Below are 72,089 nucleotides of genomic sequence, written 5' to 3'. Positions count from 1 at the left end.
GAGGTATGTTCCTTCTATGCCTGCTTTCTGGAAGGTTTTTATCATAAATGGATGTTGAATTTTGTCAAAGTCTTTCTCTGCATCTATTGAGATAATCATATGGTTTTTATCTTTCAATTTGTTAATGCGGTGTATCACATTGGTTGATTTGTGGATATTAAAGAATCCTTGCAGCCCTGGAATAAAGCCCACTTGGTCATGATGTAGGATCTTTTTAATATGTTGTTGGATTCCGTTTGCTAGAATTTTGTTAAGGATTTTTGCATCTATGTTCTTCAGTGATACTGATCTGCAGTTTTCTTTTTTTTGTGTGGCCTCTTTGTCTTGTTTTGGTATTAGGGTGATGGTGGCCTCATAGAATGACTTTGGGAGATTACCTTCCTCTGCAATTTTCTGGAAGAGTTTGAGTAGGATAGGTGTTAGCTCTTCTCTAAATTTTTGGTAGAATTCAGCTGTGAAGCCCTCTGGTCCTGGGCTTTTGTTTTCTGATTACAGTTTTGCTTTTCGTGCCTGTGATGGATTTTCTATTTCTTCCTGGTTCAGTTTTGGAAAGTTATACTTTTCTAAGAATTTGTCCATTTCTTCCAAGTTGTTCATTTTATTGGCATATAGTTGCTGATAGTAGTCTTTTATGATCCTTTGTATTTCTGTGTTGTCTGTTGTGATTTCTCCATTTTCACTTCTAATTTTGTTGATTTAATTATTCTCCCTTTTTTCCTTGATGACTCTGGCTAACGGTTTGACTACTTTATGTATCTTCTCAAAGAACCAGCTTTTAGCTTTATTGATTTTTGCTATGGTCTTTGTTTCTTTTTCATTTATTTCTGCTCTAATTTTTATGATTTCTTTCCTTCTACTAACCCTGGGGTTCTTCATTTCTTCTTTTTCTAGTTGCTTTAGGTGTAGAGTTAGGTTATTTATTTGATTTTTCTCTTGTTTCTTGAGGTAAGCTTGTATTGCTATGAACCTTCCCCTTAGCACTGCTTTTACTGAATCCCATAGGTTTTTGGGTTGTTGTGTTTTCATTTTCATTCATTTCTATGCATATTTTGATTTCTTTTTTTATTTCTTCTGTGATTTGTTGGTTATTCAGAAGCGTGTTGTTTAGCCTCCATATGTTTGTATTTTTAATAGTTTTTTTTTTTTTCCCCTGTAGTTGACATCTAATCTTACTGCATTGTGATCAGAAAAGATGCTTGAAATGATTTCAATTTTTTTGAATTTACCAAGGCTAGATTTGTGGACCAGGATGTGCTCTATCCTGGAGAAGGTTCCGTGTACACTTGAGAAAAAGGTGAAATTCATTATTTGGGAGTGAAATGTCCTATAGATATCAGTTATGTCTAAATGGTCAATTGTATCATTTAGAGTTTGTGTTTCCTTGCTAATTTTCTGTTTAGTTGATCTATCCATAGGAGTGAGTGGGATATTAAAGTCTCCCACTATTATTGTGCTACTGTTAATTTCCCCTTTCATTCTTGTTAGCATTTGCCTTACATATTGCAGTGCTCCTATGTTAAGTGCATATATATTTATAATTTTTATATCTTCTTCTTGGATTGATCCTTTGATCATTATGTAGTGTCCTTCTTTGTCTCTTTTCACAGCCTTTATTTCAAAGTCTATTTTATCTGATATGAGTATTGCTACTCCTGCTTTCTTTTGGTCTCCATTTGCATGAAATATCTTTTTCCAGCCCTTCACTTTCAGTTTGTATGTGTCCCTTGTTTTGAGGTGGGTCTCTTGTAGACAGCATATATAGGGGTCTTGTTTTTGTATCCATTCATCCAGTCTTTGTCTTTTGGTTGGGGGCATTCAACCCATTCACATTTAACATAATTATTGATAAGTATGATCCCATTGCCATTTACTTTGTTGTTTTGGGTTCGAGTTTATACACCTTTTCTGTGTTTCCTGTCTAGAGAAGATCCTTTAGCATTTGTTGAAGAGCTGATTTGGTGGTGCTGAATTCTCTCAGCTTTTGCTTGCCTGTAAAGCTTTTGATTTCTCCTTCATATTTGAATGAGATCTTTGCTGGCTACAGTAATCTGGGTTATAGTTGTTTCTCTTTCATCACTTTAAGTATGTCCTGCCATTCCCTTCTGGCCTGAAGAGTTTCTATTGAAAGATCAGCTGTTATCCTTATGGGGATCCCCTTGTGTGTTATTTGTTGCTTTTCCCTTGCTGCTTTTAATATTTGCTCTTTGTGTTTGATCTTTGTTAATTTGATTAATATGTGTCTTGGGGTGTTTTGCCTTGGGTTTATCCTGTTTGGGACTCTGGGTTTCTTGGACTTGGGTGACTATTTCCTTCCCCATTTTAGGGAAGTTTTCAACTATTATCTCCTCAAGTATTTTCTCATGGCCTTTCTTTTTGTCTTCTTCTTCTGGGACTCCTATGATTCGAATGTTGGGGCATTTGATATTGTCCCAGAGGTCTCTGAGGTTGTCCTCATTTCTTTTAATTCTTTTTTTTTCTTTTTTCCTCTCTGCTTCATTTATTTCCACCATTCTCTCTTCCACCTCACTTATTCTATCTTCTGCCTCAGTTCCCTCCAGAGTTCCCTTGGTTTCAACCAGAGTGTTTTTGATCTCAGTTATTGCATTATTCATTATTGATTGAATCTTTTTTATTTTTTCTAGGTCTTTAACATTTCTTACATCTTCTCAATCCTTGTCTCTAGACTATTTATCTGTAACTCCATTTATTTTTTTCAAGGTTTTGGATCATTTTTACTATCATTATTCTGAATTCTTTTTCAGATAGAATCCCTATCTCCTCTCTTTTGTTTGGTTTGGTGGACATTTATCACGTTCCTTTACTGCTGAATATTTCTCTGCCTTTTGATCTTGTTTAGATTGCTGTGTTTGGGGTGGCCTTTCTATATGCTGGAAGTTTGTGGTTCCTCTTTATTGTGGAGGTTCCTCCCTGTGGGTGGGGTTGGACGAGTGGCTTGTCAAGGTTTCCTGGTTAGGGAAGCTTGCATCAGTGTTCTGGTGGGTGGAGCTGGATCTCTTCTCTCTGGAGTGCAATGAAGTGTCCAGTAGTGAGTTTTGAGGTGTCTATGGGTTTGGTGTGACTTTGGGCAGTCTGTACATTAGTGCTTATGACTATGTTCCTGTGTTTCTGGAGAATTAGCATGGTGTGTCTTGCTCTGGAACTTGTTGGCTCTTGGGTGGAGCTTGGTTTCAGTGTAGGTATGGAGACTTTTGGATGAGCTCTTGTCAATTAATGTTCCCTGGAGTCAGGAGTTTTCTGGTGTTCTCAAGTTTTGGATTTAAGTCTCCTGCCTCTGGTTTTCAGTCTTATTCTTACAGTAGCCTCAAGACTTCTCCATCCATACATCACCAATGATAAAGCATCTAGGTTAATGGAGAAAAGATTCTCCACAGTGAGCAACACCTGGAGAGGTACACAGAGTTACATGGAGAAAAGAAGAGGGAGGAAGGAGATAGAGGTGACCAGGAGGAGAGGAAGGGGATTAAAAGAGAGAGAGACAGATTTAGCCAGTAATCAGTTCCCCAAGTGTTCTCCACAGCCCAGAATATCCAATTCACAGCATTGGGTAGAGAAGAGAAGGGCAAAGGAGGAGATAGAGGTGACCTGGGGGAGAAAAAGGAGAGTCAAAAGGGGGAGAGGGCAATCAAGCCAGTAATCACACTCCTAAGTAAAAATGGGTACTGAAGATTGGATTCTTAAAGGTACAAAATTGATAACAAATACCAAAAAGCAAAGATTAAAAATCTAGAGTAGAGGTTAGACTCTCAAAAATACAATATTAAAAAAAAAAAAACAAAATCACAAAAATTATAAAAAATATATATGAAATTTGCTTTAAAAATAGGGTCTTTTTTTTTGGCAAGGTAATAGTAGGTTATAAAAATGAAAATTAAAGGAGTAATAAAGGACTTAAAAAATTTTTTTTAATTAAAAAAATGATAATAGTAAAATATATCTAGGAATTTCTCTGGAGCTGTTGTGGGCAGTGTGGGGTCAGTTCAGTTTCAGATAGTTCCTTGATCTGGCTTATACTTTTCCAGATCTATAGACCCCTTCCAATGCAGTCAGTGGTAAGTATACGGATTTTAATGTTGCACCTGTCACTTCCCATGTGGTTCCCTCTGTTTATTTGGCTTCTTCTGTTTGCAAGTCTCTTCAGTGTCTAATTTCCGCCCTGACACAAGGGGTGAAGGTGGTCATTTATTTAGGCTCACTTGTTCAGTCCTGCTGTGGGGAGGGAGGAACACTGCAAACAAATATCACTGGCGTGTGTGGGGAGTGCTTGCAGTGTCTGGGCCACACTGGGTTTGCCCCGCTCACGGAGTGGTGTGCCTTCCCATCTACACTGCTCAGGCTCCAGGTTGCTCTGCAGGGGAACTGTCTAAAGTGGGCCCTGGGTTGTGTGCACTTCCCAGGTCTAAGCTGCTCAGGTTCAGGTTCTCAGGTACTCCACAAAGGCACAGACTCAGTTGGGCCTGCGTTTTGTGCCCTTCCCAGGTCTGAGCAGCTCAGGCGACCAGGTGCTTCGCAAGTGCACACTCCCCAGCTGGGCGTTGCATCTTATCACCTCCCCCGTCCCAGCCGCTGGTTTCCTGGGTGCGCAGTGGGAGCACCGTCTCAGGTGTGCTGTGTGTCTCCTCTGGGGAGCTGATCTCTGGCTGCGACCCTCCTGGTGGATGTCAACTGTCCAGGATCCCAGGAAGACTTGGTTAGCAACTGGGAGCCTGCTCACAGTTTGGTAGAGGATGCCATCTCTGGGGCCGAGATTGCCCCTTTCCTGCTCTGGCTGTTGCCTGCCTGCCTCTGGCAGGGGATAGGCCTGTCTGCAGTCGGCTAGCTCTCCTCTGGTATTCGCTCAGTCCTTTGTTCTGTGAGTGGGTTATGTGAGAGTTTTCATGGGAAAGTTCTCTCTCTCTTTTTTCTCTCTTTCTGTCTATCCCACAATTTGGGTTGCTATCCACATTAGCTCCCTCAGATTGCCCTCAGGACATTCAGGTTCGGTCCTTACCCGAAGCAATGCATCCCGCACCTCCCTGTTCAGCCCCTGCCTGCTGGTGGCCGATGTGAGCACTGGACTACTTCTCTGCTGGGAGTTGCCATTAGGCATGTAATCTGTGGGTTTTATTGATTTATTTTTTCCTACCAGTTATGCAGCTTTCCAAGTACCTAAGAATTATCTTTGGTTCTAAGGAAAGAACCAAAAATAATATTTTTAATAAATCTCAGCTATATCATTTTTCAGTTCAGTTCAGTCACTCAGTCATGTCCAACTCTTTGCGACCCCATGAATCACAGCATGCCAGGCCTCCCTGTCCATCACAAACTCCCGGAGTTTACTCAAACTCATGCCCATCGAGTTGGTGATGCCATCCAGCCATCTCATCCTCTGTCGTCCCCTTCTCCTCCTGCCCTCAATCCCTCCCAGCATCAGGGCCTTTTTCAATGAGTCAGCTCTTCTCATGAGGTGGCCAAAGTATTGGAGTTTCAGCTTCAGCATCAGTCCTTCCAATGAACCACCCAGGACTGATCTCCTTTAGGATGGACTGGTTGAATCTCCTTGCAGTCCAAGGGACTCTCAAGAGTCTTCTTCAACACCACAGTTCAAAAGCATCAATTTTTCGGCACTCAACTTTCTTCACAGTCCAACTCTCACATCCATACATGACCACTGGAAAAACCATAGCCTTGACCAGACGGACCTTTGTTGGCAAAGTAATGTCTCTGCTTTTTAATATGCTATCTAGGTTGGTCATAACTTTCCTTCCAAGGAGTAAGCGTCTTTTAATTTCATGGCTGCAGTCACCATCTGCAGTGATTTTGGAGCCCCAAAAAATGAAGTCTGACACTGTTTCCACTGTCTCCCCATCTATTTCCCATGAGGTGATGGGACCAGATGCCATGATCTTAGTTTTCTGAATGTTGAGCTTTAAGCCAACTTTTTCACTCTCCTCTTCACTTTCATCAAGAGGCTTTTTAGTTCCTCTTCACTCTCTGCCATAAAGGTGGTGTCATCTGTATAACTGAGGTTATTGATATTTCTCCCGGCAATTTTGATTCCAGCTTGTGGTTATTAGCTGCCATCAAATTTAGTTAACTAGCCCAGACTCTTCATGCAAGTAGCTGTACTCATATGTAAAGCAATTTCCCTATAAAGAAGTCACTAGTTACTCTTCCAAATAGCTGTTTAGCAGTCGCTCACTTTTTATTGTATACTGTGCTAAGAGCTGAAGACACAAACAAATCAAAATTAAAATGACATTGTTATCACAGAACTTGCCATCTATTAGGTTAAAATGTACTTTTAAAAATACACATAAATGAGTTAATCATTGTAAAATTTTGTTATGTAAATAAATCAAGAAGGACCCAATAAAGTCTGAGAGACAAAAGAAAACTCCCAGAAAAGAGACATTAAAATTACATAAAAAGAACAAGTCATTAACTGGGTAGAGAGAGAAGGAAAACTCCAGGTTAAGGAAACAACAGGTATGAAGAATTTATGGGTCAATAAGTGTGGCTTGAAGAAAGATAAAGAGGGAGGCAGTTCTGGGTGAAATGAGAGATCAGACTTTGGGGCCATATTAAGGATTTTGGCTTTTATCTGATGGGAATAAGGCTTACTAAAGGGTTTTTACAGGCAACACCATGTCTGTAATTTCACTTTGCAAAAATCATTCTGACAAAACATCCACTCATTACTTACATTATTTTGTTTTCTTTTCTGAAAACAAATTATTAGAAACATTTAGAAGAAGCTAAGGCTTTGAGACCTCAGTTGGGAGGCTACAGTAGTCCAAGTGGGACATAGAGGTAGCCTGGCTAGGGCCTATGGCACTAGAGATGGGATTAATAGGATGGTTTAAATAAATACGTAGAACATAAAGTTGGAGGAAATTACTGATTTATTGGATACTGGGAAGTGAAAGAGAGAGAAAAGACAGGAATAACTCTGAGGATTTTACCTTGAGCTTCTAGTAGATGATGGTGTCCTGTATTGATAGTAGAAACAATGAAGATTAAATATATTGAGTAGTTGTGAGTGGGGACAACAAATCAAGATTTATATGTGTTTCTTGGAGATGGTCATGTGAAATTCAATGTAGCTTAATGTCTTGTCTAAGCCAAAGATGCAGATATAAGAATCATTGATGTTTAGATAACTAAAGCCATGGAAAGGGGTGAGATATAAATCTCTGTACAGCATTTTTTAAGAGAGTGGAGAAAAGCATGAATTCTGGCATCAGATTGACTAGTGCTGACAGATATGAATCTTCATCTAACATTTGTCAGCTGAATTAGCTTGAGTAAGATTATTAACCTGTATTTAGTACTCTCATTTTTTAAAGGGAATAATGATAGTGGACAGCTTATGGAGATATTAAGAGTATGCCATTAGTTAAAATATACTAAGAACATAGGATAGCATCTGGCAGAAAGGGACATGCTCAGTATATGTCAGATTACTGTCATCATCATCATTATCATCATTTCCTAAAAGTACACTGAATAAAAAGAGGTTCAGGACAGTTATGAGAAGTCTCAACATTTGACAATCAGGAGGGAAAAATGAATATTTGAAGAGAAATCAGAGAGACCTGAAAAACTGTACACCAGATTCAATAGTATGAAAGATTTTCTACCTTAAGATCACCTAAACAAAATGGTGAGAGTAAAACTCTAGTGGTTTTGTTTTGGAGAGTATACAAAACTCTTTCAAGTAGTTTCCTGTGAAAGGCAGGTAGTTGAAATGAAAGTGGGATAGGCAGCAAGTTTAAATACAGATAGAAGTATTCTTATAATAACAGAGAGACTGAAGCTAGGCAAAGTGAAAGGAGGTCATGGAAGAGCGATTAATAGTCAAAATCTCTGGAATAGAAAAATGAAACTGTTCTCAGCTACCAATAGGGCAACTGGGGAGCAATTATAGATTTATCTGGAAAGAAATACAGCTCCCTCCTTGTAATAGAAAAAATAAATGAAAGAAGAAGTTAATATTTAGGATCATTTGTAAATCTAGTTGTTAAAAACGAGGCAAATTCTCTTTAATCATTGTTTTGCTCTCACTAAAAATAGTAGTCAAAGATGAGTCAGATGTTTATAGTTTAAAAGTATTAGGGAAATTTTGTTATGACAAATACAAAAAGATTGAACTGAGAATCAGATACAGGTATTTAGTTGATTATAAAGCAATTAATAAGTAAAATTCTGAAATTAATGACTGAATTTTTGGTACCATCAGTGTGTCCTAATATATAAGAATCTCCAGTTTTGCTTAGCTATTTGGGTGAATACATGTATAAGATGGTCATTTTCATCCACAGTTACAATTTTTAATGTGCTAAATACAGAGGACTTAGAAAAACAGGTTTAGGTAATTATTCATGGAATCTTATTTTTATTAGAAAAGAAGTGATTATTACCAAGAAGATTCTGCTGAATATGGAGAAATAAGAAGGGTATTCTGGCATTTTCCATGGGCCCTAAAAATGAAGATGACAGATTTAATAAGTGAATGATCTGGAAGCAGTGTGTGTTGCATTGACAGTGGGATTTCAAGGCTAACATTCAGAAAGTACTAATAGATTTGAGTGATGTAAAGGTACTGGGTATGGTCCTGGGACCAGAGCCCCATCCATTCAGCCTGCATGGAGTTCAGCTCTTGATCAACCACTTGTGTTTTTGTGCAGTTCACACAGTGTACAGCCTGCTTCCTGGGTATGGTTAGTAAAGGTCAGGTGGAAAGATTTTTATAGTTGAGAAAAAACCTGAGGAACCTGTGTGAGGAACTGGCCAACTATGGATTTTATAGTTTAGAATGATGGCAGGATTTAAAATAAAAGGAAGATTTTAATGTGCTGACCAAAGCATTATGAGGAAAGATGAGTGAATAGATGCTCATCTGTAATGCAGAGCCAAAGTGGATGTGAACAGTTTCCTCAGATAATATGACACTTGGTTTTTCTGAGACAAATGCCAGCCTATCCTTCCTACTCAGAGGTAGATAGACTCTTATTTGATTTTTTTTTTTTTACTGAACATTTGCATAAGACTATATCTTACAAATTGTTCTAATCTCTTTAGAAATATTAACATATTTAATCTCATAACAATTTTATGAGAACCACTCTCATGCTTGAAACCACATTCCTTTGAATGAGCCTTGAACCCACAATACCTGATTTAGGAGGGAACTTGAACCCACTATCCTTTAATTAAGGCTGCTCATCTGGTCTCAGGACTTACTGAAGCTCAGGTTCTTTGTTTCAATGCAGAAAGAATTTAGCATGAGGCAAAGAGATAGGTAAAGAGTAAGTTTATTAGCACAGGACACTTGTGAGAGACACAAGTGGGTAGGCAAGGGGAAACAGCTTTGATAACACCGAGGGCTGTATTTTTATAATCAAAGGAAAAATGGGAAGGGGGAAAGACCACTTTCCTCCTCGTTTTTGAGCAGATGTCAAGGCTTACATCATTAGTTGCTCCTTTAGCCCTCTGTGGTCTAAGCAGGACTACCGTGGCACTATTTAAATCATATTATATTAGCAGAAGGGTGGTGATATATACATATAATAATTTATCTCAGGTTTCAATATAATGTCCCATTTTCCTATTTTTTTTTCCCCCTTTCATCTGTAATCCTGTTTTTGGCAATGGACAGGAAGGCAATTTTTTCAGGGTCTATTATCTTATGGACTTACCAAGGTTGAATGCAGGCCTTGAATCCATTTTTCTGTGATAATAGTTTAAGTATGTCTGTTTAGTTTCAAAATGTTTTGATTGTTGCTTAGTTGTCAGAGGTTCTGGTTGGTGTCTAGTTTATGGTGATTTCTTGAAGTTCCTATCTATCTTTCCCTAGTAGGATCTCTAGCTGTGTAACTATTAGGTTGGTACAATTGTAATTGCTTTCGGACCTTGCATTTTAAATCATTATAACTAGGCTCAAACACATCTTTATTAATCAAAATAGGAACCATTACAATCAACACATTTTTGCCAATGAGAAATAAGTTTGCTTATTCCTGTAGCATAAAAATCTGTGCTTCAGGATTTGACAAACTCTTGGAAAGCATTTTCTGCCTCGTTTTCCAGGTGGCATTGATGGTAAAGTACCCACCTGCCAATGCAGGAGACATAAGAGACACGGGTTCTATCCCTGAGTTGGGACGATCCCCTGGAGGAGGGCATGGAAACCCACTCCAGTATTCTTTCTTGGGAAATCCCACAGACAGAGGAGCCTGGCGGACTACAGTCCATAGGGTCACAAAGAGTCAGACATGACTGAGCGACTAAGCACACACACACACTGGTTGTGGAAGCATTTTCCCTGCAAAAAGTTGTCGAGATGCTTGAAGAAGTGGTAGTCAGTTGGTGAGAGGTCAGGTGAATATGGCAGATGAGGCAAAACTTCATTAGCCCAATTTGTTCAACTTTTGAAGCATTGGTTGTGCTAGGCACGTGAGGTCAGGTGTTGTCGTGTAGGAGAATTGGGCCCTTTTTGTTGACCAATGCAGGCTGCAGGCACGGCAGTTTTCAGTGCATCTCATAGATTTGCTGAGCATACTTCTCAGATACAATGGTTTCTCTGGGATTTAGAAAGCTATAGTGGATCAGATCGGCAGCAGACCATCAAACAGCCACCATGACCTTTTTTGGTGCAAGTTTGGCTTTGGGAAGTGCTTTGGCATTTCTTCTCAGTTGAACCACTGAATTGGTCTTCTCCAGTTGTTATAAAAAATCTACATTTTGTCACAAGTCACAATCTGAGAAATGATTTGTTGTTGTTGCATACAATAAGAGAAAATGACACTGCAAATGATAATTTTTTTTGATTTACAGTCAGCTGATGAGGCACTCACTTATCAAGTTTTTTCACCTTTCCAATTTACTTCAAATGCCAAATAACCATAGAATGGTCGACACTGAGTTTTTTGGCAAGTTCTCTTACAGTTGTACTAGGGTCAGCTTTGATGATGCTCTTAATTGGTCATTGTCAACTTTCAACGGCCAGCCACTGTGTGCCTCATCTTCAAGGCTACAGTCTCCTTTGTAAAGCTTCTTGAACCACTACTGTACTGTACATTCATTAGCAGTTCCTGGGCCAAATGTGTTTTTGATGTTGCGATCTGTCTCTGATGCTTAATGATCCATTTTAACTCTAATAAGAAAACCTCTCATGTTTGCTTTTTGTCTAACATAATTTCTAGTCTGAATAAATATCGAATAAGCAGCAATAACTAATTAGCAAGAAAAAAAAACACAAAGCAAGAAATGCACATTAAAATAATGTAGAAAATGACCACATTTACTTAAGAATGTATTCCTGTATCAAATGGCTAATTTCAACAATGCAAAATCCATGATTACTTTTGCACCAACCTAGTATCTTTTTCTATTTCTATCATAATCACTCAAAAGATAAAGATATGTAAACTGAGAAAGTTAGATACGTTGTCTAAAGTGATATTGCCAGTTAATAGCATAGCTGAGATTCAATCCACTTGGTGAGAGGGAGAGAGAGAGTTAGACAGAGAGAGAAGCCACTTCTTAATTAAATCAAGGATTGTGAAGAGTAAAGAATTCAGTGGTATTTATGGCTAGTATAAATAAATACTGAGTGGTTAGAAAGATGGTAAAGAGACGAAGATTATGGGAGGAAAATAAGAAGTGGAAGGTTGACTTTTGAAAAGTAATTTGATACTGGAGTAAGAGCAAAAAGGAGGAAATGAGGAAATGTCATTGAGAAAAATGAAAGGTAACACACTCTAAATTGCCTTGGGACAATTCTTTACTAAAAGTGACTGTTAAAACTGACAGGCTTGTGCCATGATATGAAACAAAGTTTGGAGTTGTGTTTGGTTGGAGCTTCTCCCTTCATGCCCAAATATGCAAATGATTCCTATTCTCAGACAAAAGTTGTGGCCTTGTGGTCCAGCACAGAAACAGGAGCAGTTAGTTGGAATTAATCACGCTGTTGATCATCCTCCCAGCAAAGGAAAGGGCACTTCCCCATGGCCCTGTTCACCACCCTCCTCTGCGATGTGTCTCTGCTAGTGTTTACATTACATTCCACAATATGTGAGCGATAAATTTCCATTATCTTCATCACACTAAAAATGATTAAGCTACATTGCTTTCTGTTTCTCAAGTTTCTGTCTGTTTGGGTGACAAGACTGCCAGGCAGTTGTTGAATAAAGTTTTTAAGAACCTTAATAAGAGCTAAGCCTCAGACCACCATGGTGACTAATCAAATACAAGAGATTAGTGGCACCACTGCAGAGACACTGTGCCAGGCTAATATTTAGTGATAATTTTAATTTTTTAAGGAGGAGGATTCAGACTTCCCACTGCTAATCTCACATCCATATTAAAAAAAAATAAAGCAATGAAAATCACTGGGGAAAAAAGAATCTCCAAGATAGAATACAGTTATAGAAGAGCTAAAGAAGATTTAGACGTCACAGAATAAAGGACCATGCGAGTCATCTGATCAGAGAAGTCCAGGGCAGCCATAGGACATCTGCTTTTTTCACAGCCACAGCAGACCTCCAAGACAAACCCTAGTATTCTTCCTGCTGATCACAATTCTGACCCTAAAAAGCTAAAAACAGAGCTCCAGATAGTGCCAGAAAATTAACGTGTGGAACTGGTGTACACTAATTTACACTCCTCCATGAGATATTATTTCTTCATCTATGATAAAAGGAAACCAAGAAAAGGAAAAGATGCTAAGTGACCAGTGAGTCCAAGTGAGTGAGGGACAAAGTCAGACTCAACCTCAGACTCACCTCCTGGACCATCTTGTTCTCTGCAGACCATGTCCATTTCAACCATACAATAGTTGACTTATCTCTTGATGAGGGAAATACAGAAATTTCCCTAATCAAAGGAACAAATGAAGTCTTCCTGCAGTCTGAGCCCCCATGCTCCTGTTCATTGAACGACAGACCCATCTCAGGAATGTCAAGCCAATACACTGCTTCATTTGTATGACAGGTGAAATGTAAGTCTCAGAAGCATAAGTCCAATACTCTCTTCTGAAATTCTATGAACATTAACTAAAAGTGGTGGTCGTTTTGATTTGGGTAGAGCATTTTTTTTTTTTAAATCAGCTTTACTGAAGTATAGCTGGTAAAATTATATTGCACTTAAGTGTATGACATGATGATTTGATATGTGTATACACTGTGAAGGATCCCACTGATCCTTCATTGTTTTCACTGCTTATCAATTTTTACTCTAATTGATAATACTGTATTATATAATTGAAATTTTCTAATAGTATAACATAAATATCTTCACTGGCAAAGAAAGACTAAAAAGACAAGAGCAATATTTTGAACTTCGTGGACTAGGACTTACTAAACACATCATTCTGGAGACGTTTTAATATGTCTTTTGTTACTCAAACATTATTGACCAGAGTATTTCAATATCCACTTACATATTGATGGCTATAAGCATTGGTTTCTGCAAAAATCTGCTGGTTAATAATGTAACAGTTAGTTGAAAGCGTGGTCTTTATGAGGGCAGAAAATGCTTATTTTCTGGTGGGAAAAGAGAAGTAAACTGGAAATTTAAAATACGGCATGTTGGCATTTTGTGCCACTGCTTTGCCTGCCCAGGTCCTACCTTTCAGCTATTCCTGGGAATAGATGTAATGGTGCCAAATAGCTCTTGGGACTGAGGAGTTTGCAACTGAAGTGACATTCATTTTCTTTCAGAAGAGTGTGATATTGGATTGTGAAAATTACAATGATTTGGCATTCGTTTCATTCTAGAACAGTGTGTGTCTTAACCCACAGCTTTCCTCCTTCTTGAGTGCCTTATAGACAGTGTTATTTTTTTCCCCTTCTCATTATCACCTGAACTGTGCTTAAAATGGACCCTAGGAACAGGACTGTTTTTGCCAACTCTCTACTTTCTAGCATCTAATTTGTTCCAGGTAATGCAAATATTCCCTTGCAGGTTAGGAATAACCTAGAGGCAATAAGGTATTCAAACCCTGTAACTGTATCTCCTCAGATTTTCTTCTAAGTTAACTTTCATTTATTTCTGCTTTCTTTTCCCTATTTTGTTATGTGCATTATGCTTGCAAGATGTCTCAAATCCTTAGGGAATTTCAGAGTGAGGGGGATAAGTGCTGTCATCTTCCCAAAAGATTCTCATCACCCTTAGGCTATCTTTGATTCATGGCTATTTAAAAATAACTGCAGTTCCTATTAATTCTTAATTGGCAGGTAGGAAAAGATTTTTTGTTTTTTGATTAGCTATTTGCTTTGATGGGACTTCCCAGGTGGCTCAATGGGTAAAGAATCTGCCTGAAATGCAAGAGACACAGGAGACATGGGTTTGATTCCTGGGTGGGGAAGATCCCCTGGAGGAGGGCAGGGCAATACACTCCAGTATTCTTGCCTGAGAATATCTTAGACAGAGGAGCTTGGCAGGCTATAGTCCATAAGACACAAAGAGTTGGACACGACTAAAGCAATTGAGCATCCACACATATATTTTGCTAAGTTTTGAAATTTAAAAATATTTTTGTGTATGACAAAGAGCTTAATAAATTGGACAATACTGAAGACCAGTGAAATTTAAGCTTAAATATAGAGGGTAAAAGTTGTTGATCAGTGTAATCTAATGGTCTACCCTCTCTCTGTGAAGAGCTCATATCTCTAATACGTTCTCACTCTCAAGTGCTAGCAATCTCTATGATCTTTCCTCTCAGTGTACAAGCAAGGACTTTTAATTTTGTCCCTAGAGTTTGGAATAAAAGGAAATGGTAATAGAATGCCATAGAGCAAGTTTTTTTAATGCTTTCCACTGAAATTCCCTTCCCCTTCTCTAATTGTGAAGAAAATTACTCTTGGCTTAAGTTTCAATTTTCCTTCAAAATTCCACTTTCCTACCACCAAATTCAATTTGTTCAACAAATTAATTTTTTTTGGTCCTAATTCACCAACGCTTTTCATAGGGTTATATGGCCATTTCTGAAGAAGGCAATGGCAACCCACTCCAGTACTCTTGCCTGGAAAAATCCCATGGATGGAGGAGCCTGTAGGCTGCAGTCAATGGGGTCACTAAGAGTGGAGAATGAATGAGTCATTTCGCTTTCACTTTTCACTTTCATGCATTGGAGAAGGGCATGGAAACCCACTCCAGTATTCTTGCCTGGAGAATCCCAGGGACAGAGGAGCCTGGTGGGCTGCCGTCTATGGGGTCGCACAGAGTTGGACACGACTGAAGCGACGCAGCAGCAGCAGCAGCAGTCCCAGGCCATTCCATCCTGTGCGAAGTGCTATCAGCTTACAGATATACCATCCACTGAACCACATAATGGATCTCTGAGTCCAGTGTAGGGAAAACTAACAGGTTAACTGTAGAAAATAGAGTATTCAAATCAGAATTTTTCATCATGGCCAGAAACTGTAAGTAGTATCAAAAATCATAATTGCTGACTCTAGGGGGGAGGAGCCAAGATGGCGGAGGAATAGGACGGGGAGACCACTTTCTCTCCTACAAATTCATCGAAAGAACATTTGAACGCTGAGCAAATTTCACAAAACAACTTCTGATCGCTAGCAGAGGACATCAGGCGCCCAGAAAAGCAGCCCATTGTCTTCGAAGGGAGGTAGGACAAAATATAAAAGATAAAAAGGGAGTCAAAAGAGCTACTGACGGAGACCCGTCCCGGGAAGGGAGTCTTAATAGAGGAAGTTTCCAATCACCAGGAAACCCTCGCACTGGCGGGACTGGGGGAAGTTTTCGGCAATCTAACTGGGAGGAAAAATTAAACAAGGCCCACAGATTACGTGCCTAAAAGCAACTCCCAGCAGAAAAGTACCCCAGACACCCGTACCTGCCAGCAACAAGCGGGGCGGAACGGAGAGGAGCGGGCGGCATTGCTTAGGGTGAGGTCCGGCCCGAAGACCCTGAGAGCAATCGGAGGGAGCTTTTTTAAACTGTGGGATAGCAAGGGACAAAATTAACCGGCCCGAACACACTGCCGGCCTTTCGCAAAACAAACGGACTGAGAAACTCCAGAGAAGAGCCGGCCCATCCCCGCTGGAGGTAGGAGGCAGAGGGGAGGGGAAAAGGGCAAACTCAGCCCCTGAGAAGCCACCCCCTCCCACACTGCAAACAGGCCCCCGGTTCCTATCTAAAGACTTCCTGAGACCCGACTGGCGGCGCGCGCTGGGGCCGCGGAGGGAAAAGGCGTGCTGCACCCGGGGAGAGTGCGCCCAAGCCTCTGGCTGCCTGGGCCGCTCGACGCGGAGGGAAAAGGCGCGCCGCACCCGGGAGAGTGCGCCCAAGCCCCTGGCTGCCTGAGCCGCTCAGGCCGGGGAAGGCACAAAACGCAGGTGCAACCGAATCTGCGCTTTTGTGGAGTACCCGAAAACTGGAACCGCACTCAATGCAGGGCCCGCTCCATATAGAGCAGCCGGGAGCCTGAGCAGTGTAGACGGGGAAAGCACTGACACCCGTGAGCGGGGCAAACCCAGTGTGGCCGGAACACGGGTGAGTGCTATCCACACAGAGCGGTATCTGTCTGCAGCGCCCCGCCCTCCCCGTAGCAGGACTGAACTGAACTAGCGAACCTAAATAAGAGATCACCTCCGCCCGCCTGTGTCAGGGCGGAAATTAGACACCGAAGAGACGGCAAACAGAAGCCAAATAAACAAAGGGAACCGCTTCAGAAAGGACCAGTGCAACAGATTAAAATCCCTGAAGGTAACACCAACTACACCGGAAGGGGCCTATAGATATCGAGAAGTGTAAGCTGGAAAGAGGAGCTATCTGAAATTGAACTGAACCTACACTGACTGCAACAGCTCCAGAGAAATTCCTAGATATATATGTATATTTTTTGTTAAATTTAAAAAAAAAAATTTTTTTTTAAATTTTTTTCTCTTTTATTTTCTTTTAAAATTCCCTACTACTCCCCCATTACTCCTCAACTTTCATTTTCATATATTTTTATGATTTTTTTTAATTAGGGAAAAAATTTTTTTTTTTTCTTTCTTTTTTTTTCTTTTTCTTGTTTTTCTCTCCTATTTCCTTTTAAAGTCCTCTAATACTCCTCTATTATTCCTTAATTTTCATTTTCATTTCACTATAACCTTGCAAAAAAAAAAAGAGAGAGAAGCCCTATTTTTAAACTGAACTTCATATATATTTCTAAATTTTGTGTTTTTGTTTTTAAATATTGTATTTCAAAGAGTCTAACCTCTATGCTAGATTTTTAATCTTTGTTTTTCAGTATGTGATATAAATTTTGGACATTTAAGAATCCAATATTCAGTTCCCATTTCTATTCAGGAGTGTGTTGATTACTCTCTCCCACTTTTGACTCTCTGTTTTCTACCTCAGAACACCTCTATTTCCTCCTTTCCCCTTCTCTTCCCAATCCAATTCTGTGAATCTTTGTGGGTGTCTGGGCTATGGAGAACACTTTGGGAACAGATAACTGTGTAGATCTGTCTCTCTCCTCTTGAGTCCCCTTTTTCTCTTCCTGCTCACATCTATCTCCTTCCTCCCTCTCCTATTCTTCATGTAACTCTGTGAACCTCTCTGGTTGTCTCTCACGGTGGAGAATCTTTTCACCATTAACCTAGAAGTTTTATTATCAGTGCTGTATAGTTGGAGAAGTCTTGAGACTATTGGAAGAATAAAACTGAAATCCAGAGGCAGAAGACTTAAGCCCAAAACCTGAGAAAACCAGAAAACTCCTGACTACACGGAACATTAAGGAATAAGAGACCATCCAAAAGCCTCCATACCTACACCAAAACCAACCACCACCCAAGAGCCAATAAGCTCCAGTACAAGACATACCACGCAAATTCTTTAGCAATGCAGGAACATAGACCTGAGTGTCAACATACAGGCTGTCCAAAGTCACACCTAAGACATAGACCCATCGCAAAACTCATTACTGGACACTCCATTGCACTCCAGAGAGAAGAAATCCAATTCCATGCACCAGAACGCTGACACAAGCTTCCCTAACCAGGAAACCTTGACAATTGTCCAACCCCACCCACTGGGTGAAACCTCCACAATAAAAAGGAACCACAGACCACCAGAATACAGAAAGCCCACTCCAGACACAGCAATCTAAACAAGATGAAAAGGCAGAGAAATACCCAACAGGTAAAGGAACATGAAAAAGCCCACCAAGTCAAACAAATGAGGAGGAGATAGGGAATCTACCTGAAAAAGAATTTAGAATAATGATAATAAAAATGATCCAAAATCTTGAAAACAAAATGGAGTTACAAATAAATAGCCTGGAGACAAAGATTGAGAAGATGCAAGAAATGTTTAACAAGGACCTAGAAGAAATAAAAAAGAGTCAATTAAAAATGAATAATGCAATAAATGAGATCAAAAACACTCTGGAGGGAACCATGAGTAGAATAACAGAGACAGAAGATAGGATAAGTGAGGTAGAAGATAAAATGGTGGAAATGAAGCAGAGAGGAAAAAAGAAAAAGGAATCAAAAGAAATGAGGACAACCTCAGGGACCTCTGGGACAATGTGAAACGCCCCAACATTCGAATCATAGGAGTCCCAGAAGAAGAAGACAAAAAGAAAGGCCGTGAGAAGTTACTCGAGATAATAGCTGAAAACTTCCCTAAAATGGGGAAGGAAATAGCCACCCAAGTCCAAGAAACCCAGAGAGTCCCAAACAGGATAAACCCAAGGCAAAACACCCCAAGACACATATTAATCAAATTGACAAAGATCAAACACAAAGAACAAATATTAAAAGCAGCAGGGGAGAAACAACAAATAACACACAAAGGGATTCCCATAAGGATAACAGCTGATCTATCAATAGAAACCCTTCAGGCCAGAAGGGAATGGCAGGACATACTTAAAGTAATGAAAGAGAATAACCTACAACCTAGATTACTCTACCCAGCAAGGATCTCATTCAGATATGAAGGAGAACTCAAAAGCTTTACAGACAAGCAAAAGCTGAGCGAATTCAGCACCACCAAACTAGCTCTTCAACAAATACTGAAGGATCTTCTCTAGACAGGAAACACAGAAAGGTGGTATAAACGTGAACCCCAAACAACAAAATACATGGCAATGGGACCATACCTATCAATAATTACCTTAAATGTAAATGGGTTGAATTCCCCCACCAAAAGACAAAGGCTGGCTGAATGGATACAAAAGCAAGACACCTACATATGCTGTCTACAAGAGACCCACCTCAAAACAAGGGACACATACAGACTAAAAGTGAAGGGCTGGAAAAAAATATTCCATGCAAATGGAGACCAAAAGAAAGCAGGAGTCACAATACTCATATCAGATAAAATAGACTTTCAAATAAAGGCTGTGAAAAGAAACAAAGATGGACACTACATAATGATCAAAGGATCAATCCAAGAAGAAGATATAACAATTATAAATATATACGCACCCAACATAGGAGCACCGCAATATGTAAGGCAAATGCTAACGAGTATGAAAGAGGAAATTAATAGTAACACAATAATAGTGGGAGACTTTAATACCCCACTCACAACTATGGATAGATCAACTAAACAGAAAATTAACAAGGAAACACAAACTTTAAAGGACACAATGGACCAGCTAGACCTAATTGACATCTATAGGACGTTTCACCCCAAAACAATCAACTTCACCTTTTTCTCAAGTGCACATGGAAGCTTCTCCAGAATAGATCACATCCTGGGCCATAAATCTAGTCTTGGTAAATTCAAAAAAATTGAAATCATTCCAGTCATCTTTTCTGACCACAGTGCAGTAAGATTAGATCTCAATTACAGGAAAAAAAATTGTTAAAAATTCAAACATATGGAGGCTAAACAACATGCTTCTGAATAACCAACAAATCATAGAAGAAATCAAAAAAGAAATCAAAATATGCATAGAGATGAATGAAAATGAAAACACAACAACCCAAAACCTATGGGACACTGTAAAAGCAGTGCTAAGGGGAAGATTCATAGCATTACAGGCTTACCTCAAGAAACAAGAAAAAAGTCAAATAAATCACCCAACTCTACACCTAAAGCAACTATAGAAGGAAGAAATGAAGAACCCCAGGGTTAGTAGAAGGAAAGAAATCTTAAAAATTAGGGCAGAAATAAATGCAAAAGAAACTGAAGAGACCATAGCAAAAATCAACAAAGCTAAAAGCTGATTTTTTGAAAAAATAAACAAAATTGACAAACCATTAGCAAAACTCATTAAGAAACAAAGGGAGAAGAACCAAATTAACAAAATTAGAAATGAAAATGGAGAGATCACAACAGACAACACTGAAATACAAAGGATCATAAGAGACTACTACCAGCAGCTCTATGCCAAAAAAATGGACAACTTGGAAGAAATGGACAAGTTCTTAGAGAAGTATAACTTTCCAAAACTGAACCAGGAAGAAATAGATGATCTTAACAAACCCATCACAAGCAAGGAAATCGAAACTGTAATCAGAAATCTTCTAGCAAACAAAAGCCCAGGACCAGATGGCTTCACAGCTGAATTCTACCAAAAATTTAGAGAAGAGCTAACACCTATCTTACTCAATCTATTCCAGAAAATTGCAGAAGAAGGTAAACTTCCAAACTCATTCTATGAGGCCACCATCACCCTAATTCCAAAACCGGACAAAGATGCCACAAAAAAAGAAAACTACAGGCCAATATCACTAATGAACATAGATGCAAAAATCCTTAACAAAATTCTAGCAAACGGAATCCAACAACATATTAAAAAAATCATACACCATGACCAAGTGGGCTTTATCCCAGGAATGCAAGGATTCTTTAATATCTGCAAATCAATCAATGTAATACACCACATTAACAAATTGAAAGATAAAAACCATATGATTATCTCAATAGATGCAGAAAAAGCCTTTGACAAAATTCAACATCCATTTATGATAAAAACTCTCCAGAAAGCAGGAATAGAAGGAACATACCTCAACATAATAAAAGCTATATATGACAAACCCACAGCAAGCATCACCCTCGATGGTGAAAAATTGAAAGCATTTCCCCTGAAATCAGGAACAAGACAAGGGTGCCCATTCTCACCACTACTATTCAACATAGTTTTGGGAGTTTTGGCTGCAGCAATCAGAGCAGAAAAAGAAATAAAAGGAATCCAGATAGGAAAAGAAGAAGTGAAACTCTCGCTGTTTGCATGACATGATCCTCTACATACAAAACCCTAAAGACTCTACCAGAAAATTACTGGAGCTAATCAATGAATATAGTAAAGTTGCAGGATATAAAATTAACACACAGAAATCTCTTGCATTCCTATACACTAACAATGAGAAAACAGAAAGAGAAATTAAGGAAACAATACCATTCACCATTGCAACAAAAAGAATAAAATACTTAGGAGTGTATCTACCTAAAGAAACAAAAGACCTATACATAGAAAACTATAAAACACTGATGAAAGAAATCAAAGAGGACACAAACAGATGGAGAAATATACCGTGTTCATGGATTTGAAGAATCAATATTGTCAAAATGGCTATACTACCCAAAGCAATCTGTAGATTCAATGCAATCCCTATCAAACTACCAACGGTATTTTTCACAGAACTAGAACAAATAATTTCACAATTTGTATGGAAATACAAAAAACCTCAAATAGCCAAAGTAATCTTGAGAAAGAAGAATGGAACTGGAGGAATCAACCTGCCTGACTTCAGACTATACTACAAAGCCACAGTCATCAAGACAGTATGGTACTGGCACAAAGACAGAAATATAGATCAATGGAACAGAATAGAAAGCCCAGAGATAAATCCACGAACCTATGGTCACCTTATCTTCGACAAAGGAGGCAAGGATATACAATGGAAAAAAGACAACCTCTTTAACAAGTGGTGCTGGCAAAACTGGTCAAGCACCTGTAAAAGAATGAAACTAGAACACTTTCTAACACCATACACAAAAATAAACTCAAAATGGATTAAAGATCTAAATGTAAGAGCAGAAACTATCAAACTCCTAGAGGAGAACATAGGCAAAACACTCTCCGACATAAATCACAGCAGGATCCTCTATAACTCACATCCCAGAATTTTAGAAAAAAAAGCAAAAATAAACAAATGGGACCTAATGAAACTTAAAAGCTTTTGCACAACAAAGGAAACTATAAGCAAGGTGAAAAGACAGCCCTCAGATTGGGAGAAAATAATAGCAAATGAAGCAACAGACAAAAGATTAATCTCAAAAATATACAAGCAACTCCTCTAGCTCAACTCCAGAAAAATAAATGACCCAATCAAAAAATGGGCCAAAGAACTAAACAGACATTTCTCCAAGGAAGGCATACAGATGGCAAAAAAAAACACATGAAAAGATGCTCAACATCACTCATTATCAGAGAAATGCAAATCAAAACCACAATGAGGTACCATTACACACCAGTCAGGATGGCTGCTATCCGAAAGTCTACAAGCAATAAATGCTGGAGAGGCTGTGGAGAAAAGGGAACCCTCTTACACTGTTGGTGGGAATGCAAACTAGTACAGCCACTATGGAAAACAGTGTGGAGATTTCTTAAAAAGCTGGAAATAGAACTGCCATATGACCCAGCAATCCCACTTCTGGGCATACACACTGAGGAAACCAGATCTGAAAGAGACACGTGCACCCCAATGTTCATCACAGCACTGTTTATAATAGCCAGGACATGGAAGCAACCCAGATGCCCATCAGCAGATGAATGGATGAGGAAGCTGTGGTACATATACACCATGGAATATTACTCAGCCATTAAAAAGAATTCATTTGAATCAGTTCTAATGAGATGGATGAAACTGGAGCTCATTATACAGAGTGAAGTAAGCCAGAAAGATAAAGACCATTACAGTATACTAACGTATATATATGGAATTTAGAAAGATGGTAACAATAACTCTATATGCAAAACAGAAAAAGAGACTCAGATGTATAGCACAGACTTGTGGACTCTGTGGAAGAAGGCTAGGGTGGGATGTTTCAAGAGAACAGCATCAAAACATGTATATTATCTAGGGTGAAACAGATCACCTGCCCAGGTTGGATGCATGAGACAAGTGCTCGGGCATGGTGCACTGAGAAGACCCAGAGGGATCGGGTGGAGAGGGAGGTGGGAGGGGGTCCGGGATGGGGAATACATGTAAATCCATGGCTAATTCATTTCAATGTATGACAAAAACCACTGCAATGTTTTAAAGTAATTAGCCTCCAACTAATAAAAATAAATGGAAAAAAAATCATAATTGCAAAAAAGAATAAATACATGTTCTTTGCTCTTATACATGAATGTGGTATGTTCACATACCAGAAAACCACGAAGCAATGGAAATGAAGAAACTGCAGCTACATTCAGCAACAGGGACTAATCTTAGAAACAATGTTAAATGAAAAAAGCTATAAGAAAAAATTCATACTGTGTAATTCCCCTTTATGTGTATTTCAACAATTGGCAGAAAGTGAAAGTGTTAGTCGCTCAGTTGTTTTTGACTCTTTGGACCCCATGGACTGTAGCCCACCAGGCTCCTCAGTCCACGGGATTCTCCAGGCAAGAATATTGGAGTGGGTTTCCATGCCCTCCTCCAAGGGATCTTCCCCACCCAGGGATTGAAACTGGGTCTCCTGCATTGCAGGCAGACACTTTACCATCTTAGCCAACTGGGAAGCCCCATAGTGTTAAAAGGACAAAGAAAAGTAAAGAAACTATGAACAATAAATGTTATGCTAGTGGTAACTTTTGAGGAAAAAGGAGACAATACAACTTTAACAATTATAAAGAAAGACATAGCATCTTTGCTCAGGTGTCCAGATGTTTGTTCTATACTAGTTTATGAAATTGTACATATTGTTTTATTTTAGATGTGTATTATTTTATAAAAATAAAAATGTTTTTATAATAAACAAGTGTAACATATCCTGAAAATGAATATGTGTTTCTTTATTACATGTTTTTCAAAATAGAGTCTACGTCCTGTGACAGTGGAAACTATTCTTCAGCTCTGGATACTCAATGCCTAGCACTTAGCGTGCTTTACACATTTCTGTTGAATAAATGAACATTTATTGAGTATTGGAAGGTAATAGAAATTGTATATACTTCAAGAATATTTAGTATACATTTTTAATTATTGATAAAAGTTATGGAGGCTTAAAAATATTAAATATCAGGACTTCCTGGTGTGCCAGTGATTGAGACTTCACCTCCCAATGCAGAGAACACAGGTTCAATCCCTGGTTGTGGAACTAAGACGCCACATGCCATGAGGCAGCTAAGCCTGTGCCCTCTGGAGCCTGCATGCAACAAGTAAAGAAAGAGGTCCTCATGCCACAGTGAAAAGATCTTGCATGCCACAATGAAGAAGCCCTGTGCTGCAGTTAAGACCCAATACAGTCAAATAAATAAATATTTAAAATATATAAAAATATTTTATTACATCATATCTTATATATAAATACATATAATATTATGTAGTATGGATTCCCAGGTAACTCAAACAGTAAAGAATTGCCTGCAATGCAGAAGACATGAGTTCAATCCCTAGGTCAGGAAGATCCCCTGGAGAAGGGCATGGCAACCACTCCAGTATTCTTGCCTGGAGAATCCCATGGACAGAGGAGCCTGGCAGGTCTACCATCCATGGGGTCACGAAGAGTCAGACACAACTGAGAGACTAACACTTTCTCAATAAGTTTTAGCTTTTTAAAGTTTTTTTTTTTTAATGTGGACCATTTTAAAGTCTTTATTGAATTTGTTATAATATTGCTTCTGTTTTTTTTGGTTTTTTGGCTGCAAGGCATGTGGGATCTTAATTCCCCACCAGGGATCAAAGACTCACTTGTGCATTGGAACACAGAGTCTTCACCACTGGACCAGCAGGGAAGTCCCTAACTTAATAGTTGAATAAGAGAGTGAGGAGAGAAGATAGTGGCCTCACAGCATTCACAGACAATCCTCTGAGGATCTATCACATTTCTGCATGTCTTGAAAGCAGAGATGTTGCTATGTTTATTCCAGACTATCCTCTAAGAGATGTTTATCTCCTTCCAAAATCAAGGGCAAGTTTGCTTAGAGCCCACTGTAAATGATTTGGGTTCTCTAAACTCAGGACTCCTCTTCTATGATGCAACCTGCTGAGTGTTCAGCCAACTCCTGGTCCCCTCACCATTGTTTCATGGGTATCAGCACTTGGGTAGCCAACAAAAATGTTGATATTCTGGCTATTGCCTTTGTCATGAATAACGGACATTCCTTTCTTTTTGGAACAGGAATCTTGTGTCTTCCACAGCATCTTTGGAACTGTTGCAGGCTAACTTGTAGAGAGAAAAACCTGACCCTTGACAGCACTTGACACACAGATATTACCTTAAGGAACTGCAAAGACACTAGAAAATCCCAATGAAATATATCAACACCTATGGTTTATCTTGAAAATAGACTTTTAGTAGGAAAGCATCTGAAGTACTGGGAGTTTAATGAATAATTGTACTTATGATTTCTAAGTTGTCACATTAAAATCGAGCTTTTCCCTTTATCCCAAACAAATATTTTCAATGAAAATGGAATGATATAAGTGAAAAAGAATGTCAGAAGTATTTTTTCACTACCTTCCTGTTTATTTACAAAGTGTTAGAGTTTCCCTCACTTATCTGGCATATTTAACTAGCTATTGAAAAACGATTCAAGAATCTTATTTCTTAAGTGAAGTCCTAAGAAACAATATATCTCTATGCACAGGATGCGAAAAGTGAATTCACAGCTAATGCTTCACAAAATATGACGCAGCTGAATGTGACCTACAGGAAATTATGCAGCAAGGTCTTTGGGCATAAAAATGTCAGAACAACAGGAGGCCGAAATGCAAAGGCTTTGCTTTACTTTCTGAAAAGAAAAATGACTCGAAAATGAATATAAATACTACACAGAAACATTTGAAACTCTCAGAATAACTTCCATGAAAATGATCAATGTTCCCATTTTTCTTAAGTGTCATGAAATATTCTGTATCTAATTACCTTTTGCCAACAACATTTTCCTCTCAGACGTTTCTGATGGCTCATCTGACCCATGCCATCATGTGCTGTGTGTGTCGTCATTTAGCTCTGCCTGACTCTTGGCAGCCCTGTGAGCTACAGCCCACCAGGCTCTGTCCATGGAATTTCAACAATTGACTTTTGTTTTACCACTGGGTATATCATCCACTACACAACAGAATATAACAGAAATACTGTTAACAAAAGTGAATGTTCTATTTTTCTACCTATCTTGTTCCACATTCTCCCCTCCCCCCCAAAAAAAACTTCTATAAATTAACAGGACATTTATCCATTTGTGAATAATGGTCACTAACTTTCTAATTCAATAAAGCACATGTCCATGGAATTTTCAAGGCAAGAATACCGGAGCAGGTTGCCATTTCCTACTCCAGGGGATCTTTCCCAATCCAGGGATTAAATCTGTATCTCCTGAATTGGCAGGCAGATTCATTACCACTGACCCACCTGGGAAGACCCCCCCCTCATGCCATAATACTTTGATATTTTAAAAGTCACTCAAATTAATGAAACCATTTCCTATTTGCCAAGCTCTTACACCTTACATGTCTTATCCCACTTAATCTCCAAGTCTGCATAACATTATTGCTACTATGCCAAAGTGATTACTTTGGCGTAACCATGTGGCATGTGAGATCCTAATTCCCCAACCAGGGATTGAACTGGCACTCTCAACATTTAAAGTGCAGTCTTAACCACTGGGCTGCTAGGGAAGCCTCCCTAAAACATTTTTCAAAATATACTTTTCTACATTCATTGTCACTGTTGGGTAGAGAATTACGTTAAAAATTCCAAGGTCATGGAACTGCCTTCACATGGGTCATAACGATTTGCTGTCCTCCACAGGCAGACATTTCTCCCAAACACATGATCTTTATGGACCAGGTAAAAGGGAAATTACCTTTGTCATTATTGGGAAAGCTACCCATAAATGCCCCACAGTTTTGAGATGGTATTGTCACCTGTACTCCTGAGGGACAGTTCAATTTTTTAAGTCTCTAAAATGGAGTCATTTTAGATAAGGTTTACCCTTCATTTATACATATATCATCAATTATTAAGTCATACAACCACTTTATTTTTCTATTTATGGCTTCCTCATCATCGCAATTGTTATTTATTAAGACAAGTGCTGTAATATGCATTTATTTAGTGCTATCCCATTCAACAATTATAATAAACCTTTACAGTATTAAGATCATCATTTTATAGACTATGAAACTAAAACTTAGAAAGACCGTGCATTGCTCCCAAAACCATATGTCTGTTTAGTGGATATTAAATCAGATTGAAATTTAGACCTTTTCAACCCCAGCAACTACTTCCATTTTAGCATGTTTCAATGTGGAACCCATAAGATTAAATATATATTGTTTATCTATTTATCAAATACTGATAGGGTATGTACTGCATGCCAAACCATGATGTATGCACTGGTATTTCAGCAGTAAGTTGTCCAAACAGTGTCTCTGTCTTCTGGGGTTTGACACATGGGAGCCAGATAATACACATAACTAAAAAGGGTAACTTCAGCTAGTGTTTAGTGTTATACTTCAGTTATCAGTTGCTGCATAATGAACCTCTCCAACACAAAAGGGGCTTAAAACCATAATTATTTTGTATATATCATGAATCTGTGGGTAGAGTGGACAGATCTGCTGGTCTTAACTAGGCTCACTTGTGAGGCTGGCCCCGACTCACACATCTGGGTATCGGTACTACGTGTCAGCTGGCCTTATCTCTCCATTACAGAGATAAATCAGCTCCTCATTAGAGCTTAGCCTGGACCTCCTGACATAAGGGGTGGAGCAAGAGAAGAAAAGCAGAAAGTGTTGATTCTGAATAATCTGAGATGCTTCATTCAAGCTTCCTATCAAAAGAAACACTGAAAATGATACTTATATATAGATATACATGTAAATCCATACATATGGATTAATAGACAAACATTTCTAGAGTTTTAGAGAAATACCAGAATGCTGAAATTTGACTGAAATCACAAATATTAGCCTGTCATGCAACATACAGTTAGGATAAGTGAAAGCATCTTCATAAAAGTAGACTAAAAATGCTTTTCACCCTGCTCTTCCCCACCCTCCCAGTTTGCCTCACCTCCTCCAGGACAAGAGAGCCCCTTTTTTTAAGAAATCAGAATACCTTCATTAGAAACTCTATTACATTTTGTCTTTCTAAGTCCAATTAAAATTACAATTGCATGAGAGTTACTGGGTGGGAATCAAAGCAGGAAAGAAACCAGGAGAGACACACTACAGCAGCCTGAAATTAAGGCCACCCCACATAAAGGGCGATAGAAGGGGTCCCTGCTTTGGCAAACGGCTATCACAGCTCTACCAGCACCAGACCCATCACAGAGTCAGAGAGCAGGAGTGCAGCCCCAAAAGATCCTGGCAACAATCATCTAGATGCCAGCCTGCCCACTTGTGAGCAGCAGGATAATGGCATCTCACAGCTCCATCACTCAGCCATCACCCTCAGGACACATTGGAAGTATGCCTGCGGGCAAGGAATCAAGACAGAAGGAGTAGACTGGAAGACCTGGGAAAATAATTCAGCATCTTAAGTAAGAAAAACAAAACCTCTTCCCTACTTAGTAAGGGGTAGATAAGCTCATTTGTCACGTGTTTTTAAATGCTTGTCTTTTCTCAGACATTCAATCCTGAATCCAGGATTCAATCCAGCACGCATACAGGCTGTCATACATTTTTATGACTCAGAGGACACTGAAGTTGAGCCCTTGGCGAAGAAGAATAGAGGTGCTAAATTTTTAATAGTAAATGTTGGAACAACAATTCTGCAAAAAGAGTTGTCTTGAAAATTGATTAATACTTAAAATTTTACATGTTTGTGAAATGTTAAAATGTGAATTTCATCTTTGAATGACACTTGATTCACATGGAGTTCTGGGTAGTTCATATATACTGCTGCTTCTTTGTCTGATAATTGCAAAAACTTACAAAAGTGACTAATCAGAATCTGACCCCAACCCAACACAAACATATACACTACATGAAACAGGGAAGGGAATTTCTTTTATTTTTGGTTAGAAACTATAATTGGATTTGGCATTTCCCTAGGAAACCAAGAACTCAGTTTTGCTTAATTTTGAATCAATCAATAGTCTTTTTAATAAAAAGAGTGAAGGATTTCATTAGAGACCACTGTCATTTAATCAGTAAATGAGTATGCACATTTGAGAACATTAATTAGAAATATATAGTCATCATTGTAGGAATTCAGTTACTTTTTGGACTCAGTTTGGTTGCAGATAAATTTTCAATGGAAATTTTAATTATCAGTCAGAAATGTTTATTTTTGGAATAAACAGATATCTCAATATCTTTCATGTTCAAGCTGCATACCATCACAGAACACAATGTAGCAAGGTAAGAATATGGTGTTTCACCTCTGTAAATGTTACCAAATCAGGTCTGCTGCTCACTACTCAAAAACCAACCCTCAAGAGGGAAAAATGTTGGTAGGAAGAAAAGCTGCTTTAATTAGAATTCTGGCAATCTGGGGGAGAAGGTGGACTAATGTCTATCAGTGTCCCGCACAAAACACCTCCAAAGATTCTGCTGGGCCATGAAGTTTTTAAAGAGAAACAGAAGTAATCTCAGTTAATCTTTGATATGGAGGGTTAGAGTCATTGCCATCTCCCATTGTGTGCAGGCTTGTCACTTTTTGTGTTCTTTAGATATTATCTTGTTCACACTGTTTGTGAGATGGATGAAGGGGAAGCTGGAGAAGAGATCTGGCCTGGATTAACTACTTATTTTTCATTTCTACTACTTCGATCTGTGGGAAGCATCAACATCTTAGGCAAAGTATGGCATGATGAAAGGATGTGGAAGGTGAGCTTGGGCTGAAGATGCGTAGAGCATGGGGTCAGCTGGTTTAAGGTTAGTGACAAAGGGGCCACTGCAGGGAGCTCCTTCCTGCCAAAAGCTGCTTACACAAGCTATTTATAAGCCTTGAAATCCACTTGCAATTCAATTAACTGGAGATGTTTAAGAATTGTCATTGTGTAATTTTTGCTTGCTTTTTACATTTGTGGAGATGTACGGGCCTTCCTGTTGCGTGTGGGAGTCCTGTGGGGTAGACCTCGGGTGGGCATCTGTGCGCTCAGCTGGATCTGTCCTCCCGTGAATGCTGGGAGGAACGCTGAGATGCTGAATGCTGAAAACCTCATGTCAGCATTTCAGGTTTTCTCAATACGTTGACAATCTTGAGGACTGATGGAGGAGGCAGACTAAGCCCAAGATACCTGATGCTGTTTTGTTGTTTTTGTTTGTTTGTTTTCAGCTTGAGAACAGGCTAGTGAATGGCAAATAAGAGTCGCTTTTCCCTATAATATCATGACTCCGCATCAACGTTGTTGCCAGTCATTTCTATGAGTTTTCTTGGGGTCTAAGTAATGGGAACTCAGAAATAAGGACAAATTCTCTTCCTTTTCTTCTTGTTATGATCCCAAGCCATGGTTTCTGCTGACAAGGAGAGCCTTTTGTTTTGAGCACAGCTGTCCGCTCCCTGTGATGACCACTACTGTTGGCATTGTGTGTTGGGGAAGGGATTCTGCTTTAGGACACATAGAGTGGAATGGTCCCTTATCATCTGGTGAAATCTTTGAGCTTCAACAGGAATAGAATTAAATGACCTCAACCTATCCCTCAATCTATGTGTCATTCAGTTTGAACACCACTTGTATTATGTCAACAGCCCAGCTCAAAGGAAGAGCACCAAGATAACACCACTACCCTTCTGACTCCTCATCCACAAAGCTTGGAGTCCAGTCTCACCCGTGGCTCCCCCTTGCTAAGGACACCTGAAAAAACAAATATGAAACTGCACTCCTTCTCAGGTGGGATTTGAACCCAGCCAAAACTCAGATTGGGGCTTGAACCCAAGAACCCTGACTTAGGAGGGGACTAGAGCCTACTGTCTTTTAAATGAAACTGCTCACCTGGTGTCAGGACTTACTGAAACTCAGATTCTTTTGTCTTGAAGCAGAAAAAATTCAGTGTGAGTCAAAGCAATAGGTAGAGAGTGAGTTTATTAGCATAGGATGTTTATTGGCATAGTGGGTAAGCAAGGAAGCACAGCCCTGAGAACACACAGGGCTACATCTTTATAATCAAAGAAAAAGCAAGAAGGGGAGAAGACCACCTTCCTCTTCATTTTTGAGTGCATGTCAAAGCTTACATCATTAGTTTCCCCTTTGACTCTACACAGTCTCACTGGGACAGTCATGAGCTATTTAAATCATATATTAACAAAGGAGTGGTGATAAACACTAAAATATGGCAGTTCATCCCAAGTTTCAGAAGAATGCTCCCTTTTGCCTCGTTTCTTTCCTTTCACCTATGTTTCTGTCTTGGCTACATCTAGAAGTGTTACTCTTCAAAGACCATTAACTCCCTGGCTTCACCTTACGGCATTCAGACCTCATCTCTATTGTCTTCTGTTTTAACTAACAGGATTTGTGACTTGAGCGTGCCTGGTGCTTGAATGCACCTGGTCTTCCTTCAAGACAGAGTGGATTGTTGGTAGACTACTGGGTTATTTTCTTGAGCGTCATTAGCTTACAACAGTCTCCCACACTCCCTTAAAATTCCCTTTCTATCATTAATTCCTAGTAGGATTTCTAAACTATTGAATTATCCTACTCTATCCCTATCAAATGTAATAAAGTAATGCAGTGACATCACACAGTAGTGAAAATGATTGAAAGCTACTCACATCAACATGGATGAGTCTCAGGAACACTGAGAAAGAGAAGAAAGACTCAGAAGTCTCTAGTGCACACTTCCTTTGATATGAATTTTCCAAACTAAACAATATATTTTACAAATTAAGTATATAGAGCTTAAACACATATTAAGCAAACTAAAAAATACTGTTAAAAATAAATATGTAGATGTAAAATATGAAGAAAATAAATGGAAATGATTGAAAAACAGTTCAGGGTTTGGTCATTCTCCAGACAAACTAATGCTCAGACCTGGGCTCCCGGGAGCTTTCGGGCTACAAGTGATGTGTATGTTCTCCTCTGAGGCGGTGCAGTCACTCTTCCTTACTCACTTTTCAACTCTATGTATGTATTCATTATTTCTATACTATATTCCAAAGTTTTTTAAAGGGTAAAAATTATAGAAAATAAATCTGAAATATAATACAAATGATGAGCAATTAAACTAATGCAAAGTATTTCTTTTTAAAAACAAAATATTTAAATCCCAAACTCCCAATTTATGCCCCCCCCACCTTTACCCTTCAGTAACCATAAATTTGCTTTCTATGTCTGTGGGTCTGCTCCTGTTTTATAAATAAGTTAATTTGTATCATTATTTTTAGATTACATATATAAATAACACCCTACAATTTCTGTCTTTCTCTGTCTGACTTACATCACTTAAAATATACACACTACTATATATATAAAATGGGCTTCCCAGGTGACACTAGTGGTAAAGAACCTGCCTGCCAATGCAGGAGACATAGGAGATGTGGGTTTGATCCCTGGGTCGGGAAGATCCCCTGGAGGAGGGCATGGCAACCCACTCCAGTATTCTTGCCTGAAGAATCCCACAGACAGAGAAGCCTGGCAGGCTACAGTCCATAGGGTTGCAAATAGTCAGACACAACTGAAGCAACTTAGCACAAATGCGTATATATAAAATAACCAACAAGGACCTACTCTGTAGTAGTCGCCCCCATTCTTTTTGGCACCAGGCATCAGTTTCATGGAAAACAGTATTTCCATGGACAGCGGGATGTCTTGGGGATGATTCAAGTGCATTACATTTTTGTGCACTTTATTTAAATTATTATTACATTGTGATATACTTTGAAATAATTGTACAACTCTCCATAGTGCAGCACCAGTGGGAGGCCTGGGCTTATTTTCCTATAACTAGATGGTCCCATTTGGGGATGATAGGAGACAGTGACACCCAAAGTGTATTGCTTGTGTCTAGATGAAGCTTCTCTTGAGTGCCTGCTACTCACCTCCTGCTGGGTGGCCCTGTTCCTAACAGGCCACGGACTAGCACTGGTCTGTGACCTGGGGTATTCTGCTCTATAGCACGGGGAGCTACATTCAACATTGTATAATAACCTTTAAGGGGAAAGAATCTGAAAAAAAGAATATATATATATATATAAACTATTTTAAAAAATTGTTAGTTAAAAAATAAAAAAGGAGGAAAGAAAGAAAAAGAGGGGGACAAATGAGATTTTAAAGATTAGGCTTTAAAAACAGATTTTAGCCTGCAAATAAAAAGAACTGGAGCAGAATTTTTGCAACAACGGCAAGTCATTTTTGTTGTTTTTACTGTTACTGTTCTTGTTGTCATTCAGTCTGTGCTATAGGTTGTGCTGTGGACTGTGCTGTAGATTGATTGGGCCTCTCTCTTTCCCACTAGCTGTATTACATGTCTGCTTGATGTTGCCATTAGGGAACGCTGGTTTATGTGACCAGTTCTGGATGCCTATAACAAAGGTCAAGAAAAACCAACACATTGTTGCTGAGCTTCCTGGCCTTTTGGTGTGCTAGCTGGGCTTTCTATGTTGTCCATTTTATCTTATTGTACTCTGATTTTCCATTCTTGTTTATTTGAGGGAATACACACAAGATAATATGAGTATGTTGGCAGAATGACAGCTGTAGTGGGATTTAGCACAGCTTTATGTAAAAGACATCTAGCCACATGTTGTTCTGACATACAACAAAGTGTGTGGCCTTATTGTTTTCACTTGGAAAAAATTACTCCAAGGTTGATTGCTTACAGATATGATGAAGAGGTTGGCAGAATAAATGGGGCAGTCCTATAGGACTTCATTGTGAGAAACGGTCAAAATATCAGGACCTTGAGATTTTATCTCCCGACACACAGAGGTATGGAACAAAGACCAGAAGAAAACATTTTTTTTTAATGCCCTGCTATGAAATCTCTGTGATTTATAACTTATAACATACTGTGTAACTTATAACATATGTATAACATCCTGTGTAAAAAGCAGCCCTAGTTCACATGGATGTATTTCCTTTTATTAAGATGAGCTGAGTAGGTCAATGACATATTTTCAAAACCTGTCAGAAGCATCCTAGCTATTGTCAGCAGTATTCCAGTTGTAGTGTTGCCCTACATCCTCCACAAGGGCCGCTGCATAGTTCCTACAACCCGCCAACACTACTGTTGCAGTGGCGTCATTGTCCTAGGATCATAATGTGAATGGCATTTACTAGAGTTGTGCAGCGGGGTGGCCTGGGCCCCTGAGCACCATCTTATAAAATATAATGAATGAGGGGTATCTGGGTAAGCTCAAACCCTACAGAACACTGTGTATCCCACAAAGGGCATGGTACAGCTGTTGAATGAACTGTATCCTTTGTCCAAATACATGTGTTGAAGTCAGCCCTAACTTCCATGTGACTATGCCTTTGAATAGGTGATTATGGCTAAATGAAGTCATTAGGATAGATACCTGACCCCAAAGAACTGATTTCTTTATAAAAAGGAAGAGACACCAGAGCTTGCTCTCTCCTTCCATGCATGCTGAGAAAGCAGGCCATGTGCGCACACAATGAGAAGACAGCTACGACCAGTCAAGGGAAGAAGCCGCAGAATGACAACTACTTTGCTGGTTCCTGGAGGCTTCTAGCCTCCAAAGTGATGAGGAGCAAACCTCTGTCATTTAACCCCCACTCCAACCCCAAGTCTACAGTTTTTGTTGTGACATTGTAAGAAGAATAAAACAGGAATATAAGCTCTTTAGTGCAAAATTTTACTAGCAATTTTGTTTCTATTTAGAGTGCTACCCTTCCTATTCCTCTCCATCTACTCACAAGCAACTTCATAATATGCATCTTTGCATCCTGAACATCCATGCCAGGTGATCTCCCAAAGTGCCTTTCTTCATCTTTCCGTATATGTCATCCTGCTAGCAACTGACATTAATAGCATGTTTTCACCATTCATAACTTATGTTCCAATGATCTGTGTGTGTAAACATGAGCTATTCCTGTCGTTATCCTGTCAGTAAAAGGCAGTTGCTGAGAACAGAAACTTTTCTTTCCTTCATATTGAATATATTGACGAGTTTTGTCAGCCCTGTGTCAACATATTCCTTGAGACTGAGCATGTTGCCTTAGATCCAGCTCCATCTGTTGAATTTTAACTACATCACCTGTCACTTGGACAATATCAGTAACTTCCTAGACACATTTATCTTCTACTGCTCTAGTTTCCTTACAGGCTAATCTTTTCATAGAAGCCATTGTGATCTTTTTAAAATGTAAGTTCATATAGCATCACTTATCTGCTTAACCACCAATGCCACCATCTTGTTGCAAGTCACAGTAAAAAAATCAAAGGTTGTCCTAACTGGGATCATTTAACTTATCTTGTTTGGTCATTTCAGAAGTGAAGGACTGAGAGTTTCGAAGTGGGCAAGAGTCTTCCTGAGTCACATTCAACATAACAGCTGCAGAACTGGGACTGTGCCTAACGCCAGTGCCAACTATTTATCACACCACATGGGGTACAATGTTTCCTTTTAGTAGCGATGAAAGAAAGACAATCTTTGAGAAAGCAGATTCACAGAAGGAAATGCCTGGTTGGAGGACAGAAATTTGTGATAAATAATATCTTTTATTCTGGCTCCCAGAATCTATCTGAAAGAATGAGTTTCCATTATGTGTGTTTTTCATTGCAAATTAATTTGTATGTTTCATGCAAATTATAGCTATGATTAATAAACAGCACATTAATCCATTTGTTCACTCACTTCTCAAATATTGTTGTGTATCTCCTAAATCCCACGCATTATTGTAGGTATTAGAGAAAAGTAGTTAGCAAAATACACACATATGTATAAATTCAGTTAAATAAAATTATAAAAGTTAATTGGTTTAGAATTATGATATGAAAGAAATCAAAACTGAAAAATTAGCGATTTACATCTGCACAACGTACAAAAGACAGACAATGTACAGAAACTTCAGTAAAGCATGGAGTATGTCAGATCCAAATAAGTGTTGTAAAATCAAATAGGGAAGAGCTAGGAATAATTTGGGGGTGGAATAAAAGATGTAATTTAGGTTGAGGATCCAGGAGAGTTTTCCTAGACAAGTTCAGTGATTTGGCTACAAATCTGAAAGAAATGAAGTAGTGATCCACTTGGGTACATGAGAAAGAACAGCTGGCAGAGTAGAGTTGGTGCAAAGGCCATGAGGCCCGAGTGTGTGAAGACAGGTTAGTCAGTGCAGGCAGAGCAGAATGAACAGGGAGGGGGTGCTACCAAGGTAGACAGATAACAGGTCATGCCAAAAGTCGGGGGCTGGTGTGAGACCTCAGCTTTTTCTCTGAGATGGAAACCCTTGGGAGGCCTGAGCAGAGCAATGGGTCCAGGCTGAAACAGCAGCAGGGGAGAGGCAGTGGTACACTTTGAAGACAATTATAACAATCCAGGCATCTGAAGTGTGGGCAATTCTGAGTCACCTCCACACAGGTCCCATCTAATACCGTAGATTGTCTGACTAAAAACTCACCCAATCTTGTCTAGGTAACCAACCAGACTAATACATCTTCCCCATTCCCTTGGAAACACGGCTCAGTTCAGTTCTCTTTCACTCAGCTACCTTGCAGGTGGGATGCTTGCCAATTATCCCACCTATCTTCTTCAAAAATCTTTTAGGCTAATTTTATTAATTGATTATTTTATGCATTGATTTACTGTGTAATCCAAACAAATATTATGTAAATAAATTAAACATGTATACAAAAGTCATTATATGAAGATCATGTGAAATTTTTGAAAAACTGATAAAAGTAGTGTGTTTTAAAAATATTGAATTAGGTGGAGATGATTTTAAAGACTAGGGTAAAGGAAAAATCTATAAAGATGCTTTACTCAGATTGTTTTAAAAATCTATTTAAGTAAAGTATCTATGTTTAAGTAAACCAAACTAAATGCAAATATTGATACAGATATGTGCAATTATTTTAATTAAAATAAAATATCTAAGCCTAACTCAATGATTCTTTACTTTAAATGTATGTTTTCAATTACTCAGCCTATAATCTCTACTCCTGATAGAAGCTTCCTATTAGAATATGTGTAATGTCAAGTAATTAAGGAAAACTATAAAAATTCAGTATTTGAAATTTTATCTGAAAGCAAACATAACAAAGAATAGTAATTGATGCTATCTACAAAGCATAGAACTATTGAAGCAAGTATTCACCATAGACTGTTGTGCTATATTCATATATGCTTTCTGTTCTGTTCAGTTGCTCAGTCGTGTCTGACTCTTTGTGACCCCATGAACCACAGCATGCCAGGCCTCTCTGTCCATCACCAACTCCCAGAGCTTGCCAAAACTCATGTCCATTGAGTCTGTGATGCCATCCAACCATCTCATCCTCTGTCATCCCCATCTCCTCCTGCCCTCAATCTTTCCCAGCATCAGGGTCTTCTCAAATGAGTCAGCTCTTCACATCAGGTGGCCAAAGTATTGGAGTTTCAGCTTCAACATCAGTCCTTCCAATGAACACTCAGGACTGATCTCCTTTAGGATGGATTGGTTGGATCTCCTTGCAGTTCAAGAGACTCTCAAGTGTTTTCTCTAACACCACAGTCCAAAAGCATCAATTCTTCAGCTCTCAGCTTTCTTTATAGTGCAACTCTCACTTCCATACGTGACTCCTGGAGAAACCATAGCCTTGACTAAATGGACCTTTGTTGACAAAATAATGTCTCTGCTTTTTAATATGCTGTCTACGTTGGTCATAACTTTCCTTCCCAGGAGTAAGTGTCTTTTAATTTCATGGCTGCAATCACTATCTGCAGTGATTTTGGAGCCCCCCCAAAATTAAAGGCTGACACCGTTTCCACTGTTTACCCATCTATTTGCCATGAAATGATGTGACCAGATGCCATGATCTTAGTTTTCTGAATGTGGAGCTTTAAGTCAATTTTTTCACTCTCCTCTTTCACTTTCATCAAGAGGCTTTTTAGTTCCTCTTCACTTTCTGCCATAAGGGTGGTGTTATTTGCATATCTGAGGTTATTGATATTTCTCCCGGCAATCTTGATTCCAGCTTGTGCTCCTTCCAGCCCAGCGTATCTCATGATGGACTCATGCAGAGTTAAATAAGCATGACTTATTTAAGCAGACTTATAAGTTAAATAAGCAGGGTGACAATATACAGCCTTGACATACTCCTTTTCCTATTTGGAACCAGTCTGTTATTCCATGTCCAGTTCTAACTGTTGCTTCCTGACCTGCATACAGGTTTCTCAAGAGGCAGATCAGGTGGTCTGGTATGCCCATCTCTTTCAGAATTTTCCACAGTTTATTGTGATCCACACAGTCAAAGGCTTTGGCATAGTCAATAAAGCAGAAATAGATGTTTTTCTGGAACTGTTTTGCTTTTTTGATGATTCAGCAGATGTTGGCAATTTGATCTCTGGTTCCTCTGGCTATTCTAAAGCTAGCTTGAACATCTGGAAGTTCACAGTTCACATATTGCTGAAATATATGTTTTAGCTAACTGCAAATAGAACTTTAAGGTAGAATTTCTGTGATTCAGTTTTTCCCCATAGCAATAGAGACTGGCAAATATAAAAAATATGTAAAACTAAATCTACCAAATTAAATACAAACAAAAAGCAAAACTAGCCAGCTCCTCACAAATTTCCATGGTGTTTTGTGTCAGTATCGTGAATATTCAAATGATATATTAAAGCAATCTACAGATTCAATGCAATTAATATCAAATTACCAATGGCAATTTTGACAGAATTAGAACAAAAATTTTTACAATTTGTATGGAAACACAAAAGACCCTGGATAGCCAACATAATCTTGAGATAGAAGAACAGAGCAGAAGGAATGAGGAGTCCCAACTTCAAACTATACTACAAAGCTACAGTAATCAAAGCAGTATGGTACTGGCACAAAAACAGAAACATAGGCAGATGGTCCAGGATAGAAAGCTCAGAGGTAAAACCATGAACCTGTGGTCACCTAATCTATGATAAAGGAGACAAGAATATACAATGGAAAAAAGACAGCATCTCCAATAAGCAGTGTTTGAGATCTGTACAAGTACATGTAAAAGAATGAAATTAGAACACTACCTAACACTATAAAGGAAAATAAACTAAAAATGGATTAAAAACTTAAATGTAAGGCTAGACAGTATAAAACTCTTAGAGGGGAAAAAAAAAGGAAAAACATTCTTTGACATAAATCTCAGCAAGATCTTTTTCAGCCCACCTTCTATTTTTTTTTTCCATTTATTTTTATTAGTTGGAGGCTAATTACTTTACAATATTGTAGTGGGTTTTGCATACATTGACATGAATCAGCCATGGATTTACATGTGTTCCCCATCCTGATCCCCCCTCCCACCTCCCTCTCCATCCCATCCCTCTGGGTCTTCCCAGTGCACCAGCCCTGAGCACTTGTCTCATGCATCCAACCTGGGCTGGTGATCTGTTTCACCCTTGATAGTATACTTGTTTCAATGCTGTTCTCTCTGAACATCCCACCCTCACCTTCTCCCACAGAGTCTAAAAGTCTGTTCTGTACATCTGTGTCTCTTTTTCTGTTTTGCATATAGGGTTATCATTACCATCTTTCTAAATTCCATATATATGTGTTAGTATACTGTAATGGTCTTTATCTTTCTGGCTTACTTCACTCTGTATAATGGGCTCCAGTTTCATCCATCTCATTAGAACTGATTCAAATGAATTCTTTTTAATAGCTGAGTAATATTCCATGGTGTATATGTACCACAGCTTCCTTATCCATTCGTCTGCTGATGGGCATCTAAGTTGCTTCCATGTTCTGGCTATTATAAACAGTGCTGCAACAAACACTGGGGTGCACGTGTCTCTTTCAGATCTGGTTTCCTCAGTGTGTGTGCCAAGGAGTGGGATTGCTGGGTCATATTGCAGTTCTATTTCCAGTTTTTTAAGGAATCTCCACACTGTTCTCCATAGTGGCTGTACTAGTTTGCACTCCCACCAACAGTGGGAAGAGGGTTCCCTTTTCTCCACACCCTTTCTATCATTTATTGCTTGTAGACTTTTGGATAGCAGCCATTCTGACTGGCGTGTAATGGTACCTCATTGAGGTTTTGATTTGCATTTCTCTGATAATGAGTGATGTTGAGCATCTTTTCATGTGTTTGTTAGCCATCTGTATGTCTTCTTTGGAGAAATGTCTGTTTAGATCTTTGGCCCATTTTTGGATTGGGTCATTTATTTTTCTGGAATTGAGCTGGAGGAGTTGCTTGTATATTTTTGAGATTAATCCTTTGTTTCTTCATTTGCTATTATTTTCTCCCATTCTGAAGGCTGTCTTAAAAATATGGAACACATCACAAATTTGAGTGTCATCCTTGCACAGGGGCCATGCTAGTCTTCTCTGTATCGTTCTAATTTTAGTAAATGTGCTGCCAAAGTGAGCACTCAGCCCACATTCTAAAATAATAAAAATAAAAGTAAAAATAAACAATTGAGACCTAATCTGCCTGCAATGTGGGAGACCTGGGTCCAGTCTCTGGGGGTGGGAAGATCTCCTGGGTCTTCCACTCTACTATTTGGCCTGGAGAATGCCATGGACTGTATAGTCCATGCGGTAGCAAAGAGTTGGAAACGACTGAGCCACTTTCACTTTCATTTTCTTTGGGACCTAATTAAAGTTTAAATCTTTTACACAGCCAAGGAAACCATAAACAAGATGAAAGACAATGCTCAGAATGGGAGAAAATATTTTCAAAGGAAGCAATAGACAAGGAATTAATCTCCAAAATATATAAACAGCTTATGGAACTCAAGATAAAAAACAAACAAACAAACAAACAATCTGATCAATAAATGGGTGGAAGATCTAAATAGACATCTCTCTAAAGATGACATATGGATGGCCAAGAAACATATGGAATGATGCTCCTTATCACTAATTATTAGAGAAATGCAAACCAAAACTACAGTGAATTATCACCTGGTACTAGCCAGAATAGCCACCATCAAAAAATCTAGAAACAATAAATGCTGGAGAGGGCATGGAAAAAAGGGAAACCTTCTACATTGTTGGTGGGAATGGAAAATGGTACATCCACTGTGGAGAATAGTATGGAAGTTCCTTGAAGAACTAAAAATAAAACTGCTATATGACCCAGAAATCCCACTACAGGAAATATACCCTGAGAAAATAACTCAAAAGGACACATGTACTCCAATGTTCATGGCAGCACAATTTACAGTAGCCAGGACATGCAAGCAGCTTAGATATCCATCAACAGATGAATCAGTTAAGAAAATGTGGTACATATATACAATGGAATATTTCTCAGCCATTAAAAAGAATGAATTTGAGTCAGTTCCAGTGAGGTAGATGAACCTAGAGCCTGTTACACAGAGTGAAGTAAGTTATAAAAAAAAAACAAATATTGCATATTAATATGTGTGTGTGTGTGTGTATACACACACATACATATATATATATATATAAAATCTCGGGTAATGGTATTGATGAACCTATTTGAAGGGGAAGAATGGAGATGTAGATATAGAGAATGGACTTAGGACACAATAGGAGGAGATAGTCGGACAGATGGAGAAAATAGCTTTGACATATATACACTACTGCGTGTAAAAGTAATTATAGATAACTAGTGGAAAGCTGCTATGTAACAGGATCTCAGCTCTGTGGTGATCTAGATAGGTGGAATGAGTGAGGAGGGTGTAGGCAGGGTAGGGGAAACAAAAGAGGTGGGGATATATGTACACTTATGGCTGATTCACAATGCGGCAGAGCAGAAACAGCACAACATTGCAAAGCAATTTTTCTCCAATTAAAAAAGAGAATCTGATCCCATCAAAAAAAAAAAAATGAGAACTAAGAATGGTTAGAATATAGAAAGAGATTCTTCAATGCCTAGTGTTCAAAGGTTTTGTATTCAGGATGTTTTGTTGTATCACAGTACTTAGGGAACATTATAATCTTTCACAGACTCTTTCTAATTGAGGTGTAATTACAGAAATTGTACAATAAGTGATGCAAATGTAGCATAGTACTGTACTCCTGGCGCCATCTTCCTCTCTCTTATTTTTATGGTGAATAGATAAGTGTCTTTTATTGAATCAAATCCACCTTCTAACCTGGATACTTCCCTAACTCTGGCTACTCAGTATCCCTGCTGGTTCAATGTTGTCCTCAGAACATTTTTTTTTTTATATATCCAACAGAGTTATGTGAAATAGAGCATAAAAATATAGGCACTGAACACAGAAAATAACAAGCATTTGATCAATAACTGCAGATGTAACTTTTTAAATAATTTTAATTATTTATTTTTTTGCTGCAGTCTTTAATTTAAAATTTTTAGGGCAGACTGGCAGACTGGAAAGTTGGGAGAGAATTGATATTACAGTCTTCTTATTTTCCAGAAAACCTCAGTATTGCTCTAAAGGCCTCCACTGATAGGGGAGCCCCACCCTCATTGTTGAGGTTCGTCTCCTTTCCTTGATGTCAGTTGGCTGTAAATATGGACCACATCTTCAAAATACTTAGATTAATGTTAGATTAAACAACTGAATACTATAGCCTAATGAATTTAGCACATGAAACAGACCATCACATAATGTTAAGGCAGCCATACACAATATGTAAACAAATGGATGTGTAGATGTTGCTGTTCCAATAAAACTTGATTTAGTTTGAATTTCATAAACTTTTCACGTTACCTATTATTTTTTCCCTTAAAGACTACAAAATATACACACCATGTTTAGCTCACAGACAGACCATATAAATCAGGCAGTGTGCCAAATCTGTCCCAGTTGCTGATGCCCTACTCCAAGACAATGCATTGCATGTGTTATCTACATTAATGATAAATATATTAAAATTTTGTTTTAATCACATTGAGTGACAATAAGAGAGGTTTTGGGGGGACCGGGATGGGGAATACATGTAAATCCATGGCTAATTCATTTCAATGTATGACAAAAACCACTGCAATGATGTAAAATAATTAGCCTCCAACTAATAAAAATAAATGAAAAAAAAAAAAAAAAAAAAAAAAAAAGAGAGGTCTTGATAATATGTCCTAACTCAGAGCAGTGTAATGCAGAAATTGGAGCATGGTCTTGGTTTCTGACATAGGTTGTACTCTTGAACCAGAAGGTGCTTCTTGAGCATTTTAAAGCAATAGTCTAAACTTCAGTAAATGTTTGGGAAATCCCATGGACAGAGGAACTTGGAAGGCTACAGTTCATGGGGTTGCAATTGAGTCAGATGTGACTGAGAGACTAAACAACAATAACAAGAAAGTGTTTTGTGTGTTTTCCCTATGAATTAAATGATATAAAGAAAAAAATTAAAAACAAGTCTGTAGACAGAATAAACACTAAGCAAAAGATAGCTACTGCTATTATCAGTGATAGCATCTTTTGGCCTTATTGTGGCCAAAACACTGGTTATGTAATTATCAGTTTTGGCAATTTAATGACCTAACAATGCAAAAGAAACATCATTAAGAAAGAAAAGTAGTATTTCATACAAAATATATAATAAAAAATATTCTTAAGTTGACACATAATTTTCCCGTAGAGAAGTGAATGGCAACCCACTCCAATATTCCTGCCTGGAGAATTCCATGGACAGAGGAGTCTGGTGGGCTCCATGGAGTCTCAAAGAGTTAGACACAACTAAATGACTGACACATACATACACATTTGTAACTGAGCAAACAATATTTTCAAAATATAAAAGGTATGATCTTCATTAGAAGTGCCTTCATTTTTTCCACATATCCACTTGAATTCTCCAAAGTCTCTTAAAATCAAACAAAATCTAAAATGTGTATTTTTTCACAGTTCCTAACCTTTACCTGTCTTCCAGCAGCCCCTTGCTTCTGCACATTTAATCTTTAGATAGTACTTCCCGAGATCTTGTGCTTGTGCCATGCAGTGGGCCAACACTCTCCTTGAGAATACCTGTGGGGGAAAATAAACTTCCTTCCACTGATTCTGTTTAAAATTAAATCTCATGTACACATATTCTTAATAATTACTTTCTTGTATAACTAAACTTTTCTACACAGTTAAAGAATCATTTTCTTCTTCCATAAATTTGAATATTTCAGCACTGACAATTTTATTCATAGGTAAATAATGTCCTCTATGATACTTAAATAATCTATCATGGGCTTTTAGCATCCATTTTTAGTCTCCCTCTTATCTATTTGAATTTTTTATGCGAGTCTCAATTTCCACACATCACCTTCTTAACCTCCTGAGACATTGCACATTGAATTTCTCCTTCTGAAATGAATGACAGTTTGGTGCTGACATTAAAGTTCTCCTTCCTTTCAAAACTCTCCATAACTTGTGTCTTCTACAAAGGCCTTGCACTTCAGCAACTCTCTAGACATCAGCACCCTTCTCTGTGCTCCACACCATCTTCCTTCCCATCACGTTCAGTTCAGTTCAGTTGCTCAGTCGTGTCCAACTCTTTGTGACCCATGGACTGCAGCATGCCAGGCTTCCCTACCATCACCAACTTCCAGAGTTTGTTCAAATTCATGTCCATTTAGTTAGTGATGCCATCCAACCATCTAATTCTCTGTCAATCCCTTCTCCTCCTGCCTTCAGTCTTTTCCAGCATCAGAGTCTTTTCTAAGGAGTCAGTGCTCCACATCAGGTGGCCAAAGTATTGGAGCTTCAGGCTTCAGCATCAGTCTTTCCAATGAATATTCAGGACTGATTTCCTTTAGGGTTGACTGGTTGGATCTCCTTGCAGTCCAAGAGACTCTCAAGAGTCTTCTCCAACGCCACAGTTCAAAAGCATCAATTCTTCTGTGCTCAGCTTTCTTTTAGTCCAACTAAAATACTTTCTTTTAGTCACGTTCATATATGACTACTGGAAAACCCATCACAATTGTGCCTAAAACAAGATTTGCACTCAGTCACTCATTCACATCTCTTTGCAACCCCATGGACTACAGCCTTCCAGTCTCCTCTCTTCATGGGATTCTCCAGGCAAGAATACTGGAGTGGGTTGCCATTTCCTTCTCCAGGGGATCTTTCTGACCCAGGGATCAAACCCTGTCTCCTGCATTGGCAGGCAGATTCTTTACCACTGGACCATCTGAGAAGCCCTAAAAAAAGAATCACCCAAGGCTTAGAAAATTAACCATTATTAATTAAACAAAGACCTGTTGCTACCAAACCCTATGTGAAGTTCAACTGAGTTGCCATCTATGAGGATTAGCTCAGCTGTCACTCAGCAACCACAGTGTAAAGCATTCACTTTTGTCAAGTTTTAAAGGATCATAGCCAAAATTACTGCTTATTTTCTCTTTCTGTACATGTGTATTGCTTCTATAAACCACAGGACCATGGGACTGTTACCGGTCCTTGCCTTCAAGTTCTTTGGAGGTCATTTAAAGTACATTTTATGTCATGCTACATGTGTCAGTTCAGTTCAGTCACTCAGTCATGTTCGACTCTTTGTGACCCCACGGACTGCAGCACGCCAGGCCTCCCTGTCCATCACCAACTCCCGGAGCTTGCTCAAACTCATGTCCATCAAGTTGGTGATGCCATCCAGCCATCTCATTCTCTGTCACCCCCTTCTCCTCCTGCCTTCAATCTTTCCCAGCATCAGGGTCTTTTCTAATGAGTCAGTTCTTCGCATCAGGTGGCCAAAGTATTGGAGCTTCAGCTTCAGCATCAGTCCTTCCAAAGAATATTCAGGACTGATCTCCTTTAGGATGGACTGGTTGGATCTCCTTGCAGTCCAAGGGACTCTCAAGAGTCTTCTCCAACACCACAGTTCAAAAGCATCAATTCTTCGGTGCTCAGCTTTCTCTATGATCCAACTCTCACATCCACATACATTTTCACTCCTGGAAAAACCATAGCTTTGACTAGACAGACCTTTGTTGGCAAAGTAATGTCTCTGCTTCTTAATATGCTACAAGTATTAGTCCACACCAAATTAATACTCTAAAGGTGATGGCAATCATCTCAGATTTAACTGCTCTAAGAGAGGTGGGGTGGTGAATATTTAGATCTTTCTTACCTACTAGTATTCTATTTACTCTAGCTTGGATAATTGTCATTTCTATATATACCTTGCTAGCTTTATATTTAAGAGATTAACCAGACTTCCCCAAAGTTCATTTTGTATACATCATATAGTCAATATTTAGTCAGTCCACCCGATACATGCCCCCCAGTTTGGGCAAAGATTCACACACTCTTTTAAAGTGGAGTATTAGGAGACAGTGCTTCCTTTTTCTAACAGTTGTTCCTTGAACAAAGTGGTTTGAACTGTGTGGTTTCATTTATATATGGATATTTTCAATAGTAAACATTAGAGTACTACATGGTCCAAATCATACTTGGATTAGCCCTCATATTGTTCAAGGGTCAACTGTATATATAAATTATTGGACATTGAAAAACCAAATGCAATTGAATAAAAATATAGCTAATTTCATTTCTGTTATTTGTTTTTATTGGCAAAATAAAGTTTATTGTGAACATATTATAATATTAGATCTTTACTGCTCATTATTTTTCTATATGCTTTTCTAGTAGTTTTCTTAGGTTCTCTCCTCAGACACTTCTTTTTATCACACCTATTGTCTTTTCATTATATCTTTTAATTTTAGGGTATAATCACCTTTCTGGAATTTTCTAGACTTTTAAAAAATTTAAATATTTTTGTTTTTTATCCTATAAAATCCTTACTAACTATAATTTCAAATTGATATAGAATTTTACAGAAATGAAAACTGTACTATAAACATTATGAAATGTTACACATGTTTCATACAGATATTTGATTAACAAAAAAGTTATTAGTCTATCTAGTCTAAGCATATATTGTAAGAATTAGTTCTATCTAGAAAACAAAGGAAAACATTTTGGAACAGGCATCTCAATGATATCAAAGTAAAGGTTAATCTTTATCAATTTATTTGGACTCTAACATTATTAAATCAGTGCTGATTTTTCCAAGGCAGAGATGTCAAGTTACCCTGATTTACAGTGAGACGGTAACACTGAGAGGCAGATCAAATGGAGAAACTCCCATAATTTGTGTGTTACAGAAAATACCTCATAATTCAATTTGGAAATATATACTAGTGACAGTATGAAATAAATTGTCAAAAGGCAATTGGGGATTCTAGAAAAAAATCTATTTAGCTCACACAATATATGACTTTCATTATTGTCAGGTCTCACCAAGTTGGAAAGCAAAGTAAACCCACTCGTTTGTATGTGTGCTCCTTTTAAAAATACTATAAATACTTCATAAGCATTAATATTTCAATAGAATAAAAGATATTAACCTACATAAAAATTTCAAATATTTTAAAGCGGCTTTGCATATCATTTGATATACTAACTGAAGCAGTGATTATTAAAACAAGAATCACCAAGACGTTCTATCTGTCAACATTCTTAGGAGATAAGAGGCACTATGGATATAACTGTAATGTCATTAATTCAGACTATTACCCTCTGAATATTTTATTCTTAATATTTTAAGAACAGAGACTGTTTTCCATACTAAACAAATTCTATTTGTGGATTTTGTCTTTGATCATCCTTTAAAAGTAAAATATCAAAGCAATTTATTCTTGAAGTGAAGAGATAAGCATATTTCCTTTAAAGATAGAGAATTATCTGGTTAGATACTTAAATAGCATAAAAATAGAAAATAATCTCTGAAATGTGTTGATTGAAAGTTGCAAATAAATATAGAGGATCAATATTTAAATTAGGTGGTGCTCCTATCACAAACTTTATGTTTGCAATGAGTAAAAGCCTATACAAATTAGCATAAAAGTAAATGTGAAGATATAGCACATAGCAGGTGAGTGCTTTACGCTGCCTCCCCGCCCCCCCCCACCCCATCTCCTTGATCCACCAGGTCTCAGCACAGCTGTTTTGGGCTGGTCCAGGCACATTACAGCCTCTTACCTCTGTCACAAAGTGTCTGTTTTATTTTCTAGTGGCTCTCCCCACAACAGGGACAAGCCACCCAGCTCATCAGCAGAACCCAGAGTGCAGGAGATGGGTGCCCACCAAGGGAAACAGAACTTGCTGGGCCATTTACTTAGCTTTATGGTCTTTGGTGAAAAACTGTAAGGAATGCATGGGCTTCTCAGGAGGCCCCCAAAGGAAGTAAGTGTCATTTGCCATAGCTTATAATGCTCCTTTATCAGGTTTTCCCTTTCTTGTCTCATTCCCCCCTTTAATTCCATTCCCAGGAATCACTTCCCAACTATTGTGTCAAAAGCCATGTTTCAGGTTCTGCTTTCAGTGGAATCTGAGGATACAGGACACAGACCTCTCTCCCAAATTTCAGCAAATATTTATGGGCGTGCAGGGCATGAAGAATGTACTAGTCCCTCATAAGTGTTCTCTGTTATGTCTACTGGGAAATAAAAGCACCATCTAAAAATTGCCAACTGTGTTTTGTTCTGCAGACAGGCTGAGGACTCAAACCCAGGACATAGCTTCTCAAGTAACTCTGAGGGACTGCTCCACAGAGAGGAGACAAGATATATAGGGGGTTTTGCAACAAAAACCAGGTAGTTGAAACATCAAAAGATTACAGATATTTAAAGAAAATCAGGTATCTTGGATCTTCCCAGGATCTTCCCAGGTGGTGTTAGTGGTAAAGATCCCATCTGCCAGTGCAGGAGACATAGAGACATGAGTTCGATCCCTGCATCAGGAAGATCCAGTGGAAGAGGACAAGGAAACCCACTGTATTTATTCTTTCCTGGACAATCCCATGGACAGAGGAGCCTGGTGAGCTATAGTCCACAGTCCATAGAGTCACAAAGAGTCAGACATGACTGAAGTGACTTAGTATGCACACACAAACACACACACAGATATCTTCAGTTAAGGAATTTAGCACTTTTCTATGTATGGGGAGTTCTAAGAGTCTGGGCTCATCAAAACAGTTGTTTTGATATGCATCTTAGCTATCTGGGGTGTATATCCTCTGTTTCCACACTCTGAGTTATCTCAGTGTACACCATTGGGAACAGCTGAGTGATTAATGACTATGTTCCAGCATCCTTTGTTTACTGATTTGGCAGTTAAAAATCTTAGTCTACACTTACATTTCCCTCTCTTGAGTTTCTCTGTCTCTATGTCATTTGTTTTTTCAGAAGTTGAGCAGTTTAATTCTGTTTTTGGCTTGTTTATCTTCTGTAAATCCATACAATAAAGATCTCATCATCTAGTCCAGGCAACTTATAAACACATTATCCTAAACAAAGACAACTTTACCATGAGAAGAACTTTTGTTAACTGTTAGCCATTTAATGTGTTCATAAATAAGTAGTATTCTTAAGGTTTATATTTATCAGACATCTTTCTTGTTTATATTTATTCTTGTTTATATTTATATTAATATATTATATAATATATTTATGTAAATATATTCTTGTTTATATTTATCATACATCTTTATTCCCTTCCTATGCCAAGAGATATATGCCATATTTTAAAAAATTATTTACTTGTGGTGGAGCAGCAGCTGCATGGTGCTGGAGTGACTTTGAGGAGATACCCCATGTCCAAGGGCAAAGGAGAAGCCCCAGCAAGATGGTAGGAGGGGCGAAATCATGTTTAGAATCAAACCCCATTCCTGCCAGAGACACTCAGAGGGCTCAAACAAACCTTGTGCACACCAGGACCCAGAGACCCCACAGAGACTGAGACAGAACTGTGTTTGAGTGTCTCCTGTGGAGGTACGGGTCAGCAGTGGACTGCTGCAGGGGCAGGGGCTCTGGGTGCAGTAGACCTGGGTATGGCATAAGCCCTCTTGGAGGAGGTCGCCATTAACCCCACCATAGAGCTGCCAGAACTTACACAGGACTGGGGAAACAGACTCTTGGAGGGCACAAACAGAAGCTTGTGTGCACCAGAACCAGGAGAAAGGAGCAGTGACCCCACAAGAGACTGACCCAGACTTGCCCATGAGTGTCCAGGAGTCTCCAGTGGAGGTGTGGGTCAGTGGTGGCCTGCTGCAGGGTTGGGGGCACTGAGTGTAGCAGTGTGTGCATGGGACCTTTTGAAGGAGGTCGCCATTATCTTCATTATCTCCACCATAGTTTGGCCTCAGGTCAATAACAGGGAGGAAACACAGCCCCGCCCATCAACAGAAAATTGATTAAAGATTTACTGAACAAGGGCCCCACCCATCAGAACAAGACCCAGTTTCCCCTCAGTCTCTCCCATCAGGAAGTTTCCATAAGCCTCTTATCCTTATTCATCAGAGGGCAGACAGAATGAAAACCACAATCACAGAAAACTAATCAAACTGATCACATGGACCACAGCTTTGTCTAACTCAATGAAACTATGAACCATGCCGTGTAGGGCCACCCAAGATGAATGGGTCATGGTGGAAAGTTCTGACAAAACGTGGTCCACTGGAGAAGGGAATGGCAAACCACTTCAGTATTCTTGCCTTGAGAACCCCATTAACAGTATGAAAAAGCAAAAAAGATAGAACACTGAAAGATGAATTCCCCAGGTTGGTAAGTGCCCAATATGCTACTAGGAGATCAGTGGAGAAATAACTTCAGAAAGAATGAAGAGATGGAGCCAAAGCAAAAACAACACCCAGTTGTGGATGTGACTGGTGATGGAAGCAAGGTCCGATGCTGTAAAGAGCAATATTGCATAGGAACCTGGAATGTTAGGTCCATGAATCAAGGTAAATTGGAAGTGGTCAAACAGGAGATGGCAAGAGTGAACATCGACATTTTAGGAATCAGTGAACCAAAACTAAACTCAACATTCAGAAAATTAAGATCATGGTATCTGGTTCCATCACTTTATGGCAAATAGATGGGGAAACACCAGAAATAGTGACAGACTTTATATTTTTGGACTCCAGAATCACTGCAGATGGTAACTGCAGCCATGAAATTAAAAGACACTTGCTCCTTGGAAGAAAAGTTATGACCAACCTAGACAGCATATTAAAAAGCAGAGACATTACTTTGCCAACAAAGGTCCATCTAGTCAAGGCTATGGTTTTTCCAGTAGTCATGTATGGATGTGAGAGTTGGACTATAAAGAAAGCTGAACACTGAAGAATTGATGCTTTTGAACTGTGGTGTTGGAGAAGACTCTTGAGAGTCCCTTGGACAGCAAGGAGATCAAACTAGTCCATCCTAAAGGAAATCAGTCCTGAATATTCATTGGAAGGACTGATGCTGAAGCTGAAACTCCAATACTTTGGCCACCTGATGCGAAGAACTGACTGCTTAGAAAAGACCCTGATGCTGGGAAATAGTGAAGGTGGGAGGAGAAGGGGATGACAGAGAATTAAATGGCTGGATGGCATCACTGACTCAATGGACATGAGTTTGAGTAAACTCTGGGAGTTGGTGATGGACAGGGAGGCCTGGATGGCTGTAGTCCATGAAGTGGTAAACAGTTGGACAAAACTGAGTGCGTGAACTGAACTGAACTGACTTATTGATTGTAAGTTCAGTGATAATAATTATGATTTACTGTCCATTAAAGAAAATAAATAAGTGAAGTAAGTCAGACAGAGAAAGAAAAATAACATATCACATGTGGAATCTAAAAATATGATACAAATGAACTTATTTAAAAAACAGAAACAGACTTGCAGACAGAAAACAAATTTAGGATTAACAAGGGAAAGAGTGGAGGAATAAATTAGGAGTTTGGGACTAAGATATTCCCACTAGTATATGTATATATAATATATATAAACAAAATATATATATATATTTTATATATATATATATATATAAACAAAAAAGACCTACTCTATAGCATAGGGAGCTATGCTGAATATGTTTTAATATTTTAATAGTTTATAATGAAAAAGAATCTGGAAAAGAATATATATGTGTGTGTGTGTGTATATATATAAATATATATATATATATATATATATATATATATTGCTGAATAACTGCTGTACATTTGAAATAACACAGCATTGTAAATTATCTTTGATTAAAAAAATTCAAATTCAGAAACACTTTTCAAATAACAGGAGATATATTTAGTTGATACACACACACACATATATATATATACATTTGTCATATAGAATATAATGAGCTGATTTTTTCCCCTATGATTTTATATAAACTTTGCTTTTCTGTTTGTACTTGTTAGAAAAATATCATCAACAGTTATTCATTTTTCTTCCCCTAAATGCTGCACATGATTTTTGACCACATTCTTTCTATACAAATCAGTAAAATGTTAATTCATTTTTACCTTGGACATTTTTACATATATAGACTTTTGAATTGTTAACTAAAAGATGATGCTGTTAAAGTGCTGCACTCAATATGCCAGCAAATTTGGAAAACTCAGCAGTGGCCACAGGACTGGAAAATGTCAGTTTTCATTCCAGTCCCAAAGAAAGGCAATGCCAAAGAATATTCAAACTACTGCACAATTGCACTCATCTCACATGCTAGCAAAGTAATGCTCAAAATTCTCCAAGCTAGACTTCAACAGTACATGAACTGAGAACTTCCAAATGTTCAAGCTGGATTTATAAAAGGCAGACCATCCAGAGATCAAGTTGCCAACATCCACTGGATCATTGACAAAGCAAGAGAATTCCAGAGAAAACATCTACTTTTGCTTCATTGGGCTTCTTTGATAGCTTGGTTGGTAAAGAATCTGCCTGCAGTGCAGGAGACACCAGTTCAATTCCTGGGTCAGGATGATCCCCTGGAGAAAAGATAGGCTACCCACTCCAGCATTTTTGGGTTTCCCTTGGGGCTCAGCTGGTAAAGAATCAGCCTGCAATATGGGAGACCTAGGATCAGTCTCTGGGTTGGGAAGATCCCCTGGAGAAGGAAAAGTCTACCCACTCCAGTATTCTAGTCTGGAGAATTTTATGGACAGTATAGTCCATGGGGTGGCAAAGAGTCGGAAACCAATGAAGGACATTCACTTTCACTTTCTGCTTCATTGACTACAGAAAACTCTTTGACTTTGTGGATCACAGCAAACTGCAGAAAACTCTTTGAGATGGGAATACCAGACCACCTTACCTGCCTCCTGAGAAATCTGTATGCAGGTCAAGAAGCAACAGTTAGAACCAGACATGGAACAACGGACTGGTTCCAAATTGGGAAAGGAGTATGTCAAGGCTGTATATTGTCACCCTGCTTATTTAACTTATATGCAGAGTATATCATGTGAAATGCCAGGCTGGATGAAGCACAAGCTGGAATCAAGATTGCTGGGAGAAATATCAATAACCTCAGATATGCAGATGACACCACCCTTATGGCAGAAAGTGAAGAGGAACTAAAGAGCCTCTTGATGGAAAGTGAAAGAGGAGAGTGAAAAAGTTGGCTTAAAACTCAGCATTCAAAAAACTAAGATCATGGCATCTGGTCCCATCACTTCATGGCAAATAGATGGGGAAACAATGGAAACAGTGAGAGACTTTATTTTTGGGGGCTCCAAAATCACTGCAGATAGTGACTGCAGCCATGAAAAATTAAAAGACACTTGCTCCTTAGGAAAAAAAATCTCTGACCAACCTCAGTTCAGTTCAATTCAGTCTCTCAGTCGTGTCTGACTCTTTGCGACGCCATGGACTGCAGCACACCAAGCCTCCCTGTCCATCACTAACTCCAGAGTTTACTCAAACTCATGCCCATTGAATCGGTGATGCCATCCAACCATCCCATCCTCTGCCATCCCCTTCTCCTTCCAACTTCAATCATTCCCAGCATCAGGTACTTTTCAAATGAGTTAGCTGTTTGAATCAGGTGGCCAAAGTATTGGAGTTTCAGCTTCAGCATCAGTCCTTCCAATGAATATTAGGACTTATTTCCTTTAGGATGACCAACCTAGACAGCATATTGAAAAGCAGAGAGATTACTTTGCTGACAACGATCCGTCTAGCCAAAGCTATGGTTTTTCCAGGAGTCATGTATGGATGTGAGAGTTGGATTATAAAGTAAAGTGAGCACCAAAGCACTGATGCTTTTGAACTGTGGTGTTGGAGAAGACTCTTGAGAGTCCCTTGGACTGCAAGGAGATCCAACCAGTCCATCCTAAAGGAAATCAGTACTGAATATTCATTGGAAGGACTGATGCTGAAGCTGAAACTCCAATACTTTGGCCACCTGATGGGAAGAACTGACTCATTTGAAAAGACCCTGATGCTGGGAAAGATTGAAGGTGGGAGGAGAAGGGGATGACAGAGGATGAGATGGTTGGATGGCATCACCGACTCAATGAGCATGAGTTTGAGTAAACTCTGGGAGTTGGTGATGGACAGGGAGGCCTGGAGTACTGCAGTCCATGGGGTCGCAAAGAGTCAGACGACTGAGAGACTGAAATGAACTGAACTGAACTGAACTGAATGGGGAGACAGTGGAAACAGTGTCAGACTTTATTTTTTGGGCTCCAAAATCACTGCAGATGGTGACTGCAGCCATGAAATTAAAAGATGCTTACTCCTTGGAAGTAAAGTTATGACCAACCTAGATAACATATTAAAAAGCAGAGACATTACATCTGACAACAAAGGTCTGTCTGGTCAAGGCTATGGTTTTTCCAGGGGTCATGTATGGATGTGAGAGTTGGACTGTGAGGAAAGCTGAGTGCCGAAAAATTGATGCTTTTGAACTGTGGTGTTGGAGAAGACTCTTGAGAGTCCCTTGGATTGCAAGGAGATCCAACCAGTCCATCCTAAAGGAGATCAGTCCTGGGTGTTCACTGGAAGGACTGATGCTGAAGCTGAAACTCCAATACTTTGGCCATCTCATGCGAAAAGTTGACTCATTAGAAAAGACCCTGATGCTGGGAGGGATTGGGGGCAGGAGGAGAAGATGACGACAGAGAATGAGATGGTTGGATGGCATCACCGACTCGATGGACATGAGTTTGAGTAAACTCCGGGAGTTGGTGATGAACAGGGAGGTCTGGCGTGCTGCGATTCATGGGGTCGCAAAGAGTCGGACACGACTGAGTGACTGATCTGAACTGAGCTGAACTGAAGGAAAGATGATTTTAAATTGTTTGTTAACTATCAATCATAGCCCCATCTGCCAAATAGTCAATAAGGAAAGACCTGCATTTAAAGGCATTTTAGAAGCAACATTCCTTATTTGGGGTTTAATTCAGCTACCAATCATAGGCCTCAGCAGCAGAATGCTTCAGAGTGGCATACTCCACTTGACTACTGGCCGTGGGACACAGAGTCTAACATTTTCTGTTGCCACTTCTGCAATGAGTCCTCACACTTCCAGTTTAGTACATAAAGCTCCCTGATGGCCGGGGCTCTGGTGTCTTCCACACCACGATTATAGACCCAGACTTTGCTCTGGACGGATCACTCTCTCCCTACCCTTTGGGAAAAGACACGAAGGAGAGCTCCAATACCATCTCACTGCTGTCACCTTCTGGTCTTGAGTAATAATTCTTTTTTTTTTTTTTTTATTAGTTGGAGGCTAACTACTTTACAATATTGTAGTGGTTTTTGCCATACATTGACATGAATCAGCCATGGATTTACATGTGCTCCCCATCCCGATCCCCCCTCCCAGCTCCCTCCCCATCCCATCCCTCATGGTCTTGAGTAGTAATTCTGACCGCCCCCTTCCCACCTATCCCATGTGGGCCTTTCGCCCTGAAAATTAGTTTTGTAAAACTCAGATTAAAGAGATTTATTTGATTTTGCATTAAAATCTTGAATTCTTAACAGGGCCACATTTCCCTGATTACCTTGCCTTGTCTTATCTAAGGATTATTTTAAGCTTCACTAGCTGGCACAATGTAGTCATAGCAATGTAGCTTTTCTTCTTTGCCTTGGGTTGGTGGCAGCTACTCTGAAGGCAATACTGCTAACTTCATCTCTAAATTGTTGCACATAGTATTCCAGTTAGATTTACCTTCTGTGCTAGAGATTTAGAATCCACTGGGTACCATTGACATGTTGGGGCAGATTAGAGAAGGGTACTTTGATATGGACAAGCATTTCTTGAACCAAGGGTACCAAAATCAGTCTAATATGCCCTGAGTGGCTCACAGGCTCAGCGCCAGTGACAGTTGTGACATGGGTAGACAGCTGGTGAAGGAGTCTACTCTCTGTCCCAAGTACCCACGCAGCCAGGGATGCAGCAGAATGCTGCTGATAGAACTGTGGCTATTATTACAGTAAAGGTGTGGGAAAACTTGGAAAGACAAGATCAAATAACACCAATCATGTCAAAAGGAGTCTTAAGATGTTCTTCCAGTGGTTAAACAGTGAATCTGAGCTGGGAAGGGTATTTTCTTCTTTGTGATACCAGTACTTTTACAAAATGATAGAAATCCAAGAGCACTAGATTTGAACTAATATGAACCTTGCTTCTTCAACAGAACTGCAGACCCAGCTGCACCTTCTCTATCCCCAGTAAAGAACCTCAGTCCCATCACTTAGGGTGGAAGCCTGGGAGGGCTCATCACCTTCTCCAGCAGGAAGTTGAGGCTGGGCCTGATCTCGACCACATAGATCAGGTTGCAGAACCAGAGTCACAAGCAAACAGGTTAAGGCAGTGTTTTTAAACCGAATGTCTAGAGGGACTAAGCTGGTAGGCTAATCAAGGAAGCAATTTCTACTATGAAAATTAGCTGAAAATGGGAGGAAAAGTGATAAATGACTTGATGCCTCAGTTTTGAAGGAGAAATATAGAGTGATGGTCAAGAACTGTCACAAGTGTAAAAACTCATTATGTGAGTGAGCAGTCCCAAATCTTGCCATCTAAAAATGTGGGCTTAGTGTACTAGAGGTTTCATTTTTTCAACAGAAGTCATTCATTTGATTCTTTAAGTGAATTTTCCTGGAGTTAGCAACTAATGCAATTTTCTAAACAAGTATGAGAATCTCAAAGAGCTTTCTGGCAAGTTGGTAACACTTGGAATAGAAGCCATTGTCTTCAAAAGACATCACCTTCTCAGGGTTATGTCCATTTAGTATTTGCTCTGTGGTTCAATCTGGAATCTTTTAACTTTTGAGCTTCTCTCTCTGAAGGTCTGATATGACTTGTTTGACTCCAGTTTCGAATGGACCATAGGTCTTAGGAAAACTGTGCAGGTGGCAAGAAAAAGAGGTACTGTCTGAATCCACCACAGTTTTTCAGAAAACTGAATTGGGATTTTGGCCAAAGCCTTACAGACCCCATAATTTTCTCCAGAATACCTCCTTAACCAAGACAGAGGTAGTCATCTGTTAATAAGTCAGTGATTCCATCCTATTAGTCTTTTTTTTTCTTTCATTTTGCATCTGTAAAATATGTTAATAATATCTATATCCTATAAAACCAATAGAAAATTATAGATAATTGTTTCCCATGCCCTGTGTTGATATTAATGTCTACATGTATCAGATGATAGGTTGTGGTTATGACACACTGGTAGTCTCACACAACTGTACTTCACCATGGACCATGTCAACTGTATTGAGACACAGGCCTCCACGAATTTCTTGTGTTTCTACATAGCTCATTAGTGAAGCACTGACTGTCCTTTTTTGGCATAAGCCATCATGGATGCTTGTGTAGTGAATGGCCTTGGAAGACAGAGACAGTATATCCTTCTGGAACAAAGGCTGAGCATGCATCTGCCTATTATAAGACAAGGGTGTTCTCAAGTTCAACACAAATTAGTGTGAGTTGACATCCACGTGGCCCATTCATATCATACCCATGAGTGTAGAGGCCTAGAAAACTGATACACATGACACTGCTGGTCATGTCCTGAATGACAGAGTTCAGTCTCCTGTGCCTCACCTGAGTCTTGTATCTGCTATCAGCATCCATGAGACTGGCTGGCCACCATCCCCGCTCCCAAGGAAGGGAGAACCTCAGACTCCCCCGTGCCGAGCAGTGCTGTGCTTGTCACAGGACGCTGGCCTGTTACATGCAGCTGGCCTCTTGCTGTTGCTCTAGTTTGGCTTTCCACGTGTCTAACCTGAGACCGTGTTACTGTCCTGCAAGCTAGAGGTTAGTGTCCTCCACCCACCTGCAGTATTAGAGGATTTTAATTAGTGTCATTCCTTTTTTTGCTAACTCTTCATGACAATGACAGAGGGCAGGGACTGTGGGTCCCTGAAGAGGCTGAAACAGCACTTATTTCTTCATTCTTTCACAAAACTATAGAATAATTTAGTACCCTCAAATACATATTTAACAATAGCTCTTATTTGTTTACAGTCTGGATAGCAAATGTGTTCTACAACTAAGATGTGGCTGTCCCAAGAAACCTGCCTTTCACTGTTTGCAGAAAATCCAAACCATGTTCTTCCAAAACTTTTTCTGAATCTTTACATGTCTTGTGTCCTACTCCATTTCTCTGGTCCTATTTTTTGTCTTACAGTTTTTTTTTTTTTAATCACTGTTCTTGCATTAAGTCAAATATGATAATCATATTTGATTTTCACTGGAGATACAATATACTGTATGAGATCAATGTACATATATGAGATTTATTAAAGATTTGAAGAAAGTTTATGCTGCATCAAAGGCATAGGGGTTAGGAGACTGTCTTGTCCTTCCTGTTAGGGAATGGATGTGTAATACCCTCTCTATAGTTCAGTGAGATTGGTATCTATTCTCAGTTGGCATCACCCTGCATCCACTCTGCCTTTCTCTGTTGTGCGCTGAGCCCCAGGACACCGGGAAGTGCATCACTCAGGCTCATGTGCCATTGTGAGCTTAGTAGAGAGAGGGAAGATTCTCTCTCCTTTCTTCTCTCTTTCGCTCACTATCATCTGGCAGAAGCAACATTCCTCAGTCAAGGCCCACAGGTCCTGGCCAGACATTTAGGCAGAGGCTTAGAGCCACTGCCACACTCCAGGCATCTCAGCACCCCCATTGATTCCCCTGCCCGAAGTTCAGAAAATAGATCCTTCACTGAGCCACCTGCAGCTACCATTGGAATGGATCATCTATTTCCTTCTGGTATCCCACCTGATACATCCAAGCACTAAAAACTTATTATTTCTAATCCCAGTTTTCCAGAGAAGAAGCTAAAGCTCAAGAGACTAAGTGATCTAGCCCTAGATCACTCAACCCTCAAGGGAAACATCCAAGATGTAATGATGAATGGGTTGTTTTCAAATCCTGTGCAGTTGTCACCATGTCAGCCTGCCTTTCCTACAGTGCTCTATAATTCAAGTGACTGGTTTCAATAATGGATATGCTATAATAGCAAGAATGTTCTAAAATACTTTTCTAAACATGGTTCTATTGCTTCTACAAACTGCGTAACAGTGAAAGCTCCATATTAAGCTTCTTTAGTCTTGAAAGATCCACATGGTTTATACTAAATAAATAAATGTAACTAGATAGATAAGGTTTTTAAGGAATATAGTCCAGATATCATTCAATTATTGCTTTATTTTTCCTCATAGAGCATTTATTTCTCACCCAGAATGAAGCAGAATCTAAAAAGATTTCTCAGTTAATTAACCAGTATTGATCAAAAACACTTTATTCATATTTATCTCCATCTATCACTTTACCAAGAAAACATCTGATACAAGTATGAATATTTAAAGTCAGAAAAGCAAGTAGTAGAGTGTCAGTAAAAGATACTCTTGAGAGTGATTTTAGATTTGCTTTCATTGGAACCTACCAAGGAAGTCTGGGACAATCCAGAGAAAAAACCATCAAGGTTGACTTCTGGGAGAATGTAATTAAAGATTAGTCTCATTAGCTGTTCAGGAACACAGACTACATCACTGTTCTCTGCATAACTAGTGAACAAATGGATGTCCTTGATGGCAGGCTAACAGATACCACAGACATCTTATGGAAATTTAAAACCAGTTGCTTCTGAATTCCTCCATCATGCTCAGTGTATCCCTCTATATATTAATGTTCACACTTTTCTCTAATTTCTAAGCCTAATTTTACTTAATTTTCTTTTAGAAATTCAGTTGATAATTTGGCCATATTTTTAAGACACTTTATTATGTACCTTTTTGTTCATTGCACATATAGCATGAAAATATTGTTTCCTAACATATTTGGAGGAAAAAGCAACTACCCCTTTTTTGGTGGCAATTCCAGCTAGATATACAACATGGATTTCAGTAAATAAAAATACCTATCAAAACTCACCTGACTAGAATGATTCAAAAGCATTCCCAGGTTACATAGTCAGTTCCCTGTAGATAAGAGTGACTTTTAGATATTTGTTTTCAATAAATATATTTTTCAGACATTTTGGGGGAAATAGAATTTTAAGGCTAAATAATTGGATTTTATTGAATTTTCTGCTACATCTGATAAGAGTTCTCAAAACAAAAATGTTCAACAATAAAAATAATGGAAGCAAGTTCAATAATAAATTGTCAAAAGGTAAATACAGGGAACATAAAAAGATCACTTAAAGTACCATTAAAGAACCATAAAGTGTCTGTGTTAGAAGGACCCAAAACAAAGTAATTATTGGACTTTTTAAGCACAATCTCTGGAACTCAAGTGAGTCATACCCAGGTCCATGTTGAAGTCCATCTTGCCCTGTCCAGCACACATTATTCTGATTTCAAACAGTTAAGGTTTACAGTCAGGCTAGGTAAGGTGGAAATGCATCAGGTCAACATGACAGGAAGAAAAAGAACACCTTTCAGAAGAGGGCAGCCAGCTCACTCTTTTCCAGCTTTTGATGCTGTTAACAGGACTGAAGATTGTGCTATTCCTTTCAAATAAACATCCACAGACTGATCTTCTGAATCTCCTTTCTGAGCTATAGTCATAGATGTGCATGTATATAAAGATGTCTTTTTGGGCTGGGTGGATAATAGATAATGGATAGATGATAGATAGATAGATAATGGATAGAGAGAGCGCTAATGGGTAAATAGTGGATGGATAGATAGATAGTGGATAGATGAAGAGGTAGATAGATGAATAGAGAGATATAATGGATAGATAGATTCATACACAGAAAGATATATAACTGATAGATAATGGATAGATAGAGAGTGGATAACTAGACTATGGATAGATGGATAGATTGATAGAAATGGAGAGGTAGATATAATGAACAGACAGATGATGGATGGATGATAGATGAAGAGATAGATAGATGTTAGATAGAAGAGCCTTTTAAAAATTTGAAAAATATGAATAGATTTTAATATATTTTCAGAAGTTCTGGTTTATACACAAGTTTTTTTCCCCAGTTAATATGTATCTCTCTCTCTCTCTCTAAGTCACTTAGTCATGTCTAAACTCTTAGTGACCCCATGGACTGTAGCCCACCAGTTTCCTCTGTCCATGGAATTCTCCAGGCAAGAATACTGGTGTGGGTAGGGATGTCCCTCTCCAAGGGATCCCCCTGACCCAGGGATTGAATCAAGGTCTTCTGCATTACAGGCAGATTCTTTACTGTCCAAGCTACCAGGGATAGACTTTATAAAATTTTTTAAATTTATGTTTACTCAATGTATATTAGAAAAAATTACTAGCACCTTAAATCCATAATTTCATTGATTATGTATTCATGCTTTCAACTAGAAATACCAAGTCTATTTAAATAAAAATACTAAACTGTACCAGAGTTCAAATGCAGTTAAGCAAAAATCACAAAAGCAGTTAATGACTAGTTTGGAATGTTTCAGATGTTCAAGCTGGATTTAGAAAAGGGAAAGGGACCAGAGATCAAATTGCCAACATATGTTGGAACATTGAAAAAGCAAGAGAGTTCCCGAAAAAAATCTATTTTTGCTTTATTGACTACGTCAAAGCCTTTGACTGTGTGGATCACAACAAACTGTGGAAAATTCATAAAAAGATGGGAATACCAGACCATCTGACCTGTCTCCTGAGAAATCTGTATGCAGGTCAAGAAGCAATAGTTAAAACTGTACATGGAATAACAGACTGGTTCCAAATAAGGAAAGGAGTATGTCAAGGCTGTATATTGTCATCTGCCTATTTAACTTATATGCAGAGTACATCATGTGAAATGCCAGGCTGGAATCAAGATTGCTGGGAGAAATATCAATAACCTCAGATATGCAGATGACACCACTTTAATGGCAGAAAGTGAAAGAACTAAAGAGCCTCTTGATGAAAGTGAAAGAGGAGAGTGAAAAAGTTGGTTTAAAACTCAACATTCAGAAAACTAAGATCATGGCATCTGGTCCCATCACTTCATGGCAAATAGATGGGGAAACAGTGGCAGACTTTATATTTTTTGGCTCCAAAATCACTGCAGATGGTGACTGCAGCCATGAAATTAAAAGACACTTGCTCATTGGAAGAAAAGCTATGACCAACCTAGACAGCATATTAAAAAGCAGAGATATTACTTTGCCAACAAAGGTCCATCTAGTCAAGGCTATGGTTTTTCAGTAGTCATGTATGGATGTGAGAGTTGGACTATAAAGAAAGCTGAACACTGAAGAATTGATGCTTTTGAACTGTGGTGTTGGAGAAGACTCTTGAGAGTCCCTTGGACAGCAAGGAGATCCAACCAGTCCATCCTAAAGGAAATCAGTCCTGAATATTCATTGGAAGGACTGATGCTGAAGCTGAAACTCCAATACTCTGGCCACCTGATGGGAAGAACTGACTCATTTGAAAAGACCCTGATGCTGGGAAAGATTGAAGGCAGGAGGAGAAGGGGATGACAGTGGATGAAATGGTTTGATGATATCATTGACTCAATGGACAGGAGTTTGAGCAAGCTTTGGGTGTTGATGATGTATAGGGAACCCTGGCGTGCTGCAGTCCATGGTGTCACAAAGATTCAGACATGAATGAGGTACTGAACTGAACTTATCTGAACTGACTATATGGACCTTTGTTGGCAAAATGATGTCTTTGCTTTTCAACACACTGTCTAGGTTTGTCATAGCTTTCCTGCCAAGAAGCAATCATCTTCTGATTTCATGGCTGCAGTCACCATCCACAGTGATTTTAGAGTCCTACAATCCCTACTTATAAGGGGTTGTATTTTAAAACTTAAAAGTGGAGAAAACTGAAATCTAAGCAGATTAATGAGACTTGGCATTGAAGTACAATTATTTTGTGATGCAACAAGGCATCCAGATTCAAAATCTACATTTTTTCACTCTACCTACTTTGCTTCTCGTTTCAGTGTTTATGTCATTTAGCCTTAAATCATAAGCTTTTACCCAATTCAAGCTGAGTAACATCTGCCTTCTAGAGTTTACTGTTTTTGCCAGAGATAGTGTAAGATTATCAAGGGGTTCACAGATCCAATAGGAGGCAACTTCTCAACTTACAATGCATTTGCTCAATTGCTGGGGCTGAAGAATGACTGTTATAATAAAGTATGAATGAACTAATCTTTCTTGAATGAGAAGAACAATTCTAGGTGAAAATGCTTTCATTTTCCCTCCTCACTTTTTATAAGCTCCATTGCCACTGACAACAAATGAAAAATATTGTGGAAAAGCTGAGACAAACAACTCTTTTAAAAACCAGCTGTGTGAACTTTTGTACTAATGGCTTCCTACAGAGCTCCTTCTCCTTGAGAGGGTAGAACTTCTCATTTTATACAAGAAAGCAATTTGTCGTAAGAGTCCTTGAATTAAACCTTCAGAATAAAAGGAAGTTCAGAAACTATTTGAAGAGTCTTAGAAGCAATGCAAGCCACACTCTCAGGTCTATGTTAATTGATGTGGTAATAAACTCCCAAGAGCTCTTTTCCAAGACATCTGATTGCAGGCAGTATTCAGAACTGAAGGATGAGGACACACCAGTGTTACAAGCATCCTAGAAGGAGATAGGGGCAAGCTGTTGGCAGCAAACTGCACCCACCTGGTTCAGTTCATGAACTGGCTAAGCCCATTTGAAGCTTTCAATACTTGAGTTTAGCAGAAAAATTGGTATATCGTAGTGAGTTCAAGGAAAACAGTGTTTTCCAAAATTAAAATGATCATTTGGACTTACTAATCTGCCTCACAAGTTAAGTAAGTGTTAGTGTTTCCTGACCTGGATTTTGCATACATAAGCTTTAGGGCATAAGGTCCAAATATATCTATAATTATAAGACAACCTTATACAGCTTCTATAAGCACTTAGATGACCATGAACAACAAAAAGAACAAGGAACAAGTTTTGCAATGAGAATGAGACAGTGATAGAAAAGTAATAAGATTGGTTTTTATATATTTATGAAGACCTATCACATCAACTTCAGGCTATGTCTTATACACATCTGTTTTGTAGACAATGTAAATGATTGAAAAGTGAATTAGAATTGCCACAAAAAGAAAAAATGAACATAAAACTTAAAGCTGTTTCTAAAACACTACTGGGATAAATTAGATTGCCAGATAAAATATAGGGTGCTTGGTTCAACTTGAATTTCAGATAGACAATAAATATTTTTAGTATAAATGTTTTAAGTATTGCAGTTTTTAGTTTGCTATATTTTGTATATTTTAGTGTTTAATATCACAGAGTATGTATTATGCATATTGCATATTGCATATTTAAGTATGTCCTAAATATTGCATGGAACATAGTTAAACTAAAAAGTTAGTTGATATCTATATGAGATTCAAATTTAAACACACTGTATTTTGGTTTGCTAAATCGAGATGGAATTGTATTTTTTTTTTTTTTTTTTGCTAAATCTAGATGGAGATTTTTGTTTGCAAACCTAGATGGAGAAAGATCATTCTGGATAAACCAGCAAGGTTTTTGGGAGAATATATTTTCCAAGAATTTGGGAAACTTTTGAGTCTCCAATCAGGTGTGTGATCTTGAGCTTGTCTGACTTTTAGTTTTCAGTTGTCAGTTAAATCATTTAAAGTATTATTGGTTTCAATTTTATGATTTAAGAATATTCAAAATTAAAATGTCTTATTATATGAAAACTGTCAGTCTCCAATATCAAGCTAAATACCACCAGCGAGCACTAATTTAGATCTTATCAGGATCCATGGAAAGCACTGTATTTATATGGTATTAATCACTTGACCCCTAAATAATTTAACAACACAATAACATCAGTGGAATTATCTCCCATTTTGCAGGTGAGAAACTCTGCTTCAAAGCTTAAATAGCTTTCTTTGAGAACACAAATCTACTAAGTGGCAGATCCAGGATTTAAACAGAGATCTTGACCTCAGGAAACCTCATACTCAGTAACACTGTACTATGTCCTTTCCAGCGATGCTTAAATCGAACCAGACAACTATTCAGTCTTCTTTGTTGCCTTAAATACATGTTATAGAGAGCCAACTTTGGATGTATTTTTTACATGAAAAATGAAAACAAAGCAGTGATTTTTACCATGTGTATTAAACAGAAAATATAGTTCAACTAGGGCTTCCCAGGTGGTGCTAGTGGTAAAGAATCTGCCTGCTAATGCAGGAGACATGAGAGATGGGTTCGATCCCTGGGTTGGGAAAATCCCCTGGAGGAGGGCATGGCAACCCACTCCAGTGTTCTTGCCTGGAGAATCCCATGGACAGAGGAGCCTGACAGGCTATAGTCCATAGGGTCGCACAGAGTCAGACATGACTGAAGTGACTTAGCACACACATGTACATGCATAGAGCAACTGCCATCTTGCCAACTTGCCCTGAACCCTAGAAGCCATCTTCCCTTGGTAGTTTCACTTCCTTTGGACCCTTACTTCAAAAGAAAATTACCAGTCACTTGGTGGAGCCTAAACTAGCTTCAGTTGTCTGGTAAAGCATCTGTTGAAAGATCACAGATTGACAATTTGAGCCGATAAAGATACAGCACTTGCTGGGGTGCCCACCAATTTGCAGTGTGGCTGGAGAATGGGAAATGTCAAGTGTATATTAGGAAATGCAAGTAATATTGTCCAGTGATAAAACAATTAATGGTAAAATAAATCATATGATTCCAGGTTATTGGAGACTGAAAGCAATATTTATTCAGTCTTCTAAGCATCATACACAGATATCATTTGATTAACTGATATGTCTAAAAGATAACAGACAAAATAAGAAAATATTACAAAACTAGCATGCTATCCAGAATATAGCATAAAGTCAATACGACTTTATTAAAATCTAATGTTTTAAAATATAAAACCTCTCATAGCATGTTACAGCCCTTTCTGAAGTGAGAAGAATGTTAGCAGAATGTAGCAAATGTCGTAAGAAACAAAATCACATTTGAGGCAGAGCTGATCGAATTCTGCTATGAGAGAATGGAGATACAGGAAATGAGGCCATGGGTTTCCAACAGGAGGGAGATGGATGAGAATGATATTGTTGCATGTTGAGAGAGGAAAAGAGAGCTTTGAATTAATTCCCTGCCACTGTGTGGTGCTAGCTACCACAAAAAGAATGAATAAAATGGCCATGCCATCCATCTTGGGACCTGATTAAGAGAATTTGACCCCCTTAAAATAATTTCTAATGTGAAAAGAGTAAATAACCCAAACTGGCCTCTCAGATATGGGGCTGCTCTGAAGGAAACAGTATGAAGTGTCAACAATAGCTGAACAGAAGTTTGGCAGCATCAGCATCAGGGATATGGACACCAGCCTCAGTGGGATGGACAAGTACTGTCTCATCTTCATGGGAAATGAGAGAATAAATAGCAGGAAGAACAGCAGCAGGCAGAGGGAACCCCTGGGTATCTGCCCCCTAACTTCACCCCCAGTTCTACAATGGGTGAACTAACGTGAGGGAATATTGGTTGTTTGGAGACTGGCTATAGACAACTAGGTCTTATCTGGTGCTCTCACTTTTTCAACTGCTGACATCTAAACAGTGAGAGTGGAAGTTGCTCAGTCATGTCCAACTCTTTGTGACCCTATGGACTGTACAGTCCATGGAATTCTCTAGGCCAGAATACTGGAGTGGGTAGCTCTTCCCTTCTCCAGAGGATCTTCCCCACCCAGGGATCAAACCCAGGTCTCCCATATTGCAGGCAGATTCTTCACCAGCTGACTAATGGGAAAAGCTGACTAATAGGCACTCCTGAATGAGTCATTTCAATGAATAAAAGAAATCCATGTAAAAATCAATGGTATGTGTTATTTGCCTTCAGGTCTAGAGACCTAAAGGCTTCCCTGGTAGCTCAGATGGTTAAAAAATCTGCCTGCAATGCAAGAAACCCCAGTTCAATTCCTGGGCTGGGAAGCTCCTCTGGAGAAGGGATAGGATACCCACTCCAGTATTGTTGGGCTTCCCTGGTGACTGAGATGGCAAAGAATACACCTGCATGCAGAAGACCTGGGTTGAACCCCTGGGCTGGGAAGATCCTCAGGAGGAGGGCATGGCAACCCCCTCCAGTGTTCTTGCCTGGGGAATCCCCATGGACAGACGAGCCTGGTGGGCTACAGTCCATGGGGTGACACAGAGCTGAACCTGACTGAGCAGTCAGCTTAGCTGACTAAGCAGCTAAGAGACTAAAGTCATAATGGACAGCTAGAGAACAGCTAGGGACTACAGTCATAATGCAGTTTAATGGGAGTATAACATTCCACAGTCTAAGCTAGCTATTTAAATTATGGGATGTGATTCATCAGTGGACAAAATAGTAGCCTAAACAAACAAACAACAACAAAAACAAGCAAAAAAGCTAACAAAAACCACTTACCACTGAGGAATTTCAGTTTAATATCTAAACAAGATTCTGTGCTTTCCAGTATTAGACTTCTCTCACTTTTGAAGCTATAAATGAGACACAGGCTGGGCTTAATTCATAATTAATGACTTTCTTTGACTCCCATCTTAAAATTAATCATCTACCTTATATTGTTATGCTTTTCATAATTACCTCTAAAATTATCAGATGATAGTTGCAGAGAATAGAAATTGTTTCAGCCAATATATGTAAAAATGTGTTAAAGAGTGTCTTGCAAAAAAATAGTGGAGATACTTGAAGAGATGACCTTTAGACTGAGCCTCCAGAAAGAACTTCCACCATCAGTAAGCCACCCCATGAATCTGTTACCACAGTTGACAGCTCCCTGATCTGCACAAGCAAAACGGACCCCCAGCATCTTTCTTCTGTCATTGACTGGTTCCAACGTCTTAGTAGAGTGTGTTTAATCAGCATACTTGTCATCAACCATGCAGGCAGCACAGAGATCTGAGAAAAGGATCATCTGCTTTTCTGATCTCTGGCTGAAAGTCAATAGGAATACATGTTGAGCTAAGTAATTCCCAAATTATTGTAACAACCCAATACTTTTACAAATGCAAAATAATTTTATGCCTTTGTAAAATCTTAAATGGGTAAACACAATTACATAATTACATACTTATTTTATCTGAAATATAAAGGTGACATTGATTTAAAATATTTTCTTTAGATAATTAAAGAAACAAATATCTCATCTAAGAACCTCATTGACAATTGAATAATCAGCTATTGTGATCAATGTAAAACTTACTGGAAATAAATTTATAGCATATATCATTTTATACATAGATACAGAAAGAAAGGAAGAACTGAATCATTTGATAATTTCCATGGAAAAAGAACTGAGTAACTCATTATGTTATTAAAATAGATAAGTTCTTAAAGTTATTAAATTCTTCAAGACTAATTCCCAAGGGTGACCTTTCATATTCTTTCCTAGGATAAACATAACAAAACACTTGTAATAAATTTGGATGTATTCTTTCAAATAGGATTAAGCCTAGATTCTTATGTGGGGGGAATAAAAGAACCATACATAACAGTATGTTGATTGAATACTGTTGTTGGTGTTTTAAACGAGAAACCTATTTTTCTAGAATTCTGTGCATGTACTTAAAAAGCAGAGACATTACTTTGCCAACAAAGGTCCGTCTGGTCAAGGCTATAGTTTTTCCAGTGGTCATGTATGGATCTGAGAGTTGGACTTTGAGGAAAGCTGAGTGCTGAAAAATTGATGCTTTTGAACTATGGTGTTGGAGAAGACTCTTGAGAGTCCCTTGGACTGCAAGGAGATCCAACCAGTCCATCCTGAAGGAAATAAGTCCTGGGTGTTCGCTGGAAGGACTGGTGCTGAAGCTGAAGCTCCAATACTTTGGCCACCTCATGTGAAGACTTGACTCGTTGGAAAAGATCCTGATGCTGGGAGGGATTGAAGGCAGGAGGAGAAGGGGATGACAGAGGATGAGATGGCTGGATGGCATCACCAACTCGATGGGCATGAGTTTGAGTAAACTCCGGGAGTTTGTGATGGACAGGGAGGCCTGGTGTGCTGCAATTCATGGGGTCGCAAAGAGTCGGACACGACTGAGCAAATGAACTGAACTGACTTTGCAAAGTTATTAAAATATTCTCTATAAACTTTAATAAATATACCAAGCTCTTAGAAAGTGAAATTTAATGTACCCTAACTTAAGTATGTTCATGTTTATTCCATTTGTTTATTTTTAGATATTCTCTTAATAAGACCAAAAGCTTTCCCTATTAATTGTATTGTTCTTATAGCTTTTATCTTTATATCAATAAATTATTCCATGAAGCTTTTAAAATTAAGTATAGTAGACTATTGGCCTTTGTTGATATAAAATCTACTATTTTGACATGCGGTACTGTGAAATTTGGGTCTTCTAAGTTGGCACTAGAAGTAAAGAACCTGCCTACAAATGCAGAAGACATGAGAGACATGAGTTTGATCTCTGGGTTGAGAAGATCCCCTGAAGAAGACATGACAAGCCCATTCCATTATTCTTGCCTGGAAAATCTCATGGATAGAGGAACCTGGCAGGCTACAGTCCATAGGGCTGCAAAGAGTCAGACATGACTGAAGCAACTTAGCATGCACATATTTACCTAAATATGTGAAATTTACCTAAAACTCAAATGTAGCAGTGGACTATTAACGATAAAAAGGAATGAAATCATACCATTTGCAGAGAAACATGGATGCATCTAGAGACTGCTATACAGAGTGAAGTAAGTCAGAAAGAGAAAAACAAGTATCATACACTAACTTTTCTTTCCATATATGTGGAATCTAGAAGAAAACATGGTGTAGATAATCTTATATGCAAAGCAGAAATAGAGACACAGACGTAGAGAGAAAAATGTATGATTATCAAGGGAGTGTGATGAATTGGAAGATTGGGATTGACATAAATACACTATTGATACTATGTTGAAATAGGTAACTGACGAGAACCTACTCTACAGCATGGGGATCCCTACTCAGTGCTCTGTGGTGACCTAAATGAGAAGGAAATCCAAAAAAGAGAGGATATATGCAAACATGCAACTGATTCATTTTGCTATACAGCAGAAACTAATACAACTATTAGAAATAGTTGTATTAGTAATAGAATAGTTGTATTAGTATTATAGAAACTATAATTGAAAACCATAATAGAAACTAATACAACTAAAGCAACTATTCTCCAATAAAAATTAACTTTAAAAGTGACATTAGAGTTGTCTTCAAAAATAACCCACATTGTCCAAAGAGAAAAAAAAAATGACAATTACAAGTGAAAAATCATAGGAAAATCACAAGCTGTGGGGGTACTCTAGGCTGTGGTGTGCTGGACCACCTGTAGTTCATCATGGCACAAGTGTCCAGGGTGTGTGGGGATATGGCAGTGGACAACACTAGAAAGGCAAGCAGGAAACAGGCCTTGGAAGTTTGAGTTTGTCCTACTTACAATTCGAATAGTATCATGAAAATAAAATGGGAAACGTTGAAAACTATTCCACTGCGGGTTAATGTCATCATCAGGGGTGTCAACTAGCTACTTTTGTGCTTCCTAAATGTCACTGTTTGGCAGTGATGGGATGATTTCAGAAGTGCCATAGGGAAAACAAGAACAGCAGCTAACTGAAGAGATTGGAAATGATAGGGCCTTAAAGTAGGAAAAGCACAATGAATGAAGAATGTCATAAACTTCAAGAGATACACAGGAAATAAAAGTGACAGGACTAGTAAATAATGGCATGTGGATGACAAAGATAAGTTAAGTGAGTCTCAAGTTTATACATTGATTGAGAAGATGGTGGAGGATTGAGATTTTGAATTAGTAGATCATTCTGCATCCTCAAAGATGAGCTTATTTTTTTCATCTCTCTCAAAAAAGCAATAAATACCTTTCTACTAATAATGATTAAATTCTAAAAAGTGAGAGGAAGTGAAGAGACTACAATTGGTCTCTTTATAACCCAGGTGTCAATGGGGGCTCATAAAGCCCAAAATAAACTTGGTAAATTTGATTTGAACACTTATTTCACTGTGTAAAGTTTATTCAAATGCTGTCTCTCTCTTTTTTTTTTAATTCCTAGAGTTCCAATAGTCCTATGGTCATCATCTACTTCAGCTTTCTGTCAGCTAAATTCCTTTTTTCTTCAGGACATCTTGTTTCTAACACTAACTATGTATGTGTGCCAAGTTGCTTCAGTCGTGTCTGACTCTTTGCAAACCTATGGACTGTAGCCCACCAGGCTCCTCTGTCCATGGGGATTCTCTAGGCAAGAATACTGGGTAGCTTGCCTTGCCCTCCTCCAAAGGACCTTCCTGACCCAGAGATTGAACCTGTGTCTCTTGTGCCTCTTGCATCGGCAGATGAATTCTCTACCATTGCCCAAGTGGTACCAGTGGTAAAGAATCTACCTGCCGATGCAGGAGGTTGAGATGCAGTTTCTATCCCTGGGTCAAGAAGATCCCCTGGAGTAGGAAATGGCAAGTCACTCCAATATTCTTGCCTGGGAAATCCCACGGACAGAGGAATCAGGTGGGCTACTGTCCACTGGGTCGTAAAAAGTCAAACACCAACTATACAAGAACTCAACTCAATTCTGGGCAAGAGAGAGAAAAAGGAAAAAAAAAAAAATATATATATATATATAATGTATAGATGTTACTGAATTTTAGTGATCTTTTATAATTTATGTCACAGAAATGTCAACACTTAAGGTTCCACACCTCAGTTTTCATAGGTCTTTCAGTGGATTAGCCATGTTTCTCGCTCAGTC

The 72,089-nt window shown here is 38.7% G+C and overlaps 1 non-coding gene across 1 annotated transcript; it reads right to left on the bottom strand.

Annotated features, from left to right (window-relative positions):
- Positions 1-40,480: 40,480 nt before the first annotated feature.
- LOC139033894 (U6 spliceosomal RNA) lies at positions 40,481-40,587 on the bottom strand. Its single transcript, XR_011486382.1, has one exon. It is a non-coding gene; the product is annotated as a U6 spliceosomal RNA (small nuclear RNA).
- Positions 40,588-72,089: the final 31,502 nt, after the last annotated feature.

The sequence above is a fragment of the Odocoileus virginianus genome, unplaced genomic scaffold, assembly GCF_023699985.2.
Source record: "Odocoileus virginianus isolate 20LAN1187 ecotype Illinois unplaced genomic scaffold, Ovbor_1.2 Unplaced_Contig_7, whole genome shotgun sequence".
In the NCBI taxonomy this organism is placed as follows: Eukaryota; Metazoa; Chordata; class Mammalia; order Artiodactyla; family Cervidae; genus Odocoileus; species Odocoileus virginianus.
This window is presented reverse-complemented; position numbering and strand designations above follow the sequence as displayed.